The 70,639-nt window shown below is 48.0% G+C and overlaps 3 protein-coding genes across 11 annotated transcripts; 1 reads left to right on the top strand and 2 right to left on the bottom strand.

Annotated features, from left to right (window-relative positions):
- The first annotated feature begins 18,811 nt into the window (after positions 1-18,811).
- LOC8043085 (U5 small nuclear ribonucleoprotein 40 kDa protein) lies at positions 18,812-61,342 on the top strand. Its single transcript, XM_042287316.1, has 9 exons — positions 18,812-19,041; positions 25,195-25,324; positions 29,474-29,567; positions 34,385-34,550; positions 36,868-36,990; positions 37,675-37,795; positions 40,255-40,337; positions 46,242-46,407; positions 61,265-61,342. Exons 1-9 carry the CDS (start codon positions 18,922-18,924, stop codon positions 61,315-61,317), a joined length of 1,056 nt encoding a protein of 351 aa, XP_042143250.1. The 5' UTR covers positions 18,812-18,921; the 3' UTR covers positions 61,318-61,342.
- On the bottom strand, positions 61,326-63,128 carry LOC8043086 (cysteine--tRNA ligase, mitochondrial). The gene has a single exon (XM_029979082.4). The coding sequence runs from the start codon at positions 62,955-62,957 to the stop codon at positions 61,344-61,346; it is 1,614 nt and encodes a 537-aa protein (XP_029834942.3). The 5' UTR covers positions 62,958-63,128; the 3' UTR covers positions 61,326-61,343.
- Positions 63,129-64,836: 1,708 nt separating this feature from the next.
- Positions 64,837-70,347, bottom strand: LOC8043087 (RNA-binding protein lark). Of its 9 annotated transcripts, none has more exons than XM_029979080.4 (9): positions 70,165-70,347; positions 69,611-69,649; positions 68,697-68,816; positions 68,347-68,430; positions 66,781-66,842; positions 66,025-66,264; positions 65,604-65,639; positions 65,243-65,306; positions 64,837-65,133 (listed from the first exon to the last, which is right to left on the bottom strand). In XM_029979080.4, the coding sequence occupies exons 2-8, from the start codon at positions 69,617-69,619 to the stop codon at positions 65,273-65,275; spliced, it is 585 nt and encodes a 194-aa protein (XP_029834940.1). In that variant the 5' UTR covers positions 69,620-69,649; positions 70,165-70,347; the 3' UTR covers positions 64,837-65,133; positions 65,243-65,272. The 9 variants fall into 9 exon arrangements, with proteins under 9 accessions (XP_029834940.1, XP_029834941.1, XP_029834935.1 ...); XM_029979081.4 differs by having other exon boundaries at positions 65,243-65,303; positions 70,165-70,338; XM_029979075.4 differs by having other exon boundaries at positions 65,956-66,264; positions 66,775-66,842; positions 70,165-70,334.
- Positions 70,348-70,639: the final 292 nt, after the last annotated feature.

The following is a 70,639-nucleotide window of genomic DNA, read 5'->3' as shown; positions in this document are numbered from 1 at the left end:
TGGGCAATGGAGTTCATTTTTATAATAAAAAGAATGACGCTAAGTACACCCCCCTGGGGAACTCCATTCTCTTGCAAAAAATCTCGAGAGAAGGTGGTACCCAGCTTTACACGAAATGAACGACTTTCTAGATAACTTTTAATTGCGCCGAGCATGTGCCCACGGATACCAATGTCGATTAGGTCCTGCAGTATTCCAAATCGCCAGGCAGTATCATATGCCTTCTCCAGATCAAAAAACACGGAAAGGCAGTGTTGTTTGTTCACAAACGCCTCTCTCACGGCTGTCTCGAAACGAACCAAGTGATCTACTGTGGATCGGGAAGATCGAAAGCCACACTGGTATCTGTCTAGAATGTTGTTATTTTCAAGAAAATGCACGAGCCTTCTGTTAATCATTCTTTCAAGAGTCTTTGATAAACAACTTGTCAAAGCTATAGGCCTGTAGCTAGATGTGCATGAAGGATTCTTTCCTGGCTTCAGCAAAGGAACCACGAAGGCAACCCTCCAAGCAAACGGAAAATGGCTTTCAGACCAGATTTTATTGAAAAGGTATAGGATAAGCTCAAGAGTTGAAGGATGAAGATGTTGGCGCATAATGTAATGAACTCCATCTGGACCGGGTGAAGTCTGTTTAGGACAGTGGAGAACCATTTCAAGTTCACGCATTGTGAATGGAGCATTGTAGGGATCTTGAAAACCACTCGAAATGTTAACAGCCTTTTTTTCCATCTGTGCTTTGTGTTTAAGAAATGTAGGTGTGTAGTTTCTTGAGCTAGAAACAAATTCGAAATGTTCTCCAAGAATATCTGCCTGTTCCTCGAGGCTTTCAGGGCATATTTCATTTTTTGTCAAAAGAGGAACGGAAAAAGCATGATACGAGCCATTAATTTTATGAACTCGATCCCAAACCTCCTTTGGTGTTGCCTGACTGTTCACAGAAGATGTATACTTCCCCCAGCAATTCCTCCTTGACCGCCTGCGGACAAATCGTGCACGCGCCTTCATTTTCTTGAACGAAATAAGATTACTTGGCGTTGGATATTACCTAAATATGCCCCATGCTTTATTCTGTTTCTTCTTTGCCTCTTTGCAGTCCTGATTCCACCACGGCTTAGGCCGTTTGGGGAGGTGAGTGGACGTCATTGGTATTGCAAGCATAGCAGCTTCTAGTATGTGTTTTGTGACATGACCTGTTGCCTCATCGACAGAGAGCTGATGGAGGGATGTAATAGCTAAAAGAGATGATTGCTTAAAAAGTGTCCAGTTGGCTTTGTCAAACTTCCACCGAGGTGACCGTGTTGGAAGTGTGACAGGATGATTCTGGAAATCTAAAATAATGGGAAAATGATAGCTGCCATAGGGATTAGGGATGACTTTCCATGACAACAGTGGAACTAATGTCGGATGCACAAGTGAAAGGTCGATTGATGTGAATGTATGTGTTGCTGAGGAAAAGTGTGTAGCCTCTTTAGAGTTGAGCAAACACAATCCTGTTGAAACCAAAAAATGTTCAATAAGTGCTCCTCGTGTATCCCTTCATGCACTTTCCCACAGAGGGTTATGAGCATTAAAATCGCCTACGAGCACAAAAGGAGGAGGTAGCTAATCACAAAGAGCTTCGAGCTCTTTATACTCCAGGTGACAATTTGGAGATATGTATACAGAACAAATAGTTATTAAACGGTCAATCAGTATACGGACAGCAACAGCCTCTAGTGATGTGTTTAAGGGAACTTCAGTGCAAGGGACTGAGCGTTGTAAAACAACAGCAGAACCTCCAGACGAATGGCTCGAATGTTGACGATCCTTGCGAAACAGCTGGAAATGCTTCAGGATTTTCGAGTGACTTTCCTTCAGGTGAGTCTCTTGCAAACAGAAGGCAATAGGACTGTGCTCCTCCAGCAGGTCAGTAACATCATCATAGTTTGCAAGTAAGCCTCGACAGTTCCATTGAAGAAGAAGTGGAGGCATTAATATCGGAAGTAGATGAAAGTATACGGAACACAGTCAATTAAATCCAATCCAAAAATGTAGTTCCCACAAAAAAACTACTTTGGTGGAATTACTGGCTTTTTTGTTTTTTTTCTTAGATTTGGTTGTCTCCCACTCCATGTCGTCCTGATCGGACGAAAGAGCGGAAAGCTCGGTGGCCTCGTCTTTCGCCTCCACCTCTTGAGACGAGGCTTGTTGTATAGGTCTGGGCAATGTCAAGGCACGGGGCCGAACCTCCGGCCACGACCGCCCTCACTCAAAGGAGCAGTAGTGGAGGTGCTGGGCTGAGCGTCGCCCAACTCTATCTGTCCCTGCCCCTCAGCTGTTGAAGGAGCGGCGCGATGCCGCTCTTTGGACGAGGTCCTTGAGTTGGGAAAAGACTCTCGCTCCTTCTCCCTGGCGGGGGCCCTCGGAGTGGGGACAGACAGAGGGGTTCCCTGCCTGTCCCGTGGTCGGGAAGCAGCTGGCGCCCTCCCTCCAGAAACCGGAGGAAGCTGCTGCCGCTGCTGGGGGGTTGGGGACTGAAGAGCCACTGCGAGGACCTCAGGCGAGACCTGAGTGGCCTTCGATTCTGTTCGCGGTGCTGGTCCCCTTAGCACCGCTTGGGCAAAAGTTCCTTTTGCAAAAAAGGAATACTGTTGTTTTGCCTCCTGGTAGGTAATGTTCTTTTGTGCTTTAAGGGTTAGAATTTCTTTTTCTTGTTTCCATTGTGGGCATGTTCTGGCATAAGCAGCATGATTGCCTTGGCAGTTGACACATTTGAGAGTATTCTCACAAATGTCAGCAACATGGTCGTTGCTGCCACACTTTGCACAAGTTTCACGGTCCCGACAGTTCCGCGAGCCATGCCCGAAGCGCTGACATCAGAAACATCTTTGTGGATTGGGAATGAAAGGCCGGACTTTGCAGTGCAAATAACCAGCTTTAACGGTTGTAGGAAGCGTATGCAGCTCAAAGGTCAGTATCAGATGCTTGGTTGGCTGCTCCCGCCCGTCTTTGCGGATGGTGATTCGCTTGACGGCCACCACAGCCTGTTTCTGGAGTCCAGCCAGAATTTCGTCCTCACTGCAGTCAATGAGATCAGCCTCGGAGATGACACCTCGGACACTGTTCAGTGTCCGGTGTGGGCTGACCTTTATCTTGTGTTCTCCTAGACATGTCTGTTTTAGAAGTGTCCTGCTTTAACTTCAGTTTCTACTTCTACGAGAAGATTGCCAGAAAGCTTTTTCGCCTTGAAAGCTTTGCCAATGATGGCATCAAGGCATTTAGATACAAGGAAAGGCGAGAGCTTAGCCAGTGGCTTTTCATCAAGGGCTTGAAGGACAAAAATCTTGGAAACTTTGGTGGTTCAGATGCTTTTTCAAAAGTAAGTACGGAGCAACCCCTTTTAGGGGGGCGCACCGTGTTGGGTTTAGAAGAGGAGGCAGCCATAAGAGGCGAAGTTTGTTCGGAACCTGTGGTGTGCCGCCAACCACGGAGCCCAACAAGGGAATAGATAACACACCATAACAAAAAGGGCTCTGCTGGAGACGTTATGCTATTAGCACTGCCCAGGAACTATAACCAAATGTGGTTCTGGACAAGGGGTCTGTCACCACCCAAGGTTAGCCCTTGCCGCCAAAGAAGTTGAAAAAGGAAAGAAGAGAAATGAGAAGAGTGAAAAGGAGGGGAAGACAAGGGTGAAAGTAGGGAGGGGATAGTAGAAGCGGCGACTAGACTGAATCATCCTGGCCGGGCCTTACCAGGACTCCCGTCTACGAGAAGCAGGGGCCGAAGTGGTGTATTGCCTCGCCCGGGGGGCCCCGAAGGGTCCAAACCTACCCCGGGCTCGGCTCAACCACCAGGATGCCCTTTTCCCCAGACACGGGAAAGCCACACACAGCCAGACGTGGGCGGGCGAACCCGCATGGCTCGGGGTCCGTGGAGACGCCACTCTCCAAACACCTGCTTTCACAGGTGCCCCCTGCTGGGAATTTGTTGCTTATGATCTAATGTCAAACACACAAACAAGTATGACAATCAAGACTGTGGCGATTATCACCATTGGTACCAATTGCAGCATTTTTAAATACCAGGTTATAAAATAAAAATAGTCTAAAATCAATGCAAACATTTTAGCTAATCTAAGATATCCAGGTAAAGTTACATTATTGTGAGTAAAGCAGTTGGTGCTATCAAAGTCGCGACTTGTGACAATCGGCAAAACTTCCCAAGTCGCTGCAATATCCTTCCAGATCAAATGCCCCCCTCCTCCCCCTCTCCCCTCCCAAAAAAACAAATTACTTTTTTTTTATTACCAATCTCCTGATAACATTTAGTTACTTTCATTTTTTTACGCCGTCTTTTTCCTGATATCAGCTTTTCCAGTTCGAAAGAACGCCTGCCTGCTTGCACATCTGCTCACTGCAGCACGTTTCATAGGCGTTGGAAGCCGGTGAAATAGTGGTGAGCTTTAGTATTGCGTATACGAGCAAATGTAAGCACTGTGCGTTTGCCTTATTTTGCAAGTTCCACACTGCACGTGCACGGAGCCCGAAATTGCACGTCTTGGATTAGGACATGGCGGTGACGCGTACGCGCAACGTGGAACACACCACTCCAAGGCAAATGCACAGCGCTTGCGCTTGCTTCTATACGCAGCACTAAAGCTCTCCAGTAAGGTACAATCCCATACCGGCTGCAGCACTACGTTGGGTAATGAAAAGTGTTGTTTGCGTTCGGAAACAACGTTTCGCGAGCCATGATTGCGAGCAGTTCCGCCGTGCACGCTGAGCAGGAGAACTGGGGGACCCTCACTAGAGCGTTTCCCGTTACCGCCGAGGGAGGGCGAGCAACGAGCTGGAGACGCGAATACGGACTGGAAAGTGGAGCTGGCGGAACAACTGTTCAAAGAGACTGCGTTGCCGAGGTACCGGCGACAAGGCAATCCGCCCGTTGGTGCCTCACCGATGCGGCTAGAGGCCTGCGAGTGGACTCTCTTCCCTCGCCAGATCCCACCAAATGCAATCAAGTAGAATCCATCCAGACAATATCATGTATGCAAGGCCCAAGAGAAGAAGAGCGAGAGCCGCTGGGAGTGCAAGAAATGTGAAGTGGCACTTCACATGCCCGTCTGCTTCAAGACCTTCCACACCCACAAGGTACTCCGAGTGCATTGCTTCCGGAAGACATTCCCTAACAAAATAAAGTAAAAAGTGTTTACCTGCGAGTTTTATAGCAGAAGCTATAGAGCTTTCTTAATGACGCCACAGACGCCAGTCCACGTGGGGAACCGTTGCGCGCTACAACTCGCGGGAACAGGCGTCGATGCCACGGAAACGAAAGGGTTAACAGGGCGACATGTTGCTTTTGTCTTGGATTCAACCTGCCGCCCTTTGAGTGGCTCCTTACAACTCTCTATGAATAAACCAGTGTATTTAAAGTTCCCGGCCTTCCTGACTACAACAAGAACATCCTCAAGAACATAGATAACAAGAACTATCGGAGATCCATGACCACCTCCTTCCCAGGGACCATCCCGACCAAGACACGGGAGACGAAGGAGATACGACATATTAGCCACTAAAAGGCAAATACAGCTACAAAAAAAAAAATATTCTTAGAATTTCCACAGCAGTTCCTAAGGAGCTTAATAAAGAAATGCTCATGGAGTACAAGACAGTGTATGTTTAACTTCCTATAGTTAGAAACATTTTAATCCCAGTAATGCTACTACAAAAGTTAGTTGGTCGCAAAAGGCCCAAATGCGGGAGCTAGACAAATAAAAAAATTATGTAAATTGGTGTTAAATGTAACAACAGACTTGACAAACGTCAGCAAAAAATATTCCTAGAATTTCCACAGCAGTTCGAAAGGAGTATTATAAAGAAACGCTCATGAAGTACAAGACGGTGCAAAGTGCTGTCACATTTCAATGACAATCTGTGCAGTGATTTCAGCAACTATTTTTCTAGTAGTAGAAGCTCAGAATTAAAAACAGTAAGTAACTAGCACTTTTTTTTAACTACTTTAGAACTACTAGTTGGTGTTCATCTATACACCAATTCATGTTTACAAACAAACCGGAGCGCCCCTAGCGGACGCCACCGAAGCCGCACATGTGCAATGGGGGTGTGGGCAAGAAGCTCGCCGTCGCCCATAAACAAACCATTGAAATGCGATGTTGTTGGCGTCGGTGCAAGTCCCCCTGCCCTTTTTCGAGTTTGAATTGTAGATTCTATGTCTTCCTGGCGATGTCTGACGATCTTGAGCGGCGTCACCAAATTACCGAGGCTCAGTACACCGCAAAACTTTGTGTGAATAATGTGACATGTGGCGATTCATTCCGCATGGACGTCGCAGTATGCACGCTAATGCTTGATTCGCTTGATGAGATTTTGCTCGCAATTTTCAGTCGCGACGCCGCTCGGGCTGCAAAAGTGTGAACCGTAGCTGAGATGGTCGACGTCGATACTGAAAATCGCAAGCAGAATCGGACCAAGTGAATTAGGCATAACAAGTCGGTGATGGTCACTGGTAACAATGATCAACATCTTCATGTATCTACTGTTTACATCGAGCCTGCTTACCAACCTTCAAATTTAAGTCTTTTGAGGCCTGCAATTACTTCTTATCGCAAGTACCGGGCCGACATTTGGTCTACGGGCCGGCGTCGTCTAAGAGAGCAGACGACAAGCAGAAACGTTTGAAAGAGCAGACGACAGTTTGAACAATCAGAACGTTGTTTGAATTTGAAGACGCACTGAACGTAATCCGCAGGTGGTCCGCACAACTTGACGGTTTTCTCGCGTTCATGTCGGAACAAAACAAATAAATCTGATAACCACAAGTATCCGTGAATTCAACCTAAAGGGCTTCTCCCCCAAGCAATCCTTGTCCGACGGCGTCTGCACTTCCCTTTTCACGGCACATATCCAGATCCTCAGACGAACCGAGCGCGTGAAAACTGACCTTCAAACTTTTCTCGACACTATTGGTACGGACCCAGTCGCGGCGTTTTGACGAGAAGGCAGGTTTTTGTCTGGTTCCTTTCAAAACAATGCCGGAATACATGTCTGGCGTGGGGACTTCTGCCCACAGTTCCAGACCGGAAGTGCGACCGACGCGCCACCACCGCGCCGTGACGTACCAGAGATGAGTCCGTGTATAGTGCATTGTGCAATTTTCGAGGTAAGCCCTCAACTTTCTGGTGATGCACCGTCATATACCATCACACAAATAACTCTCCAAACTCAAGGACATAGTCGTCTTCAGTTCCATCTTCCGTTTGGTCCGAGGCAAAAACATTTTACGATGACGGGCAGCAGAGCACCCACGCAACGTTGCGACACTGCCGTGTTCATCCTAAAAATCTACAGCTTGCCGCTGACAACACTTAAATGAAGGCACTCACCTTCTTGAGCCTGGGCCTGACCTTTCGTAGAACTGAAGTTCCTTACGCATTGGCGCCGCTCAAGGCTCGTAGACTCCAACGCACAATGGCACAGGACAGCGGCGAAGGCACAGCGTGGCCTAGGGTAGAAATATACTTTTGTAAAGAGCCGTTGATTAGCCCTTTGAGTACCATGCCCAAGTATAATTGCTCCTGTGTGTTTTCAGCTGTGGTTTGCTTTCTGTCACTCCCGACAGGGCTCTGGGATAGCCAGGAACTCTTTTCCTTGTTGTGTCACTTTTTGGTCACTTTTTGGCAGCATGTAAAATGCTTGTTAGGGCAATTTTCGCTTCGGTATGCTTTTTCATTAAGGAACAAAACTCCCTAGGTTAAGTTCCGGGCAATTTCAAGAATTTCCCAACGTTTTACGGCAAAATGTTGGCAATTCCAGCGTTTTGGAAGGTTTCGCTGTGGTATTGTAATGGCGTGAGTGAGTCTTGCTCAATTCGATCGGGCAGCAATGAAGTTACAAGATTGAAGTTGCAAACATCAAAATCTGTAAGAATCGAGGATCAACCTTATCAAAAAGCTCTGCAGCCTTTTGCCTCAGCCTCCCATCCAGACAGAATCACCCCAAAAAGCAGACAAAAAAAAAATTGGCCTCATAGTTGTGTCAAATACCGTGGAAGCCAATACTGGCAACTCCCGCGGAAAACGGGCGAAAAGTGATTGCAGCGCCCCTGGCGAGCTCGGAGTCTCCGCTAGCAGACAAATTCTCCAAAATGCATTGGTTTTGCCTATCTCCGTGCGAGGTGACCAACGAAAAAAAATTGTCACGCACATTCGCTGCTTTAAAAGTTAAAAAAATGGGTGCCAGCTCATGAGTGAAGGACATTCTCTTCGCGGGGAAAGATGTTACAGCTTTCTGGGTGCAATTTCGGAGTTCTCCCGAAGAAAACATTCTGTCACAACTTATGTAAGCCAAGCAAAACACGAATGTATGCCTTCGCGCTGTTTCGTGAAAAAGGGAAATGTACAAACTTTTCAGAACATAGCTTCGTTTCAACTTTATTGTTCTTATCAGTCAATTCGTTTTGTCGTTGCAATTCCCATTTCTCATGAATGTCTTGCTTATAACCGTTTCGTCGAACAGGCGAGCTGGCTAATCCCGCTAAGATCGTCTCCGGATGAAGAAGCAGAAGTCTATTTCGAACCACGTACGTTACGGCGATGTCAGTATGCTCCGAAAGAAGTCGTTGTGCATATGCAAATCTGACACGATTATAGATTAACAACAGCGGAGTTACGAAAAAAGCAGACTTCGCGCGCTTGCAAAGAAAAAAGGGGAGAGCGTCGTAGCCCCGCGAAAAAAGGTGATTTCAGTCACGTTATTTTCAGTGCACAAATTCCGATTGTTAGCGCGGGGACGACCAACATCTTCTTCTTTCCATTTTTGAGTCTTCTTTCTTTTATATTTTTGAGGCGACGCCACTCTGCCGCGTTGTTTCTTCCTCCTGCTTATATGTTGCTGTGTATATTTTTTGTTTCCTTTTTGCTTTTTTTTCTTTATTGCCCGACGTGTAAACCATCGCTTATCCTTGCTTTGTTTGGCTTAGTTTGTACTCCCTTTCCTTCGCTTCGGCGCTTACTACCCCCGATTCGTCTGCGCTAGGCCCGGGCATTTTGAGGGCCGTCTGCAACTTTGCTGTTGTTGTTGTTGTTGTTTTCTTCCACTGTCGTCTGCGATAACCTCCTATTTTCGCCTTCGATTGAGTTTCTAATCCAAAATCGTCATACGTGCTTTTTGATATTTATTAAATATATTAAGAAGTTTAAGCTCGTTATACATTTTTATTCGAATTTTATTTGTGTACTCCGAACGGCAGGTCTGCTACGGGTCATCGTTTGTTGATCAACTGGCCGCATTCGAGCATACACCAGAGCATACTTAGAGATGGCAGGCATGCCATGTGTTGCCTGCCTACCATTGCAAGAACAAGTTTGTGCGATGTGGTGGAAAATCTTTCTTCTGCTTCCTACGTCAACCTACGGACACCTACGTCAACAAGTACTTGAATGCACTTTTAAACTGCTTCGTCAAGCGAGCGAACGAACAACTCGCCAAAGTCACTGGAAAAAGAAATTCGAAAGCAAAAAAAAGGTTACTTACTGCTAGCACATATAGAAGATTGCTGCATGCGACCAAAACATTTCTGTGACTCTTTTTTACCGGGCAGTGTAAGCTGCACTACGTTATTTATTTCCCGTTTTGTTTTTAGTTCGTACCTACGCCGCGAGAGCAAATAAAGAAATGTACAAGCAGCTGAAAAAAAGGGACGCTTTCTGCTCTTTTCATTAGTTTCGTCTGTTGCTTCCGCTTTGTTTGTCGTGAACTCAACACCGGTGGCGACCACCAGCTATTCATTTGCTGCTTTCCATTTTTCTTTCTTTTTTTTCTATAAGCGCCGCAACGATCGTCGTCGTTGAAATAGTTTTTTTGCTAGCTTCTTTGTTTTATTCGCCGTTGTTCGCTATCCTTCCCGTTTCTTTTTTATTTTCGTCGGGAATGGCGACACCATTTTTTCTGCAAAGTTCGGTAAGTGTTTGCACGTTCATTTGTATCCTTACTTTTTGTATTGTTTTTATGCTCCAGCAGCTCGTGCGCTTGCTCTGGTAATATTAACATGTCGTTTTTGCATGTTTTAATGATTACGACGTAGTTCGAGTAGCTAAAAGCCTTTTTTCCGCTTCCCAGACGTGTTTCAAACGCATGTGATCCCCTGAGAGCCGTTTGAGACCGCTAAATAAACTGCTCTGTCTTTGTTTATGCGCGCGTTGTTATTCGATTGTCGTTGCAGTTGCGATCAGTGGATTCCGCTTTGCAAGCGGACTGACCGTAATAAATTGTTTCTGCTGTTAGGGTGACGAAACGGGGCTCGTAAAGCTCGAGGACGTCGCGGAGCCTATACTTTTCCATTGCGTCGACTGCTTCCGTAGACTCCGAGTCCGCTAGAGGCGCCACTGTCACGTTCACCGCCGCTCCTATGTGTTTTCGGAGGAGTTTCCAGTATTGGCGAAGCTATATCGTATTTGGATGTGTTTTGTCAACACACGAGTTTCACAATAGCATACACAAAGAACAGCATTGTCACCACTGCATGTGATTGCACATGCGCCGAACATTAACTGCATTTTGCGTATGCTATGTTTGGGGAAATTGCATGCATACATGTGTAGTCTTCGTTCCTTCAAGGAGGATGATGCATGATGCGCAAAAGTTTGGCTAAAACCAAGACGAGCAGGGTTAGGAAATGGCAGCTCCCAGGACTGCAGGCACAGCCGCTTTGGCGGTCGTCACGAGCGCGACGTCGGCAACATTTTTGCAACTGCAATTTTTAATAAAAGACGAGGTGCACTCCTACGGGAGGTGCGCTTCACAAACGGTTTGGAAGACCCAGCAAAGTGGGCAACGATCCCCGGCAACTTACTGCTTCCGATGCGCACACGTTTCTCGGTGAAGGTAAGAAAGGTCAGTACACAGACCTCTCTTGCCAAGGCAACGCGAACGGACATGACCGGTCAACCCCTCGCGTAACATTCCCATATTTAAACAAAACAAAATAAAGGGTGGTAGCTTGCACCACTAGCAATGTGTTAGCAACACAACTCAGTGTCGGAGTCTTTTTTTCTCTTTTTTTCCGAGCACATCAGTTGAATTTAGCTTCTGTATCGGATACGAGTAGTGTGTCACTCGAACTGCTTGCGAACAATGAGATTGTCTATTTGTCCGTTTGTTTTTCGGCACCCCTTGTGTCCCTCGGTCTTCGGTTTTCAAGATGCTGACAGTGTTGACCAATTCAAAGATCTGGTGAGGAATCACCAGTAGCCTAACCTTTCATTGCATTTGTAAATATCTCACCCCTGTATATATTTTTCCCCTTCTACTCTCGTTTCACCCGTTAACATATAACCGAGGAGGCAATCAGCACTTTGAACCTTTACTCTGTCCCTCTCCTTTCCCAACCCTCGCCACGAGGTTAGGTTGCTACCATTGCGTGTAGAGTGACTCTAGTAGTCGCTACAGTCACTGGATCGTGGAACAGTAGCACCATTGCCTTCCCTGCCTGCTAGCAGGACACAAACACACACTAGCATACAGACGACCGATACCTCGCATAATAATTGACTCATCGGTGTCAGCTGTTCTCAATTCCCTACAAATTTTCGAAATTGTCGTTCTGAACCATTCCTTTAAGATTGCAATGGAGCATCATTGTAATGAAAGCGGTGCTCGCCAATATCCACTCCGGGCGGCCACTCCGGCGCCACCGTCGCTTGCGCTCCCCAGCGCCGCCCGTGGTCGACCTAAGAACGATTGGTATGTTCTCATCTGAAAATGGCGGCTCGGACGTGCGATCCGACGGTGCTCTTTTGCGGCTTCAGAAGGATTGACGAGATCGCAGAATATTTCAAAGAAAAGTCACTGAAGTTAGGGGAGCAACTTTATGCGGGCCGTCACGTGTTTGGCGTGAAAGAAGAAGTCCTTCATTCCACAGCTCCCAGCGAAGTTGTAGGGAAATGCCTCGCGCAGATGAAGTCTGCTGTTTACAACGTCCGGGTTCAGGTGAGCGTGCCACCCGGTTCGGTTTCGCGTACCCCCCCCTCCACTCCTCATTTGTTGTTGTTCTGATTTCTCGGTTCAACCGTGCATAACACATTTTTTTTTTTTTTTTTTTTTGCTACGGCAGTTTTTAGCGCACCCGAGACTCATCGTGGGCGCGAGCTGCACCTGCAAGGCTGGCGTGCGTGGGTGGTGCAAACATGGAGCAGTGTGTCTCTGTCGTCACATTGCATATCTTTGCAGTTGTGTCTCTGTCGTCACATTGCATCTCGCCTTGTACGACGAAGGGAAGATCGTGGGGATGTAAGCGGGGTGCTGAGCGATGGAGTTTTTTTTGTTCCTTCGAAGTGGCAGCTGCAAATCCTGGCCTGCCCATTCGCGGGTTCCCAGGAGTCTCCGTCTCCGCTGTACACAAAAATGCAGTGTCTAACTGTGCCAGCGAGAAACAATTCTGTATCATGGAGAGCAAACAAAAACCGAGAAGCGACAAAAAAAAAAAAAAAAAGGTTTCCTTACGTTGCGCGCCGCACCGCTGCAACCCATTTCCATCGACGCTCTGCCTCGTACGGCTTTGCTGGAAAGCGGTAAAACTCTACCACTGGGGGCTTCCCAGCTGTGTTTCCGTAGCTGTTGTGACAGTCGTAAACACAGCAATAAACAGAAGTGCGCTTTTTCGACTGCGTTGTTGCGGACGACATAACGAAAGCAGCCGAGTACGCCTGCACTTTACGCCTGGCAAGCCTAACGCGAAAGCAATCGGGAAGGGCGGTAACCGCGGTAACATACCAATAGTTTTTATTTTGACGGACAGATGGCGCCACGGGTTTTTTCAAAACACCAGCGCCCGGAGCGTCTTTGGCACTGTGTGTGCAATCAAATCGGAGTATCAACCATGCTTATCTCTAAAAGGTCTCGTCAAAACGCCACAAGAACAAAGACTCGAGGGAAACGAAAACGTTTCAGCGTAGCGCTATTACCACGTCAACGCTGAGAAGTTCCAAAGTCCCACCGTCGTCAATAAAGCGAGGCCCTGGGGGGCTATGTTGCGCTGGAGGAGGAGGAGGAAAACGTTTATTGGAACATGAGGGATGATGCTGATGATGACGGAAGTGGAGCCTTAGCGGGGAGGGTTCCTCATTCCAGGATCCCTAGAAGCTGGCCAGCAAGTTTGGCCCTTTCGAGCAGCCTAAGCTGCTCTCCGGGGTCCCTGCTCCGCAGCAGCCTCTCCCAGCCGGCTTGGCCTTTTTCTTCGTCTTGGAGCTTGGGAAGCTCGTCGTTATTCGTACATTCCCACGTGGAGTGGTAGAGTGTCGCTCGGGAGCCGCACCAGGGGCAGCTGTCGTCTTCGTACCTGTCCGGATCCACGTGTCTGGCCAGCACCTTGTTCGGGAAGTTGCCCGCCTGGAGTCTCCTCCATAGGGCGGCATCTATTCTGTCGAACCTGTCCGCGGGCTCCGGAAACTGGAATCGGCAGGCCTTGTAGTGGTCAAGTAGCTCCGAGTAGCTCGGGTTCACGATAACGGTTTTCCCCGGCTGCGTCAGACCGGCCCGGAAGGTATGAGCACGGGCTCGGTCGTCTGCTGCCTGGTTACCCGTGACGCCCGCGTGAGCGGGAATCCACGCGATTTCGTGCGTTACTCCAGCACTTTTCGGGGTGACCTTATTTATAAGTTTGGCGGTTCTCGCTCCAATCCTGCCTTTTAGAAAATTTCGACAGGCCTGTTGAGAGTCCGACAGGATGAGCATGCTACTGCCCTTCCTATAGCCGTCCATCATGGCGAGCGCTATGGCTCTCTCTTCGGCCTCTTCCGTCGTTGCCCTGGGCATCGAGCAGCTATTTTTCTCCATCTTGTTTTTGTCCAGGTATACGGCTACCTTTGCATCCCGGTCCGGGTAGTCGGCAGCGTCGACATACGCCACCTCTCCCTTTTTGGCTATCCTTTCGTAGTACCTGGCTCTGGCTAGTCTTCGTTGTTCATGCGTATCCGGTCTCATGTGTTTTGGTATGGGTCGTACGATGTACGTATTTTTCGCCATATCGCTTAGGTCGGCCGTTCTGGTCGCCTTTGTCCTCACGTCGTTGAAGCCGAGTTTGGTCGCCAGGCGTCTTCCGGTCTCGCTGCGTCCGAGTCTCTCTTTCTGCGCCGTCAGCATGGCATCCTTGTGCTCTCCGTACGTGTTAGAGATGCCCATGGCCATGAGTTTTTCGGTTGATGTGGTAATGGGTAGTCCTAGCGCTAGCTTGTACACTCCCCTCATTTTGCAGTCGATCTTTCTCTCTTCTGTTTTGGTGATCCGGTGGTACGGCATGCAGTAAGTGATCCTACTTACGACGACGGCTTGAACAATCTTCGCCACGTCTCGTTCTTTTAGACCCCACTTCCTGTGGGTGACTCTCTTAATCATCCTTCCCATGATGTCTATGGTTTTGGAGATCTTTTCCCATTGTAGCGTGGCTTTCCCATTATGTTGTAACCACATACCCAGCAGCCTTAGTTCTTTCACTTCGGGCACTGTGTGGCCTTCTATCGTGACGTTGATGGGTATGCTTCTGTCGTACCTTCGTCCATGAATCCTCAGAATCTCTGATTTTTCGGGCGAGCAGTGGAGTCCGCTTGCTTTTGCCACCTCTTGTATGACTTCTGCCGCCTTTTGCAGCCTTTCCTCCTTTTCTCCTAGCGACCCTTTTGTGATCCATATCGTAATGTCATCTGCGTATACCGCGTACTCTATGTTCGGGATCTTTGCCAGTCTCTCGGATAGCTTGAAGAGCGCTATATTAAAAAGTAGGGGTGACAGCACCGCTCCTTGCGGCGTCCCCTTGTTGGGCATGTCGAACGTCTTAGTCTTTGTGTCATCAATCTGGATGGTGGCGCTGCGGTTTTCCAGGAAGGAGCGTACGTAGTTGTAGGTCTTTTCGCCTCCGTTGGTGGCGTTCAAGTTGTCTAGTATGGCGGAGTGGGCAACGTTGTCGAAGGCCGCCTTTAGGTCTATGGCTAGCACGATGTGCTCCCCTTTGGCGGGGATTTTGCCGCTCAGCACTTCTTCCCTGATCTGAAGTAGCACGTCTTGAGTGCTCAGGTGTGGCCTAAAACCGTACATGCAGTGCGGCATGAGCCCCTCTTCCTCCAGGTAGCGCTGTAGCCTGTTTTTCACCATGCGTTCCATGAGTTTGCCTACGTTCGACGTTAGCGAGATAGGTCTCATGTTGTCTATATGCGGTTTTTTTCCTTGCTTGGGAATGAGCTTGATTTGCGAGTGCTTCCACTCTTCCGGGACTTTTCCGCTGTTCCATACCTCGTTAATAAAGTTTGTGAGTTGCTTCTGAGTCTTCTGCGGTAGATTCCGTAGCGTGGCGTTGGTGATGCCGTCCCTCCCCGGTGTGCTGTTGGTCGTTTCGGCGGCGGCTGCCACCAGCTCCCCAACGTCAAAGTCTCTGTCAAGACTCTCGTTGGTTCGTCCCGTATACTCGTTTCCGGTTTCGGGTGTCCCTTGATCCGGGACGTACCTGTTCTTGATGTATTCTAGCACGTCTCCTTGGAATTTGTGTACAATCCTCGTGAGAGTTCGGTTGGTTTCGCCTCTTGTCGATGCCGGGTCCGCCAGGTATTTGAGCAGGTTCCAGGTCTGTTTTGTTTCCAAAGTGTTCTGCAGTTTGTCGCATTTTTGCCACCAGTTTTGTCGCGCCAAGTCATCGGCGTACTTTTCTATTTCCTCGTTGAGTTCCGCCACTCGACGTCTCAAATTCCGGTTCAGTTTGTTGATTTTCCACTTTACAGTCAAATTGCGCCTTTTCTTCCACAGCGTTTCGAGTCGCGAGTCAACTGCAGTGACTTTTTCGGTCAGCTCTACCTCGTTGGTGTAGTCTTCTTTGGCTCTTTTTAGTTCCCTTGTCCACCGCGCAAGGTCGTCTATGGGTCTTGTTTCCACTTCCTGTCTGAACTTTCTCCAGTCTGTTCTCTGATTCTTTCCTATGCGTCGACGCTTGGCGTCTGCCACTACTTCGATCCTAATGATGCAGTGGTCGCTTCCGAGGGTTTCTTGCGTGTTTATCCATCCCGCCGTGGCTCCCCTGATCATCGAGAGGTCCGGGTTTGTGTCTCGACTCACGCTGTTTCCCACTCTAGTGTGGCAGTCTGTGTCGTTGATGATCGTTAGTTCGTGCATCTCGATTAGCTTGAGTAACTCTTTGCCCCTCTTCGTGTCCTTTACGTAGCCCCATTCCGTATGCGCCGAGTTGAAATCTCCCGCGACGACTATCGCGTTGTCCTTGCCGGCCATCTTGCATGCCGTTTCCATGATTTCCGCGAGGTCCTCGGTCTTGTAGCCCTTGTGTTGCGCGTACACGTTTAGCACGAATGTGCTCTTGCCTCCCTTGTTGCTAGGCACCACTTCCGTCAGAACGTTCTCTACTTCTTGCTTTGTTTCGTGATGTATGACCGTGATGTTCTTATTGACGAGCGTGGCGACCCTGGGCTTGTTCTTATCGTTGCCGTAAACGTAGTACCCACTCAGATTCGCTTCTGAATTCGGTTCTTGCAGCAAGATTAGGTGCGGTTTTTCCACTTCGTCCTGTAGATAAAATGTAAAATTGCTTCGTTTTCCTCGGTAGGCTCTGCAATTCCACTGCCATATCAGAAGCCTACCTTCCATACGGTTGCTTTGCCTCTGCTTTGGCTCCTTCGTTGCTCACGCAGCTGACATCGCTTTCGTAGCCGTCCTTTGCACATTTCCTCCTAGGCGGGCCCGCCGCCCCGTCCAGTAAACTTGCGAGCATCTGTTCAATTTTAGCGAATCTTTGCTCGAATTTGTTTTCCAGTTGCTCGAATTTGCTTTCTAGTAGCTCAAACTTGTTCTCGAATTTGTTGTCTAGTTGCTCCTTTCTTTCCTCGAGCGGACCCTTTCTTTCCTTGGGCGTCTTTTTCGGTGCCTCTGCCGGCTTCGGCTGAGTTTTCGGCTCGTCCGTTTTGTTTTCACACCGTCTTCGGAGAGTCTCCAGTTCTTTCTTGTGCTTCTCTTCTTGTCTCCAAGAGTTTCCTTCCAGTCTTTTAATGGTTTCCGCCATCTTGGCGTTTTGCTCCTCCATTTTATGGAATTGTTCCCTTTGTATCTCCATTGTTCTCTGAAATTGTTCCCTTTGTATCTCTGCCACCTTCTTTAGCTCTCTAATTGTCTCCTCCATCTCGGAAATTTTCTGCTTGTCCGATTTCTCTCCCTCTATTGTGGGGTAGTTGGCTTGCCCAGTAACCCACCTCAGCGTAGGGAAGTCTTCTATGTTGCTCTGCGCCTCCGCCCACGCCTTCTTTTTGCTGACGTCGGTCAGTGTATCAGTAGTTTTGGGCTGCACCTTTTTCGTCGGTTCTTTGTATCGCTTTTTGCACTCCTTGTCCCCGGTGGGGTGTTCCCCTTCGCAGAATGCGCATCTTGCCCTGCAATTCTCTTCGCCTTCCGCGTGCGTTCGGCCGCAATTTCGGCACCCCTTTGCGTCTGGCGTGGGGCATACGTCACTCCTGTGTCCCGGCTTCATGCAGACGAAACATACTTGCTTCACCGGCCTGTATTCCCACACGTGTGCCATTTGCCCGTATAAGCACACTTGGTTTGGCAAGTGTGCTTATGTTGCGCAACTATGTTGCGCTTTTTGCACTCCCAGGAGACTAGGGAGAGGGAAGTGACGTCAACTACGCAACAAACGCAGATTGGGTGTTGATTTCGTTTTCTTCTGTCAACATCCAATCTGCATTTGCTGTGTCGTTGACGTCACTTCCCTCTTCCAAGTCTCCTGGGAGTGCAAAAAGCGCAACATAGCACCCCTGTTCACAAACGACAAAGAAATTAGGACGCGTATGTAACTTACAGCTCGTGTAGCTTTCCGCACATCTTCGTGGACACACAGCAGCGGCATAGCAGACAGAGCGCGATATCAGACTCCGCTTTCTGAATATTTGCTTGCCAGTTCAAACGGCCACATTTTCTTTCAGGAGTCCTGTCAATCTAAACGAAGGACAAACTGAACCAACTGAACTGACTGAACTTCGAATTCGCGCAAAAGCCACATTTTGCAACTTTCGAAACAAACAGCACAGTGTGGCTAGTGTTCCCGTCCTCCCAGTTGAGTACCATATTCCGCTAAATTTGAAGGGCCATTTTATGTTTATTTATTCTTATTTGGTTTCCAACAAGATAATTTTTTCTAAGGTAGTTTCAATTCAGTATTAGAAACGAACTTAATCGAGTTAATTCGATCACACAATGTATTTCAGGTAAGAGTTGATCAGCAAGTTTCGGTTTCAGTTTGCTGCGTTAACTTTACATCACGTCGTCACCAAATACTCTATTTTACTTTTCAAATAAGCAACTTTTCATTATTTTATAATACTACAGGCGGTGCCGCTCTCCTGTGAAGTGTAGAACAAGAGAGCGAGACTCTAGGACCGTGTGCCAACCGGCTGCCGCCGTCTCGTTGCCGCCGCTCGAAAAGGTAACGGCGCGCACGTATGCCAACAATGTCGACAGCAAGCTAAAGTTATTTGTTTCCATTATTTTAATAATAAAAGTTAGTAAGGGTTATATAAAACAGCTCGAAGTCACCGACAGGCTGATAAATACAAAGACTGCCGAAGAATGCAGGGGGGACTGGCCAGCACTGCAGAGCTCGAGGTGCTGCCCGCTGGGCCAGAACAAAGAGCTCCGTTAATGCTTAGATCAGCCTTATTTTAAAGGAATTACTTCGAAGCGTTAAACATATAATTTATTTCCTCTTGAAAGTGTGTGCTTACTTGCAAATAAATTTTGTTTATAGCCAGAAAGCCAGCCACAAAAGTCAACACTATCCAATCCATAGCGCGGCGTGTGTTTTTGTGAGACGCCGAACGGACGATGTGGTGGTAATCTCCGACCTCTGGTCTCTTCCCCAATTCTAAAAAAAAACAAAAATGGCCTATTTCGCGTCCCAAGAGAAGCGGAAAGCCGAGGAGTCCGCCCTGGTTCACGTGAAGAAGCCTCGCAATGAGCTGCTCGGCTACTCCGACGCGGGAAAGCGGCTCCAGTTGGCCGTAAGTACGCCGAGCAAACGCCGGCGCTAGCACCCCGTTCGATAGCCGGCATTTCGTTCCCACCGATTACATACCTTTGGTTCCATCCCAACATCAGTAACATAAGCAGGCTTAGAGGTTGCAAGGGCGGGCTCGTAGCCTCCAAGGTGCCTGCTGTCAACGGTGCTTCAGTACTGGCCCCTTCTCAATGATGCAAGCTCGTAGCGTACAACTGAGCGTAGAATTCAGCCTAAAGTAACAATACAAATGCATAAACTGTAACTTAGTTTCGCTTTTGGAGTATCTTGCGACTCTGTTTAGTTCGTACGTACAGGTTGCCGCTCGTCTCACAGCATTTTTGCCGTTTTCTTGCTGCTGTCGCTCGTCACCTACCGAGCCTCCACCTGTATCTCTCCTCCGAACAGCGTGGGCCTTCGCGGTCTCGGTTTGTGTGCCGCCTCCGCGTCCGACGCGTCCTACGCGAGATGCTTGAACGGGCCCGGTGCTGCCGTTAGGCTTAAAGGACTTACGACCCCGCGATGGAGACACTCTGCTGCCTGCTTGTTGTTCTGCCTCAGTACCGAGTGGCTGGTCGACGCGACGGTTCTTCTCTCCGGCGACGTCGCTTCAAACCCAGGACCTCAGCACCCCACCTGCACCCGTTGTACCAAACGTGTTCTGGATTGCCAGGCCGCGCTGTGCTGTGATGCATGTGACCGCTGGTCCCACCGTGCATGCGTGTATGTCTCTCTGCCGGAGTACAGGAAGTTGAGCTCCAGCAACGATTTGTGGTATTGCCTGGGTTGCTCCCTGCCCCCTTTCGCGGACGACTTGTTTGACCTTCCCGTGGCCTCCGCGATACAGCCTCCTACGGTACCTACGCCTGTTGCAACCGGGAGATCGTCCGGCGGAGGGAGGAAAGTGACAACGTTCTGGTACGGCAACTGCCGAAGCATTCGAAACAAGGTGGTAGACCTCCAGGCACACGTGTCTTCGTTGCCCCCAGGTTCTGTTGTGTTGCTCACGGAGACTTGGCTCGACGTAGGTGTAGCAGACAGCGAACTTTTCGACACGAATGCTTATACCGTGTTCCGGAAAGACAGGTGTGGCAGGGGGGGAGGTGTCCTATTGGCTTTCCCGGCGTCGGCACGCGTTTTTCGTCGCACGGACCTTGAACACCACGATCTCGAAGCACTCTTCGTGGAGCTCTGCCTGCCTCACAGTACAGTCCTAGTGGGCTGTGTCTACTGCCCGCCGTCGATACGGGAGGAGTCATACAGGCTCCTGGAGGTATCGTTACGGGCCGCTTCTCTCAGGAACTATGAGAACATACTGGTATTCGGCGACTTCAACTCGCACATTGACTGGTTCACACACGAGGAGCCTGTTCCCCGCGATCGTTCGGATGACTTCTTACTCGACTTTGCGTCATCAGCTGGCCTCACGCAGGCGTGCACTGGATCGACGTACTCAACTCGCGACGGAACTTCCAGCTTTCTAGACCTTCTCTTCGTGGTAGACCCGACCCGAATAGTTTCCTGTGAGACTTCTGAGGGACTGCCCGGTAGCGATCACCTGGCGATCGAGGTGACGTACGCCGCTGTGCTGCCACGTAGGGGGCACCATGCACGCACACTATGGAAGTTCGACCAGACCGACCACGGCCACCTGGCACGCCTGGCACACCTCGCACCTTGGTGCATGACGACGACTGGCAATGACCCCCTTGGTAATTTCGATCTGTGGTGCGACCTGGCGGGAGCAATTCAGAAGGAGTGCGTGCCCTTCCGCACCCGCTCCTCGGGACGAAATTATTGCCCATGGATCACCCCCGACATAATGAAGGCAGCGAGAATAAAGAGGGGACTCTTCAGGAAGGCCTCCCGCTCCAACTGTCCCGTGGCTTTACGCGCTGCAAAAGACCACCAGCGGGCTCTAAAGGCTGCCATACATGTCGCACACCAGCGCTACACCTCCACGATAGCACAAAAAGCAAAGGACGACCCTAAGGTCTTCTGGTCGTACGTAAGTCGCCTCAGAAGGCCTTGCCAACGTCCCAGCTTCAGCGCCAACGGAAGAACGATCGATGCCCCCGGTGAGATTGCTGCACTTTTCGCAGACCACTTCTCGTCTGTCTACAACACCGACGGACAGCGGCTGTCTGCGCATTCCGCTGCTTTCGCACCATCATCATCTGGCACCGACGCATCGAGCCTGGAGGAGATCACTTTCTCAACCGAAGCACTGAGCATTGCGGTGTCCAAGATCAAGCATTCGCAATGTCCTGGCCCAGACGGTGTGGCACCTGCCTTTTTCAAGATGATCACGCAGCACACTTTGCCCTCGCTCGCCCGTGTGCTTCAGAGACTTTTCGACGTGGGAGCTGTTCCTGCTTCCTGGCAACACGCCTTGGTTACCCCTATCCACAAGGGAAAAGGAAAGCCTACAGACGACGTCACGCATTATCGACCGGTTTCAATAACATCGATCATCTGCCGCACATTCGAACGCGTGGTGAACGGCCAACTTCTCGACTTCCTCGAGGGCACTGGCTACCTATCGCAGTCACAGCACGGTTTCAGACACAACCGTAGCTGTGAGACGGCCCTGGCGACCCTGAGCCATTTCGTAAGCAACTGCATTGACAATCGCACAGAGACAGATCTCGTTCAGCTTGACCTCAGCAACGCGTTCGACACCCTCGACATCGGTCTCCTGCTGCGCAAGGTGTCGGGCGCCGGCATCCAAGGTTTCCTGTTGAAGTGGCTGTCGAACTTTCTGAGCGGAAGAAGCCAACAAGTCGTTTACCGAGGTGCGCGCTCGGCTGCGATGAACGTTCCCTCCGGTGTGCCACAAGGGTCGGTCCTGGGTCCTACATTATTTTTAATCTACGTCAATGACATGCCCCGGGACGACAGGTTCCCCCTCGTCCAGTACGCGGACGACACGTCGATATTGGCCCCACTTACTTCCCCCGACACCTGCCTCCTCCTCCAAGACTACATCAACAACATAAAGGGCTGGGCGACTGACAATTGCCTGCGGCTTAGCCCCGCGAAAAGTGCCGTGATGCGCTTTAGCAGCGGCCGTAAGGTGGAAAAACCCTGTTACCATCTGCTCGGTGTGCCACTAGCCACATGCGACTCTCTCACCATCTTAGGGGTCACATTTACGAGGACACTGGATTTTTCTGTCCACATAGCCAGTGTCGTGGCCAAGGCTCGACGATCCATGGGGTTTGTGTCTCGGGTGTCCAGGCCATGTGGACCCTCGGCCTTCCGCACCTTGTATACATCGATCGTGCTGCCGTCATTGGAGTATTGTAGCTCAGTGTGGTCCCCGTCTCAGCGGCATCTCGTGGACCGCATTGAGAGCGTGCAGAGACGCGGTTCCCGGATTCTTTGCGCACGCGCTTTGGGCTCCACGGACGCAGATTATTCAACCAGGCTTAAACTTGCGGGGTGGCGGCCACTTGAGCAACGTCGGCGAATGGCTCGCGTGCGCCTTGTTTGCCGCACGCTGGACGGCTCACTGACCGGGTCGTACCTATCAACGGCAGTGCGTGTGAATAGACGTACTGGCCAGCCTGAGCCACTGCATGCCAGGACTGTAAGACATGGCCTGTCCGCGATCCCTGCAGGCGTAGGTGAGCTTCTCTCTGTCCCGCTGAGGGAGCGCAAGCCTCTTCCGCGGGGCAGGGAGGAGTCCCATGAGCTATGCAAACGATACGGCCAGCATCTGTTCACAAGTTGATGGCCCGTAAGAGGTTCGCCCAAGGGTCTTTGCGCGTGCTCCGTGTCACCCTGGGGCGGGGCGTGGCGGGGGCCGCGGTTGCGGGCTCGGCTGCGCGGGGTGCACCGCACACAGCGGTGCGCTCGCGTGTTTGTGCTTGTGGCTGGGACCTCCGCCGTGGTCTGCATGGGGGTGGGGTGGGGCACAGCGAGGTTTCATATCTTCCCCTCTGGGTTATGATTATTCGTTGTTTTTATACATGTATATATGTTATCTTGTACTTACGACTACTGTTTATGTTTATACCTACTCAGCGGCGGGCTAGCAGGCGCACATGCGTAAGGGTACAAACCTTTCTGTCTAGCCTTGCACGCCGCTGAGTGGGCAAACTTTCTCGTGCAAATAAAAATTATTATTATTATTATTATCTTGACGGATGCACAAATTCACACGAATTTATTTAGTATCTCAAGTCTCCACATCGGTGCTACGTATTCTCATGTTGGAGACCGAACCGTAGATCGGCAACTGCAGCGTTATTTGATGTTGCGGCACATCCTAAAAGTAATTGTGAACTAACCTAGATGCTTTCTATATGTAACTCCAACTGCATTTAGAATTTTTTGTAAGGGTGCAACTTCATTGCAATTTAACTCAAACAAAAGAAACTGTAACTCGATTGCTTTCAAAGAGTGACTTGGTCAGCTCAGACCTACAGCGTGCACTTTCGTCCCTTCGCGGAGATCTGCAAAATCAACATGCAAACAGCGACTGTCATCGGACGGGCTGAGTGAATTGCTGACCTTCCAGACGGATTCGTTTGTCTCTGTATTAAAATTTAAGATTTGAAACGAAATGTTGTGCACTGTTTGTAGGGCCTTTGCAGAACGTTCAAGGGCCTACCGAATGTGTTAAGCACAAGTCATGCATATTTTGACTTGTGTTCCGCCAGCTGCTCGCTGCCAATTTGTTTTATCATAAAGCGTGAATGAGGCAAAGATATTGGAGTGATCAGCGTGCTTCCTTGCCTAGGTATGCTTATGCCCGCGCTGTCTGGGCACATGAGTTCTTCGCAAGTTTGCCAAAGGTGGCAGTGGTTGTCCAATTTAAAATAAATTTGAGTCGGGATCTCACATCCTTCAGAGGCGGCGACGGCCTTTACAAAAAGCAGTGGCTAGAACGAACAAAGACACGAATAAAAGGAGAAAAAAAATTGTTCCAAGCAAACTGTATTGGACCTAAATATTCGGTTGAGATCAAAAGACTCTCGGTCAAGCATGCTCACTGTTGGGGTGTTGAGAGGAGCTACAAGTGTTATCCTTTGGTTTTCAGATATAAGATTTTACAAAAAAAAGTTTTATATTTTTATGGCTGACTGTTGGGAAGTTTAACACAGAAAGGTACAACGAAAGTAGGCATACTAACTTTGACTGCAATATGCCAAGTGTGTGTTATTCTTCGCTATGGGACGGTATTCGCTTGGTAAAAGCACTGTCGGACGGCACTTGAAAGCTCCGCAAGAATGCCGTCGGATGGCACTCTAAACACTGAATATAATAATGCCAATCAAACCCGCCTACAAAAAAAAAAAAAAAAAAAAAGAAATGGTGAAAGCATTTAGTGAAAATGCTCTGAACAAAATACAGCAATTCAAGTATGTTCCATGAAAGACATTTAGACCCAACAAAAAATTCAGAAATTACAATTCTGCTGTCTTTTTAGCTACTTCACCTTTCCTCAGAGTCGGAAAAGAAAACAAAGTGCATGTGAATGAATCTACCGTATTGGGATGGGGAACTAAGAACGGGAACCAGGAGCCTCGAAATGTTTTTTTCCCGATAACAAGTTGTAGAATGACACTGTGAAATAGTATGGAATACCCAATACAACATTTACCCTTTCTTTTTTTCAATACTGTAGGTGCGGTGTCACACAGCCTAAATGACGCGCATCTTTTACATTTTTTCAAGCTTGCAGAATTATGTTGGCCTATGTGAACACTTAGAGAAAACAAAAACGCTAACGCACAATCCACGAACAGCTTGTGGGTTACAGCCAGACAAGAGTTGATAGCTGTATCGGTCTTCGCTGGGGCCTACTCTATCAATAGCTTGTAGTATGGTGCTCAAGAGGAGAATTCTGGTGGGTTTGCTCGCCTCGATTCTATCGCTTTGCACGGTGCCACCGTCTGGTAAGCATTGATTCACCGCTGCATTTTGGTTCTGATCCGAGGCTCGGGAGTCGCGGTGCTTTGGCAGCTTTGAGCAGCTCTATGTCGCCGACAGGGTGAGAAAGGTGGGGATGGGCTTCGGTGGTTCGTTCCTTGGCGTGAGCTAAGGCACGGAGCACGTGCTGGAGGCATTCGAAAGACACACCGAGCCCTCACTCTGTCGGCGACTATGGCAACGATGGGAAGTTGTGTCAGGATTGATGGCCTTGCAGGAGGTGGGTCGCACGTCCAGCCTGGAGGCCCCCATCATGCTGCTCACGGGCCACCTGGGGGAGCTCTACTGCGGCAAGTTCCACCCGGACGGGACGTACTTGGCGACCTCGGGCTTCGACCGCCAGATTTGTGAGTCCCCGGGGCGTCGTGCTGACGACGTGAACGATACGCCCCTTCGGAAGGGTGTTCAGTTTAAGGTGGCTCTAAAATCGATTTTCAAATTGACTTTTTATGGCTTAAACATGGTTTTTCCATAATAAAAAGCAGAGTGGACAAAGAACGGACAAAAGAAAAATGAGTACAACGGACGAGCGCGAGCAAGTATAACGTTATGCCCTATTTCTGAGATATCTCTCGGATAAAAAGGCGTGTTGCTATATTGTGTTTTTAATAGAAAAGAGTCACATAAACAACATAAAGTCTCCTTTTTGTTTGTTTGTATTTTTAGCATAAAAGGCCACCCACATTTGTTAATTTGGGTGTTTCAGGATCCTTAAAGGCCAACCTACAAAATCATCATCTGCCTGGAAGAAAACCGGTTCCCAGCTTTCCTCTTTACACTCCCTCTTGCACTCTTCTATCCTCCTTTCCCCACAGGAGTGGGTCCGTGAGCTCTTCTCAGCAGGAAAGGGGAGGGACTTCCTGTTTTTCGAATGGAAAGAGGAATTGAGAGAGAATTTTCTCTTTTCTGGCTGCTCTTCAGCCTTTAAAGGGATGCTGAACTAAAATCTGGATTCCCCAAAACACGCGGCAAAAGCGTGCAACGGGATGCTACAAACACCAAAACATCACCCATACAGCAATATCTCGAACGGATGACCATATTTAAAAAAAAAAAGAGCCGCATTTGGCAGGAATGTTGACGTCATATTTTTCCGAAAAGGAGAGGGAACGGCCTCGCGTCTTTTTTGCCTCGCGGCCTTGAGGGAGCGAAGCGAAGAGAGGAGGAAACTAGGTATCTTGACGTCACGCGCCTCGTCGGCCTGGTTCAATCTGGACTTCTTTTTCCAAAAATATGACCGTCCATTTGAGATATTGCCTTACTAGTAGTGTTGTAGGGATTGTAGCATCCCGCCTACATCTCCAGCATCTTTTTTTTTTTTTTTTTTTTGAAATCCAAATTTTGGTTCACCATTCCTTTAAAGGGATACTACAACGAAATTTCGGCGCTCATTTTTTGGTCTATATGTGTTCAAAAAAGCAGCATCACATCGAACATACCAATATCTTGTTAAACAAGTCACGAAAAGGAATTTTAAAACGAATTAAACGATTAGCAAAGAGCACCTGGTGGATGTCGCTAACGCCTCGCTTGTAATGCCCGTCTAGGAACCTTGACAACTAGTGACGGAGGTTGTCTTGTCTCCGGCCACGACCAGAGAAGAGGGGCAGGAGGAACTCCCCTCTTCCCGAGAATCCCTTTTGTGTGTCGCAGAAGTCGCTATTGTCCCCCTAGAAGATTATAGAAGATTAACCCGTCACTCAAAATTCGTACAAAAGCAGCCGCTTCGGTGGCTGGAACGACTAGGCTATCCTCTCGACGTCAGCCTCGCCGTAGCTTTGCTCGTCTTGAGACGACCTACGTCACGATTGCGTTGGATGTCATGTGGTCTCCGCTGGGCCTTCTCCGAGCGCTTGCCAGAGTGGGCCGTTTATAATGAAAAATACAGCCACCAGGCTCAAAATACAAACGCGCGATTGTCATTTACGGACATTCTGGATCATATTCAACCTATTTTTGAACACGACGGGAATATTTCAAATTTCGTTGAAGTATCCCTTTAAGGCTCATAAATTACGACATAAAAAGACAATTCAAAGTTGGCTCTGGTGCCCCTTTAAAAAACACTGACACCTTTCATTTTTTTTTTTTTGTTATACGATTTATTATGGTGTCAGAAGACTACCCAATCAATATTTTGTTACAATGTCACATATTTTTTATAAAAACAAAAAATGCAACTGCTCGAAACCAAAACCGAAACTGGAGCGGGAAGGAAAAAGAAATATAAAAGAGGAGAGAGTTGGCGGAAGTCACGTGGCTGTGCAACTAGTTTTTTCCCCAATCACTGGATTTGCAGCTTTTTAGAAGCCACAAAGATGGATATCATTTTTTTTTTTCTATTTTTAATATTATGTGTGTGACTTCAATGACCCAGGACTTTGATTATATTTGGTGGTTGTGTCTAAACCATAGAAAATGGCACGTGACCACAGAGAAGAGAGTGAGCGCGACTCACACCAGCCAGTTCTCAATCAGCGGTTTTTGTGCAAAAAGAAAACGAATTTCGAGCCGCAAATTGTTTTCTGGGTAGTTGGGCTCTCGTATGTCATGTACAAATAAAAACCTTGGCGAGGACAAATACTCTGTCAGTTTCCCTTTAAACACCTTTATCCTTAACACTCCTGTTCTCACCTCAAAAAGTAAATAGCTTTGCCGGGAATTATCAAACACCTGTTTTTTTTCTTATGTCCTGTTTTTGTGACCTATACATTGCTAAAGCTCATTTCTTTTGCATTCTTCCCTCCCATGTTTTCCTTTCTTCTTCTTCTACCCCCTTTTCCACTGAACTGGTCTGCTAAGCCCCATCATTAGTGTTATGCACATTAGATTTCAGATTCGGTTCGTCTGTTTCGGGTTTACATTTTTCTATATAGACTAGACCGATCTCACCAGCCAGTTTGGCTATGCCACCGCTGCCACAATGCATCGAGGGAATTTTATTCTTCCTGCACGTGCAGAAAGCACGAGGCGTCCCAGGCATTCCCGCCGGCCTCCTGTGAACTAAGCATGTTATGGCGGCTTCATTCATGCACCGAACACTTGGCGAGATCGGCCTATTGCTTCTATACTTTCTGTGCCTTTCACCTGTTCTTCATTTCAGTTAGCATTTGTTAAAATTTCAATGTACTATTTGCCCCTCTGTTCTCATTGGACGACCAGCCCATGTCGCCCTGTACTGCTCACACCCTTTGTCAAATTTCTAGTCCCTATTAAACCTGTGACCTCATGCACAGTACCACATTGCCAAAAGCTAGTCCAGCCACCATAACTCTTTTGCATATCTATTATTATACCTATTACATCCGTGTTCATATCTATTACAGTTGTAGGGTGTTTTGAGTTTTATGTCATCTGAATTTATTTTCCCTTTTTTGATTATATTTTTTTTGTGTTCTAGATATTTCCTTCACTCATTGAGCCATACTTCCAGATATTTGTCTATTTCTTGTCTATTTCTACTTGATCTATTGCAGCGTCTTAAGTTTTTTGGGGGTTCCCTCTTTTCGTCGTTAAGCACCATTGCTCCAGACTCGTCACCACTAGAAGTCAGGCCCAAGATGTCTCCTTCCTCTCCAGATATCCCAGTTATTTCCCACAATCTATTTGGGATATTTGCCATGTGCACTATATAATATGAGCACCTTCAAAAGTACACCCTCTGCTGGACTTGATGTGTAATCCCTGCTCAATGACAGACACAGGCACAAGTTCCTTGCATTTGTTCAAAAAGCATTTTGGGGTGTGGGTTGGCAAACAAAATGTTGTCACATTTAATGATCACACCTTCGCACGCCTCGACAGTGGCACAGTGTTTGAGAGTCAGACTCACAGTCCCAGGGTCCTGTATTCGACTCCCCTTGGTTGGTTCCATCTTCCGAATCTATCCACTTACCACTCCTTCGCACATGCACATTCTTTTCGTAGAAAATAGGCAGAAATTTACCAGGGAGACTGTCGAAAGAAATGCTGTCGCATTTAAAAGTGGATCCAAGGTCGCACCACTCTCGTTTTTCTAGAGTTTAGTGCAGAAACTGGAGGGCACCATCACATGTGCAACAGCCGATTGTGAGGAGCCACTTTCCGCACATGAATTGCGCATGTTCGAAAATTAGTCCACCGTTGGTCTACCTTTTTTCCGCGTAGGAAGTGATAGCTCGCGACTCACTATCACACGTCTGACGACGCCCTCTGGTTTCTGGTCCGAATTTGCAAGAAAACGGGCATGTCACAAATTTGGATTTTGTTTTTAATAGGAAAATTAGACGCCTTTCAATTTATTCTTGTTTTTCTTTTTTTTTAAGAATTGTAGAGGCTGTAGGTTGAGTTTTGACCAAAAGTACATGATCTCAAAAAGCACTTTAGCACCCCTTTAAGAGAATTTAGCCATTTTATATACCAAGGCCCTATTTTTTCCCTAATTTCCCTATTTTGATGCATCCTTTGGCCTTGGTGTGATGCATCTGGTCAAGCTTGGTGGTGTGGCGTTCTTGCAGTCTTCTGGAACACCCTGGGAGAGTGCGAGAACTTTGCCGTGCTGAGCGGACACACAGGTGCCGTGCTGGACATGCACTTCTCCACGGACGGCGGGTGAGTGGGGCGAGCCCAGAGCACGCGTATTGTCTAATTCGATTGGGAAGGAGATGGACTCAAATACGGCTTCGGCATTGCCAGCTTTCAGGGCACCAAGAATGCCTGAACGACCCGCCCTTGTGCCAGGCAGGCTATGACATGGCAACTTTTTGATTGTAGCTCCCTAGAATTGAACACCAGGAGTGTGCTGCCTCCGAGCAGGATATTTATGTGAGAAAGTGCTGTGCCCAGGGTAGCACCTCGGAAGCAGTTGTACTGCCTTGGGGGCAGCACTTGCTTCTCCACATGCGCCCCAATTACGGCGTAAAATATATGTAAGTCTGGACACCGTGCACATCTCAGCTGCCAGATAAACTCCCGTTGTTGGCCCAGTTTCTTCTGTTTTTCTATGGCAGACGTGCTTTTTTTAAGGCGAAAGCCTTATATGTCCCATTACTCGAAAGGCGGCGTCGGCGCTGTGCCCGAAATATGCCCATAAAAATGTCATCAAGCACGCACCGCTCAAGGTCAAAGCAGACTCGCCTCAGAAATAAAACACAAAGAAAAGCGCAGCAATGCAGATGCTTCGTCACGGTTAACATTGGAACCAGCAAGGTAGCTACACCTGCACACGGGGGGAGCGTGATGTCACCGCCGGAGTGACGTGTGAAAACGGAAGGCATGGTACGCTGCTTGCAGGGATGTGCTGCATGTAGGAATGCTTTCGCATTCCTACACATAAGCAATCTTAAGTGTCTTCGGCGTGCCTTTGTAAATCGTTTTCTGGGTGTGTCACATTCTGTAGAAATTGACACTTGCATTATGAGTGTTGTTTAGACACTGCTTCATCATTGACCCTAGTTTCGTACCTTGACGGCAGCAATAACAGTTTTATGTATGCAACGAAGCGGAGAGGTCTTTCGCACTGTGTTCGAGTTGCCGTCTGTCAGCGTCGGAGCAGAAAGATAGCGTACCCGGGTGTCATGGGAGTAAGACACGTATACCAATGCTCGATGGCATCCCAACCCCTGGCTGCTGTATCTTCCGTGAAACATAGAAAACATGTACCACGGTGCTCGTATGGTACATGGAGCACGTCTCCGGCAGGTGTGTTTTCTGCGTCCCAAAAAGTGACCCCTCGATTTCCGCCCAACGACATCATAGAAGTCTCACCTTCCTGCTGTGGATCTGTTGGTGTCGCAGCTGCGGTGATGGATGTGGCAGACGCCTGTTCTGCTGCAATTGTCTCTCTAGCTTGACGGTCCACAGAAGCTCCGGCAGCCAGGAGTTGGGCTGCCGAAGCTTCGCGTTCGCGCTCGCTTACACTTTTTGCCGGGACCGTTAGACCGCCAAAATCGCGACATCCAACGGCACGACGTTCCGGCTTCTGAGATGCCACTTGAGGTGTGGGCGAGACGGGACACTAAATGCAGCGGTCAAAGACGCGGTCGAGGCACCATGGCGTCAGTGGGCAGATCATTCGTGTCCTTAGCTCTCTGGCGGATAAACGGCTCTCTGGTGACTGATGCAGCATGAAATGCAATGGGCTGATGAGAGGACAAAGTTTTCGACTAATGTGCGATAAAATTTGTCCGAAAAAAACGGAGCCTGGAAATTTGCGTCGTAATTGAAAGGTTTGTTTGATTGGTGCAACATTCTGGTTCAGTGGCACTGGTGCAGTACGGGTACCGAAGTAGCACAGTTCTTTGGGCCAAATGGCGAGTTTGGAACTTTGAACTTTATTACGACGAAATTTGTGTCAAGGGATATCGGACCAAAGTGCTGGCAATTTAGGGCCTTGAAAGCCCCATAAATATAATCAAACCTGATTTCATTTAGGCAGAGTCTTGGTATATTGGCCCGCCAAACAATTGCCTGGTTGTTTGGTCGTCACCTGGCTCCTTAGGGCCTGAATTGTCAAACAAGTTCCAGTATTAAGCTTCACTGGTTGTTCTTGATGTTCGGTTGATACCATGCGTCTTTGGTTCGTGTCTGGCGCTTTGGCAATTATCTGATGAACCAGAGAGAACCTAAAGAAAAGTACTGTGGTGCTAACTAACGCCTCGGAGCAAAACCTTATAAAGCCCAAGTTAGGTCCCTAAAAGGGCCAAATTGGGTCTGATTTGGGCGTTTCTCTGGCCTGCTGCTCGGAAACAATGTAGCAATACTTTGTTCCTCAATTTTTTTATGTGTGCCGCCATTTTAATGCTTGGTGCAGAGTTGGTGCAGTTGACAATCATTACAATCTGAAAATGCGACCTCCTGGGCGTTGGATACGGTGCTAGGAAGCTCAGGCTATAGCGTTTTGCTCTGACACGGACTGTTTATTATCTCTGGAGAACAGAGGGCCGTTTCCTGCCATTTCAGATTGAGTTTCAGATAACTGCCAACGATCATGTTTGAGCACCAAAAAGAATATTGGCTTACAAAAGCAAGGGAAGGAACCACACTTTTGGTTTTTCGGTTTCCAGGCTAGGTGGCACAAGGTACCACCCATTATGAAGGGTTCAGACGTGTCCGTCCAGGTGGCTGAAGTGTTGTTATTCTGAAGCCAACGCCATCAGATCAAGTAGCTCGTGGAACTCCCATGGAGGGGTTACCCTTCTTCCTTTTTCTCAAGCCCGCCACTCGTTGTTTGAAGCACCAGCTCGAGTCTATGTTTCGAAACTGAGTCCTTCGGAGACGCTAAGGTGAAGCCCCATCTAGACGTTAGGCTTCAAAACCTGCGTTGCTGTAGTTACCATGGCAGCCATCCCCTCCTAGAACGGTGGCGCGCCGAACGACGGAAGGAGGACCTTGGGTGGAGAGGGGGCGGGCACTGCTAATGCAGGCGGCATCTGGGCAGTTCAGTTACTGAGTTGATCTGCTTTTAAAGGTGAGTTTCTGATATAGGTGTGCTCCGAAACAAGATTTCGTTTGCTCCAAATTTAGAACTAGCTGGATGACCCCCGATTTATTATTATTTATTTATTGTACTTTTCCGGCGCCCCTAAACAGCCCGTAGGCCTACATAAGGGTGCACCGGTGACACTTACATGCAGTTTTGCATAAAACGCATGCGTAAAATTATGCATGCATTTTGCAAACGCATGCATAATTTGAAGAAACAAAAATGTGAAATATAAATGTAAATGAGAAAAGTGCATAAAGTTGAAAACAACACTGTTTGCTAAAAAGACTGATACAAGAGAGTGTCACATTGTAAAAGCACTAGCAGAGACCGCATACTAAAACTTTCCCCGCAAAAAGATATCTACTTCGGGCGTATTTGTGACATTTGAACTGTTAAAATTATACTGGATACGCTCAATCTGTCTTAAGCTTTTTGGCTCAGAGGAACCGAAAACACGATGGGAGCGAGGGACCTGCCAGGTACAGCAATGAATACGGATGAGGTTAGCTTGGGGCAATCTATGAAACCGTGAAGACATTTGTGTAAAAATAAAAAGTCTCGTGCCTGCCTCCTTTCGGAGAGGCAATGCAGGTTTAAAATCTTCAACAATCGCTCATGGCTGAAATAAATTCGCCTGTTAAAATAACGATCGTAAAGTAGTCGAACAAACTTCTTCTGTACATTTTCAAGTTCATTCGAGTTTGTCTGGTTTAAACGATTCCAAACAACGCTGGAGAAATCCAGTCTAGGCTGGATGAGGGATCGGTACAAATGCAAAAAGCAAGAAGATCCCCTAAAGTTTCGAGTCATTCTGGTAATCGCACCCAAACTACGGTAACATGTATTGCTCAAGTATGCCACATGATCAGAGATTTAAATTCACTGTCCAAGAAAACTCCCAGATCATGTACAACTGAAACGCGCTCAATCGAGCACTTGTTCAAAGTGTAGTCAAAGGTGTTAAAGAAATGTTTTCTCGAAAAAGATATGACTTTTGTTTTAGCCGGGTTGAGAACCAACTTGTTTTCCTTGCACCAGTCTGCCAATTCTGTAATATCTTGCTGTAGTTTATTGCACTCAGAAATGTCAACAATAGCTCGAAAAAGCTTAACGTCATCGGCAAATTGTAACATTTCCGAGTGATTTATGCATGAGCAAATATCGTTCACGAAGATGTTGAAAAGCAGAGGCGATAGGCTAGAACCCTGCGGGACTCCCGATCTGGAGAGGTACGCGGTTGATTGTGCACCACCGTATGAAACAGAATTCCATCTGTCATGCAGATAGCTCTGAATCCATTTGCAATGTGGTAAGGATATACCATAGGACGCAAGTTTCTTAACTAGCAGTGAATGACTCACTAGGTCAAATGCTTTTTTAAAATCAAAGTAAATTGCGTCGACCTGCTGCTTCGACCCTAGTTTGGCACCCACAAATTCCATAAACGCGATTAAGTTTGTTTCCACAGAATGATTTGGCATAAAACCATGTTGTTGCACGTTTATACGTCTGGAAAAAAAATGCATGATATGACAATGCATGGCCTTTTCGAACACCTTGGCAAACGAACAGATCAGTGAAATTGGACGATAATTACTGACAGTTAGTGCCGACCCATCTTTGAATATTGGCACAACTAGAGAGTACTTCCATGCAGTTGGAGAAAGCCTATCTTTCAACGACCGATTAAATATAAAAGTTAAAATCGGAGCTAACACGTCACCGCGACCTTTCACTGTTAACATTATAGATGCTTGAAGTTTACTGCTAAGTTCTTTTAAGTTCTTTTACTGCGAAGCTTAGTATATATATGTATAGTGGCCCCAGATGAACCTTGCTGCCGGGCCGAAGGCAGTGTGCTCATCCCCCTCTCCTGCCTTTTGCTGCCCCAGGCTCCGAGGGCAGCCTGCTCATCCCCCTCTCCTGCCTTTTGCTGTCTTAGGCTGCTGTTCACGGCCTCGACGGACAAGACGCTGGGCGTGTGGGACACCCGGGTGGGGGTGCGCATCAAACGACTGCGGGGCCACTCCCTCTACGTCAACTGCTGCCACCCAGCCCGCAGGGGGCCCCAGCTGCTCTGCAGCGGGGGCGACGACAGCACCCTCAAGGTCCTCTCGTCCCCTCATTCATTGCACCCTTAAAGGCCCGCTCAGGGCATTACGTAAGGGTGGCAAGGAACGGTAACAAAACATGCAAAAGTAAAAGTGGCAGAAGTTATATGTGTACCCTACTTAAGTGGACTAGTAGAAGATTATAAGACTGCAGTATTGGTGACGCTAGCGATGCAAAATGGCGTCTGGTTACATGTAGCGATGATTAGGAGAGAATGATTCGTTAAGTGCATTCGTTTTACTGGAGATTTGTGTAATCGGGTAAGGGTTATTCAGGCAGGATGATATTCTATTGGAGGTGTTGAGAGGTTCTCAAAGTTTACAGTTTTGAGGAGCGCCTGTCTCTCTCGATTGCTAGCCAAGGAACCGCTCTGGGTCTGGGCGTTGCTTCAGTAAAGCAGTGCAGGAGCCCGCAGAGTTTGTAAACAAAAATGCACCTACTGAGGAGCGTTTGGCTTGTAGCTATGCATCATTGGGGGGCTCAGGTCGAGAGCCGTTGGAACGATTCGGGGGGAGGGGGTGTCACAGTCAAAGATAACTGTGTGGACCGGCCTTGAGACTGCATTGAATGACACCGTGACACTGGTGGACATGTTGCTCGCTCGAGCTTGCGTCACTTGTGTGATCCTCACTGTTCCGGGTGAAAAGTATAGAGAGAGAGAGGGTTCAAAACGCTGCGGGAAACCTAGCTGCAGACAGAGCCTCTGTTCGTCTGCTCACATGTCGGGAGTGGGTAGGATGTGACTTGAAGCATTTCTTTGGAGGTGACCAGGGGTGCTATGTTGCGCTTTTTGGACTCCCAGGAGACTTGGAAGAGGGAAGTGACGTCAACGACTAGAGCAAACGCAGATTGGATGTTGACAGAAGAAAACGAAATCAACACCCAATCTGCGTTTGCTGTGTCGTTGACGTCACTTCCCTCTCCCTAGTCTCCTGGAAGTCCAAAAAGCGCAGCATAGCCCCCCAGGCGTCATCGTCCGATAAATATTTGATGGGATGGATTTGGAAGGATGTTGTTTCCAGTCAAGCATTGAGCTCTGTTTGAAATGTTCAAAAGTTTTACTTTAGTAATGTTATTATTAATAGTTAAACATATAAAATAGCGCAAAAGACGACAAGGACAAGAAGTATACAGGACAGGCGCTAACTTTCTACTAGTTATTATTAATAATTGTTATTATTAATAATTGTCTTCATTTGACTTCAAAATACATAGTGGACTATGACTGCCTAGTCCTGGAATGCAGTTGGTGTAGTAAGTGTGTTCTGAAGGATACCTAAGTCTCAAAAACCCAAGTTCAAGAAAAAAAAAATTTTTTTAACTTCTGGTTGGGACATGTTGCGAAATTAATGTCCCCCTCTCCTTTCACAAAAATATTTTTTGCCGCAATGTTTTTGTGTACATTTTTGAAAAAGGAGCAGTTCTGAAATTAATTTATATTTTGAGGTTGATGCCTGTAAATAGATGTTAGGTTTGCAATCATTCCTAACTTAAAATGTCTCACAACAAAAGTATTTTAATAAAAAAATGAAAGTTCATTTTTGGGCACACATGTTCAATCCAGGTACTTGAAAAAAATGTGTTTTGGGAAGGTCTGCATCTTTTTTAATAAAGTAAAGTACACCCCCACCCGAAATCTTTTTTTTTTTTAATGTTTAGTCTATGTTAAAATGTAGAGCTAGTGGTCCGGACCAAGTGCTAAAGTTTCAGAACTAACTGTTATCTTACTCAAAAGTCATAAGCAATATTCCGAAATGCTCAATGAAAAAACGGGGCCTGTTCTCGGCTATACGCACCTTCCGGTCCCATGTATCTGTGGGCTTCGGCGGCCACCGTTTTACCATCGAAAATTTTCTAAAATCACTTATAACTTTTTATTGTGCTCACGGTTAGTTTTGAAACGTTGGAATCCGGACCGAGCCGCCGGGCGCTACGCTCGGGCGTAAACTCTGCGTTAGACGTTTCACAGTTGATTTCTGCAATCTTAGAAACAATTTACTCTGCAGTCCCACTGCTCATACATCGTACAAAAGGCACAGTGTTTGCTGCAGACACGACAACAGAATTATTGAGCAAGTTCGAGGCATGTTTGCTTCATGTGTGGATCGAACACGTCTGCCGAGAGTTTTCGTAAGACTGATGCAACAGGGCCATCGTGCAAGGAAGGAGCACGCCTCAGTCAGTGACTGCAGACGGTCGTCCGTACGACGTATTGGCAGTGCGACCCCGGCGGCTCTAGGGAGCCTGTCTTGGCGTCTCTCCGAAGCTCGGAGCGTGACGGAACGTGCTCTCGGGCGGCGGGTGTTTTTGCAGCTCTGGGACACGCGCAAGCGGACGCCCGCGCACAGCTTCCAGGAGAGTTACCAGATCACGGCGGTGTCCTTCAACGACACGGCTGAGCAGGTGCTCTCGGGGGGCATCGACAACCTTATCAAGGTGGGCCTCGCCTCGCGCCTCCGTGGCGGCCTTTTGGTGGCGGTATGGTGCCCGGAGCACGTCTCCGACCGGTCCGTTTACCCCATCGGCACGCCGGCTTGGCAGTCCGGGGGGCCCAAGTTGGGCCTAACCAAAAGAAGGTCAAGTTTAGCTCTACCTGGGCTTTTTCAAGCTTTTTAAAACCCTATATTCCCAAACAAAGAAAAAAATACAAGTTTTGGCCCAAAAAATTGTGTTACCTGGAATCTCTCACATATATCGAAAGTGGTCCCAAAGTGGGACCAAATGACGTTGCCAAAGCCAGCTCGTCACGCCGTCGGACGTTGCAACCCTGGCGGTCCACCTCTGAAGTCCCGGCGAAAAGTATGAGCAAACGCAAATGTCTCCATCACCGCGTTGTCCCAACCCAGCTGCCGAAGATTTATTCGCACCTCTTTCACCAGTGCAGCAAAAGTATACGGCGGTGTACTTCTGGTCGTATCTTAATGCACACACAGGAGTACACTACCCTACACTTTTCTGCACCTGTGCAGCTAAATCGAGCAAAGCTCTTACTGCGATGTCATTGAGCGAAAATTGCGGAGCCGCTTTTCGCATGAGGCAAAACAAGCCGGTCGGAGACGTGTGGCAGGCACCGTGGCAGCGGGAAAGGGAAACAACAGCGTCGGCTTCTGCCTTGCCCAGGTCTGGGACCTGCGCAAGAATGCCGTGCTGTACCGCATGGCCGGGCACCTGGACACTGTGACGGGGATGTCGCTGAGTCCGGACGGCTCCTACCTGCTCTCCAACTCTATGGACAACACCCGTGAGTATGGGCTGGGAGGGTGGTGTGGGTCATTAGCACCAAGATGGTGGTGCCCTCTTCAAGGGGCACCAAGGTGCTTTTCGAGATCCTCGTTTTAAGGTCATGGCTTGATCTGTGAGCTCTAAGCGTCCTAGAAAAAACAAAATTACATTTGTGCGTGGCCGATTTGCGTATTAAAAAAGTGATAAAATATTTGGACAGTTACCGTCGGTGCAGAACCACAGATGGCGATACCAAATTTTGCTGAGTATGGTCAAACGCAAGGTTTGGTAGCATCATCTCTTGTTCTGCGTCGACGTTAAGTCTCCGAATGTTTGATCTCGTTTTAATATACAAATTGGCCGCGCACGAATGTAATTTTGGGTTTCTTAGGATGTTTAAGCTCATAGATTGAGGAATGATCATGAAACGAGGATCTCAAAAAGCACTTTTGTGCTCCTTTAAGGCTGGTTCACACACTTGTGACAGCTTACGACTGAGCACCTGAAAACCTCCTGTGATCTCTTGCGATGAGAGAACGCACTGATGTGGTCTGTCCTGTGGCCGTGGAGCACTCGGAATTTCCATATGTTCCCCTTTTCTTTTTCCATTGTTCTTTTACAGCGGTGCTGTTAAGGGCTAGGTTCCCCAGGATCGTGTCCGTGTATGTCGACGCAAACCTACCTGGACAGCTACCGCCACCTATAAGCGATGGCAACAAGCACACAACCAGTATGGTTTCCGCCATCGCTCGTAGATGGCGGCAACCTTTCCAGCTATAGTAGAAGAATGGATAGTTGGGCGCGTTGGTGGGAATTCATCGTAGGAAACAGCGCAAAAAACAGACGACGACGAAGAAGAAGCACACAGTGTATCGAGTACAGCTCCGCTAGTCTTCCTTCTTCACGAGAGTGGAAAGGCTGAATGTTTTCTTTATTGGCTTTAACATTTTTTGCAAGTTGTTATAAACAACCATTTTTCAAAGATAGTATGTATACTTGAAATACTGCAAAACCTTTGCCCTGGTGAAAGGCAGTTCTTGGGCCACCTCGTAGATGGTGCCAGCGTGCCTGTACATTCTCTAGTCGTAAGAGCTCGCAAGAACTCGGTCACAAGCAAACGCAAGCGCGTGAACCAGCCTTTATAGTTTCCATCTACGATGCGACGACTAGGACTTTCTTTGCCGTGTGATCACAATTTGCGATCCCGGCTGCTCATTTTCAGTTGCGAACTACAAGTTGCACGGTGTGTCTGAAAAGCACAATGGAAGCTCAAAGTCATTATATTCCTAGACCAACACCATCGACGTTGCATGGTTGCATCGATGGAAGTCTTTCTTCTGTTGATGAAAGCAAAATTACCCTAATTCAGGTAAATACCTTATAGTGCGCGTTTGGCGAATCGCGAATGCCTATCACAGCAACGCATGTGGTCGCACACATCTTTGTAGGGGGTGGTGGCTTATGCCACTGAGCCTAGAGACATTTACTCCCCTTCTCTTTATATTTTTCTCCACATTATGTCTCTCATTACTACTACACCAATTTTGTTCATTATCATACTTCCCTGGACTTTTTCTGCCAATCTTCTAACCTCCTTTTGGTGATTGCAATACCTTTTTTCTCCTTTCTGCTGTTCACTTTACATCCGACAAATGTCACCAGACGGTGACATTTACCATTAGATTTTGGAAGCATGGTGCAATTTTCTAGCTTCTCGTGTCCACGTTAATGAACCATTGCATCGGTCTGAATCCGGTAAAACCCAGAGGGGAAAATCCCTCATGACCTTGAGTAACCTTAAGCACTGCCGGGGCCACAAGAGTAGTCGGCGCTTGATTGCACGAGCCTATGTGTGTGTTTTTTAAGCTGAGTTATTTGTCATTCTATTGAGGCAGTTTAGGTGCAAATAAGCATCTCTTTTTTTTTCTGTCTGGCAACCAAATTACGTAGGAGCTAGTTTGTGCAGCGTGTGAACTATGTGCAAAACTTGCTTTTGTCTCTAAGCAAGGATTACAGTTACCGAATCTAGTAACAATGATTACGGCGATATTTGCACCCCACTGGTTTGTTTTGTCGTGCATACATGAGGGCAAGTTGTGTTCTTATGGACTATCAGCACCAAGATGTTGCAGTCATGCCTTCTTTGCAGTTTCTGTCTGTGACATGTATTCTAAATATGGGCAGTTGGACCTTTTAAGTAATGTTTTTATGGTAATTTTTTTTTTTTTTTTTTCTGGTGAAATCTGGGCAAATTTTGGCAAGAGTCTATCTAGTACAGCCGCAAACAACTCCATTCCCCCCCGGTCAAAAAAAAAAAAAAATAATAACCACAACGTGAGTCGTTTGCAATAGCGAGACAAAAATTTGAATATTTACAGAGTTCATCCCCGAACATTTTCTCCGTATAGCGGAGGGTTCATATTAACAAGAAGTGACTATATTGCGACCACTTTTTACTTTTTGTTTGTCCCGTACCAGTGCGAATCTGGGACGTGCGGCCCTTTGCACCCCAGGAGAGGTGCGTCAAGATCCTCCAAGGTCACCAGCACAACTTTGAGAAGGTGAGCATGTCTCGTCTGGCGGTGGTTGCGACACCTTTCTAATGTAGGCCGCATTTTAATAGAAGCAAGCTTGAGACTTGCATAGCCATAGCTGTACTGTCACAAGCTCTATTTCGTGGGCTAATGTCCTATTAAAAGACCCCTGAAAATAAAAAAAATTGTTTTTTTAAACAAACTGCTTCGGACACACGTGTCAAAAAATACATTTTACGGGGGAAAATAAATGTTTTTAGAGCAATATTGGCGGTGAGAGATTTATTTTAAATTGTGCGCACGAATTCCATGGCGTTGTGGAATGGTCATTCGCTCAACAAGATGACCATTCTCTCTTTCGACCTCAACGTGAAGGCGAAGTCGATCCTATTCTCCTCCACGCACCCAAAAAGCCGAGAGAGAGAAAAAGTGGAAAGGAGGTAACTACCGACGAAATCGCGTCTCACGCTGAACAATTAATTAATTGACACGCGTGTCCCCCCAGATTGTTAAAAAAGAATTGTTTTCCTAAACTTCGATAAGACGCCTTGATGGGGCATGTGGTCAGTGCCATTACGGGTCACAAGGGCCACTGTGTCAGGCCAAGGCAGGTCACATGACATCAGGGTGTCGAGTTACGGCGTAAAGCGACTTCGTGTCACGTGACGACTTCGTGCGCGAGTCACATGAGGTCCCGCTCTTCCCGACCCACTTGACTTTCTTTAGTGGAAGGGGAAGGGGATTCGATTGGTTATATTATACGCTACCTGACTCGAGAAAATTTCTAAGGGGAAAGACACATTCATATCTTGCAACGTAATTGGCTTCACACTTGGCATACTCAATCCACTTCGCAGTTGGATTGCAAAAATCTCTGGACAGAAAGAAATGCAAGTTCCCGGTGCCAAGGTTAATTGACTTTTTTCAGAAGTCCATCGAGCAACATTGGCGGTCATTGGTGCTCGGGCACGAAGCGCGTTATTGGATCTGAGCCCTCGCCTAACGCTGATGCGGCGCTCGTGTACAATACACGTTCAGAGTATGTGATGGAGCAATGGCAGACTGCCGTTGGCGCAGACTTTGGAAAAGGTTCTGTTATAAGTAGTTTTTGAAGCCTTAGTGGCAATACCTTTTTCCCCCGCAACAGTAAGGCCTCTCTGGAATTCAATCAGGCCACTTTCGATTGCCGTCATCATTCGAGTGCGTGGCATCTGCAACACGCTAAGGGTGGGTCTTCCGGTGACAGACGAAGCCAGGAGTTAAAGGCGTGCACCAAAGCGCGTAACACTAAACCTGTGTAGCGTAGACATTAGCATAACGTCTGAGACGGAATGGATACAAGCCCTGCGTCGGTTTTTATTTTGGACTCCCGTTCGATCAGTTGGTTCTCACACACTTGGCCCGTCAACCCCTTACCTCCTCGCCTACCAATGACTCGTGTTTCGGTTTCTGCACTTGTTTAGCGCACTCTCAGGCAGAGGGCAAAACCACCCCTGTTGCTCCATTTACCTTGAGTTGTTTGCACATTTGTTTTGCTGTTTGACAACAAAACCAACATTCGCTTTAGCAAGAAAAACAGAAAAGCAGTCACTCGTGAGCGTTTGCACTGAAACAACATGGCTTCGGGGCAGAGGTTCGCTTTAGCTGACGAAGAGATGCAGAATCTTCTTTTTGAAAGTGATTAATGCTCGGGCATACGCGAGGACAAATCCTTCGGCCTTTACGATTTTTCAGAATCTGACAATATTTTGATGGACAGTGACGGGAGTGATGCGAACGACGCAAATCCCGCAAGCATTCCATCAACTTGGGCATCTGCGCGTCAGTAGGGACTCGGACCCAAAGTCCTGATTTAGAGCGCAATACCACGCCTGGAAGTCGAAGAGATGGTTTGGTGTTATTTTGATGCAAATGTGTGTTTAAAATGAAGTGTTGCCATGCTTTTCTCGAAGAGAAATCTGAATAGGCAAGGGGTGAACCAGCAACCCTGGTGAAAAATCGAACCGAAGTAAATGACCGATATTGCTTTAGAGGCGCAAAATATGATCACAGCCGAAATATTTAGTCAAACCGAAACCGCACTCTTTTAAAGATGCGACCAGCTGCCCTTTAGCAGGCGGCCAGTGGGGCAGCAACACTGGGCGGTGACAAAAGCGTCGTTGCTTTGGTTCTTCTCCCACGCCTTTCCTTCATTGCGTAAAGTAGGGGATATCTCGTCCTCGCGTTTTCCAAAATATTTTTTGTTTCGTGGTTTGCATCTTAGTGCTCCTGGTTGTAAGCTATGCAGTCAAGCTCTGCTGTTCCGCTTGCTCCAGTGCAATGCTAGCATCACAAATGCCGCCCCCCCCCCCCCCCCCCCCCCCCCCCAAAGTACCGTAGCATCTCCTGAGTGGAGGATGAACGCTCTACACAACGCAACGTGCAAGGGTGTCCGTCATAGGTTCTCCACGTTTAAATGCACCTAGCAATGTAGCTAACGACCCTCCCCTTCCCCCATGCAAACTCTTCTGCATGATCCACAAGTCCGGGAGCACCCACCTGCAAATAGTGATACAGTGTGTGAAACTTGTGCAACTCATTCGGTATGATTCAAGAGTATTAACTTCCTCCTTCCGTGTACAGAGCGACCAGTGGCCGTGTGCGTTAGGACGCCACAGCTCGGAGCACGGGGAGCGTCCTGGGTTCAATCCCCACCCCTGCCCGTTTCGATCTGGAAAAGTATCGTACCGGCGTGCGCTTACATATCCTTACTGTTTGATGCACGTTAAAAAGCCCAGGCTAGCGGTTGTACTGCACTGGCTAATTTTCTCGTCTACAGCTGAGGCACCAGACGCACGTTGAGGACAACTAACTTCCGGCTGTCTAAACATACACGCAATGCAATTATTTTATCGTGCGCAGACACTGTTAATTTTCATTTCCGCGAGCATGAAACCAAACTGTATGCTCAAAAGAAAGTAAAAAAAAATATTTTTTTATTAAATAAATAAGGTCTTGTTTGATTTAAATCAGATTTTTTTTACTTAAACCACTGTGTCTAGAAAATAGACACTCTTTATCACTGCATGTATTTTTAAATATAAAATTTATTGATTGATTGATTTAGATATGTTAGATTGATGGAAGAAATAATTACCGTAAATTAAAAGAGCAGTTAAAATAACAACTTTTTTATAATGTAAGCCCCACCAACTAGAACGGAAACAGCTGGTTCTTTACAATAGAGCTGTTAAGGGCTGGTTTTCCCAGTTTTCCCACCAAACAAATGTTGACAGAAAACTATGCAAAACTCTGGACAGCTACCGCCATCTATGATTGACGGCAGCAACCAGACAACCAATCTGGTTGCCGCCGTTGCTCATAGATGGCGGCAACCTTTCCAGCTATCATAGAAGAATGGACAGTTGGGTGAGTTGGTGGGATTTCATCGTTGGAAACAGCGCGCAAAACAGACAAGGTCGGAGAAGAAACACACGGGACGAGCGTACAGCTTCACTGGTCTTCCTTCTTCACCAGAGTGGAAAGGCTGAAAGTTTTTTAGTTAGCCATAAAAATTGATTTGCTTTTTCTTTAATGTTCTGATTTGCTTGCAATAAGACATTGCTTTTCTAGTTTGTGTGCCTTTTTTTCGTGTTCTGATTTGCTTGAAATATGATGTTACAAAATGACGAACAAAGTGGAAGGTAGAAAGAAGGCTCACTGTTCCAATTCGCTCAGAAGAGCGCTTTTTGCTCGTGCTTAGATGCAAACCTTTCTCGCATAATAATTCTTTGATTTCAGTACAAGTCAAAGGCACACAGAAAGACTGAAATGACAGAGAAACAGTAAATAAAAACTAAGAACTGTTTGCGATAAAGGTTCAATTTAGATCACCATAGTAAAACTGGTCGGATTTAATTCACGATTTAAATCATCTCGATTTCTATTCTCCACTCCGACTCGGGATAAAATTTCTGTGGCACTTTAGAAGAAGGAAAAAGTGCAGGTGCACGGCTTTCATTGATGCTCAAGGTGTGGGTGTGCGTGGGCACCCATAGCCTTGACTTTATTGCCAAAGAAACTTCCCCCAAGTGTGGCAAGGCAGCCACGCTGGGTCCTTGCCCGGTGATCGGCGCCAAAAGCACACTTCTCTTGAAGTGCGCAGTGCATGGTATTGCCTTTTTAGCCGCTAGCTTTATAAGTATAGACCAATATTTTCTACATGTGCAGTCTTTTCTCAAATTTGTGCCGGCATTTTATGAGCATGAACTCTATCTGTGTGCGATGTAGGCCATATCGACATCTACCAAACATAGACTTCCTTTTTTTACAGACGGGATTACTCAAAAAAGATTGGGCCTTTCTCATCTAAAACCGACATCTTCCGAAACTGTTTTTTTTATTTTTCTGTGCAGCACTCGGCACTTGAATGAGGTAACAGAAAATATAGTCTCCCAAAAAGAAAACTTGCAATACTTTCTATCCTCGCTCAGTCTCGCATACTACATGTTCTATTTTGTGTATTTTTGATTTAGTGCACAAGCGTGCATTGTAGTCAGGGTTCCGTGTTTTTGGATGAATCCGAAAAACTGAAAAACACCAGTCAATGCAATTTTGATCAATTCAGATTTATCCAACAAACCCCAAATTTTCATGTGCCAATGCCCCTCCCAAGATAAATATCTCAGTAAAGACGATATTTTACAATGAAGTTTCATCAGAGCACAGGGTCAATGGTCCTGGGAAAATGCCACCACAGTTATCTTTCAAATCTCAGATCATTGCCCAAAGCCCTGGTCTTGCCGCTTATCTCGTCAAGGTTCAGGACAGCATGTCACCGTAGCATTCGTGTCACGACAAAAGCCTCTGTATTGGTTTCCATTTTGGGCCACACTATTTGTGTTTTAAGAGGAAGAAGAGGTTGTGTTTTTGTAACAGTGAAAGCTATGGACCGTAGAGATTGCATAAAATGAGGAAGAGGGACAGTTGAAACTTCTCTATTACATCCTTAACCACTCCACCTCGCACGGCAGCAGGGTAGGACTGATGGATTAGGATGGGGTGAATGCATGCTTCCCAGCGACTGCCTCCAGCAGTTTATTGAGCTCAAGGTATCGACGTTTGTTGAAGCCACACATGTGTGCAACCTTTGCAGGGGGGCAAATTAGCATTGCCAATGGCAATGGCACCAGCTCCAAATCTAGCTGAAGAAATATTAATTGACATAAGCATGCTTTATTTTTCTTTATCTAGCATACGTTTACACTCGGATATTCTTCATTTATTTTTCATGGGAAACACTGCGAAATTAAGCTCCGAATTTCTGAGATTTTGCTATCAAACAAAAAAAGATTTTCGATTTAGGTTCTTCTAATTTTTAATGATATGACTGGTATTGATAAAAGCAACTACATAAAATTACCTAACTACATTTCAAATCGTGTGGATCATACCAGAAAAATAAGGGAAATTTCTTGTTGAACAGATTATAAGAAGTTTTCATTTTTTCCACGCACATTCGCTCAGTGGAACCTGTTACCAAAGTATTTTTTTTTGTGACGACGTGGGACCATTTATCTCAGGAAATGGTCTTGATTTTTAATGTTGTTTATGTTCAATGTTTATGTATTCTCTTTATTGACAGCCCAGGTTGTATTCAAGTGTTCTGTTTTTATTTTATTGAGCGTATTAATCCATGTGCTGTACCTGCTATAATGCCGAAGTTTTTCGCGCTGTAGGTTTTTTTTCTGTAAATAAAATAAATTTTAAAAAAAATAAACTCTGAATTTAAATATAAAAAAGCAAAGGAGTGGACGAGGAAACCGCCAGTTTTCTCGTCTGCTCCTTTAAATTTGTGCTTTGCAAAAAGGACTCTGCTGTACACATTCACAAACTATGTTCCTCCAGTCTCGTTGGAATGGAATCGATAATACTCATTCTCTCTGTGCACAGAACCTGCTGCGGTGCGGCTGGTCGCCGGACGGAGCCCAGGTGGTGGCGGGGTCGGCGGACCGGTGCGTGCACGTGTGGGACACGACGAGCCGACGCCTGCTCTACAAGCTGCCCGGGCACAAGGGCTCCGTCAACGAGGTCTCCTTCCATCCAAAGGAGCCCATCGGTATGTGTGGCCAAAAGGTGTCGCAATCGGACCAAAAATGAGCAAGATGGTGCTCGTGTACCATGTTTTTAGGGCCTTCACGGGCCGTTTTCTAAGGTATCGATGCGACCACCAAATTTAATCAAAGTCGTGGGTCACTGAAGGCACACACTCAATGTTAAAAATAGAAAAAAATATGAAACCCATTTTTTGTGGCTTCTAAAAAGCTGCAAATACGTTGATTGAAAAAAAAAGTTCCACAGACAACCGGAAGCATTCTGTGCGTTCGTCGTTTCGCGTATCGTGGGACTCGCGGGGACTGCGATGGCAGCGGATGACCGGCGTGGGACCTTTATTTCAAAACTGTTGTTCGCGGTACCGGCGAATTCTGTCTACCTTTAAAAGAGAAATTTGGGACTGATCAAAAGAATTGGTATTCATCCCGTACGACACGCCCGACCACCAAGCCGATTTGCACGAAGACGTCGCCGAGCCGTCGCTCCCTGCTCATGGCTGAAGACATCGCTCGCGCAAACGTCAAGCACGACGTGTCTACTTCGAGTTGAATATGCTCGCGTACGATTTCTTTACTAGGTGTGAATGTCGCCAATGCGTGGTGGTTCCCGACTTCGGCCCGGGAGTGCTTTAGCTAGAGGAAAATCGGCAGCAAACTTTCGAACTTACAGTTTACTGATCATTACTAAGGAGAGAGATCCACCAGTAAATAGGTGCCCCGGTAGCTCAGTGGGAAAGACATCCGCTTCATACTCGGTAGGACCAAGATCGATCCCCCGTGAAACTTTTTTTTTTTTTTTTTCAAACATTTTTTGATGTTTACATATCTTTTTTTTTTTTTTTTTTTACAATTATCACTGAAGAAACAAACAAAAAAAATAACAAATAAATGTTGTGGACGACACTTCGCTGAGTTAAATGGTATGGGATTTCCTTTTTGACACTTGTGAACTCAATGTAATCACTTTCCACAAAATGCAAGGAGCATATAAATCAGGAAGCCTGTGCTTTCCGAGGTGCCCGTAAATGTTGAATTGCAGCCAGCCATTGGTCCCGATCCCTTGATCTTTCGGAAACTCTGTCGCACAATGCCCCTTTTTTTTTTCGGATGCAGGACATGTGAGCCAGCTCTTCACGCATCATCTTGGGTGTATTCTTTTCGGAGCCGATCATGGAAATTCTCCACGGGCACTCACTACTCATCTCCAACTCCTCAATGTACAAAACAACTCATCTTGGAGTTCAGAACAACGAGCGGAACAATCATAACTGCAAAAGCGAACAGTTCCCGTACGCCGCATGTCGTGTCGTCTGCTACGGAGAGGAGAAAAAAAAAAGAATGCACGGTCGGGTGTAGCCACGTGACTTCCGCCACTCACTCTCTTCTCTCCACTTCTCCGACCTCCGGATCCAAGCTGATCCGCTAGAAGAACCACTGGCTCTGCATTTCACCAACCATAAAGCAGTAATAATGAAGTCGAAACGCAACCCAGAACTCAGCACTACCTATGAGCAATAAAAAAATCAGCACTACCTATGAACAAAATCAGTATCATCAGCTCCACAAGAGCTTCGCCCCAATCAACATCATTCACAACATGGAGATGCGGTCATTTTTAATGTACAAGTCGCCTTTTTTTCTTTTTTTTTTACTAGATTTCTGTAGCTGTCTAGGTAGGACCTTTAGGATATAAAGTATATCCTATAAAATAAAAAAAATAATATAAGAACAGAAAGTAACCGGTTCCAGAGGGTAACCGGCAGAAGAAAGCACTACTAAAAGCTGCAGTCCTACATCTGTGCTCTCAAGCCTTATGAACGGGATCCACTCGGGCGGATTGATAATGTGGTGAAAAAAGATAGGTGTCACATGGGATTCCGGTTTGGGAATGATATATGCTGTGAAAGAACTTCAAGCGGAGCTTTGCTCTACGGTATTCGAGTGTATCCCATTGTAGAGTCTGTTTAGCACGTGACACACTAAAATCTCTATCTTTTAATGACCTTCCCAATACATAGCGGGCCGCAAAGGTTTGCACCCTTTCTAGTTTATCTCTATCCGTTATAGTCGGCGGGTGCCACACAGTGCAGGCATATTCTAAAGTAGAAAACACATTTGTTTTTTACAAGAGCTCCCTGGTGGCTCGAGGAAAGTTACGCGTATTTCTGCGAAGAAAACCCGAAGATTTTGAAGCCTTTGCTAGACTATAATCGACACGTCGACTCCAATGTAATGAAGACGTAAAAAAACGCCTAAATAGTTAAACTCAGAAACCACTTTTAGATTAATATTGTTTATTTCATAACGGAATTCATTCACTGTTTTTCTTGGCAAACGTACCCACACACGTCAGGGTCTTTCTCAAGCAACTTACGAAGTCTGTCCCTCAGAGCACCATCAACTTTTCTGTCACAGAGTCCAAGATTTCAAACTGTGTCTCTAGATCAAGTACCACTGTTTCCAGCCTTGCTATCGCATTTGGAATAAATCGGTACTTCTCGATACTGCAGAGCCCACTCGCGAGATCATCGCTGGTTACGGTTTCTTGCAGCAACTTCGTGGCAGCATTTCTCAGCTTTAATTTACCTCCTAAGTGCCGTGCTGTGAGAACTACGGCAAGGCTGCTTTTATTTGCCGCCTTGCCGCGGTTTTTCAAGTAGCAATTCGCTGCTCTTAGAAATGTTGGAGTGTTGGCGAGAGTAGGCCACGCTCGCTGTTTGCTGATGCAAAAGTATAATCCACGTGTGAAACGCACATTGTGCAGGGGCGTGTCAGTGAAATGACGGTACATTTAATGAAAAACCGGGACAAAATCTGTAAATTTTCGGGAGACTCAGCATAGTTTTGGGACAATTCAGAAGAACAAAATTAATAAAAATTGGAGCAAACTCACTCGATAGATGCTTTCTGGTAGCTGACACTAGTATTGGGACATTTCTCAAAATCGAGACATGTTTCGGAAATCCCAGCTCTAGTCATATGATTGTCCCATTATACCTCAAGCTCTTTTCATTCAATTCAGGTGTCACATAACATCTTGCCACTGTTTTTATTGTTCCAAGGCTTCCCTTCAAATGTGCGAGATTCCTAGGTTAAAATTGTGGAAGAAGTCAATTTTCACATTGAGTCTTTCAAGCAGTTGCTAATTATACTGTAACACCAGACAACACTACCTTTAAACGATGGAGACCTTCTTGCATTAGGTGATTCCAAATTGACCAGTATGAAACTGCCTCAACTAGGATGTACGTCTGTTAGGGTGACTCGTAACAAGAGAGAAGTCAGAAAGGCTGATTTTGTAGTAATTCCAAAATTAAAGTGCTTATGATGGTGATTAACTTTATTTTCATAATGGTGGTGCCATGGCCTTATAACATATTTTTTTGCTTTATAAAGAAAATTTGTAAATCGTAACTTGTATGTCTCAATTCAGCAGTGCATTTACTGATGGAATGACCTTCAAGTTTAATGGCTGCTCAAGCACTGTGGCATAACCATTAACCTATATTTTCAGTTGGGGAGACAGTACCGGTCTTTTGCCATGCAATACTGAACTGTGCATTGTTGAACACTCAGGCTCCTCCATAAAATAGCACTAAGAGAAGATAGCAGGATGAGGTTTCCGCGTGCTAAAATTGCCCCAAACAAAAGTCAAGTGATTTCTTGAAAACTCGGATAAAAGGCAGTTGTCGCCAGTCGCTACCAGACATAAGTCCAAGTGTGCTAGCCATGGAGGACGCTTCCTCACATGTTCGAACCTTCATAAGCTCTGATGTGGCATTTTTTGTTTTATTGTAGTACAATTATTATTTAAAGGAGCACTCAAGTGGATGCTGAGATCACCCATTTATGGTGATAACTCAATCTACAACCTCTAAGCATCCTAGAAAATCCGAAATCACACTCGTAGGCGGCCGATTTCCCTATCCAAAGTCCCCGCTCTCTGCACCTTGGAGCAGACACGAGAGGGCAGCGACAGACGGCGTTTTCGAATGAAATTGCAAGGTTATGTCTCCTACTCCCAAAGATTTTTTGTTTTTGTCAAAATAAAATAGACCCTTTCCGGAATTCAGACTGGCAACTTTGATCACTATCATCATCATCTGAAAAATGGCATATGTGCTATACTATTGGCGGCCTTCTGTTTAGTGATGAAGGAAGAAGTTGAAGATGCTCCTAAGGAGATGATTCAACAATTATATATTCTAGATGTTAGCGTGCCGTGAAGCAGGAATTGGATGCAAGAGCTGCATAAGTGTCCATTTCTAACTCGGACCCACTCAATCCGTTAGTCGCACACAGCCGGCTTCAAAGCCCTTGATGTATAGAATTTTATCAAGGCATCTATGTGGGCTGGCGCTTCTTTTGGAACACGGTGTAAGATAATACTGTTTAGGTGAGGACACGGCGGGACTAAACGCGCGGGGCGAGGAATCAGATAGTGTTCGTTCGACGGGCATCCGAAAGGCTGCATTATTCCGCAGCCACCGTGCCTGCGGCTGACAGTGCCGCCGGCGGCCAAACGGCGAAACTGTGTGAAAACGAAAAAAATTATCTCGTTGCCATGACACCCCGGTACACCGTGGTCTTTCTGCATGTGCAACAACCTCGCTGGAGCTCTTCGCGTGTGGAGCATGAGGTGGCACAAGCCATCTTGTGCACTGCTGCCTGCCTCCTGCATGATTAAGAGTCGCCTTGCACGTTTTTGCTTCGTTTCGAATTGCGACGAAGACATTTGGAATCCAGTCGCCGTACGCTACATGGAATGAAGATTGAAGAAGCCGTGTGCGGCGTTTGACCACGCGTTTGACGCGGTGACAATGGGCCGGAGATGCTTTGTCCAGAACTGCAACTCAGGTCACCCTAGTTGCAAAGAAAGGGTCAGTTTGTTCAAGGTCCCATCCGACCCCACACGTCTGGAAGCGTGGGCTCAAGCAACTCCTTGCAAGCACCGTCCGCTTGGCCCTAAAGATTTTGTTTGCATCAAGCATTTCACCAACGACATGATTGTGAAAGGACGATACTTCGCGGAGCTAAAAGGGAAAATCCTACTTGACGTTCCAAAAAAGTTCATCCTTTCCGACGACGCCATTCCTCGCATTTTTCTGTCTTCTACACCACCGTCAATAGCTACAAGGAAAAGAAAGCCCCCCACGATCAGACACTCAGCACCGCCACTAAAGGCAAGAAAGAAAAACAGAACGGCTGAGGCAACTGACATGCACGAGGAAGTACCTGAAGCGTGCTCAGCACAGGACGAAACAAAGGAAGTCTCATCTGATCCTGCATGCAGTAAACTAGCTTCAAGTCCAACATCTCCAAAAAGAAGTGTCGTGGGAGCTTATGACCAGACTGAAGCGAAAGAAGTGACTGGTGCAGAAAGGCGAGAGAGCACCAAGACAGATTGCCCACAGGGGTGCTTAGACCCCTCGAGCGCCCATTTGCCGAGCATTGCGCCACCGGCACCAATGGCAAGAAAGAAAAAAAGGACGTCCGAAGAAACTGGCATGCACGAGGAAGTATGTGAAGCGTGCCCAGCACAGGACGAAACAAACGAAGTCTCATCTGATCCTGCACGCAGTAAACTAGCTTCAAGTCCAACATCTCCAGAAAGAAGGGTCGTGGGAGCTTATGACCAGACTGAAGCGAAAGAGGCGACTGATGCAGAAACGTCCAAATGCACCAAGACCGAGTGCCTACAAGTGTGCTTGGACCCCTCAAACGCCCACTTGCCGAGCATTGCGTGGAACCACTGCATATTGAGCCAAGAGGGACTGCTCAGCCTTTGTTTTATACAAGCTGGCATATCGTCATCTGGAAAGCCTCTGTGCTTAAAAGTGTTGCATGTTCAACAAGTCAAGGAAGCACAGTTCACTTTAAACACATTTGCACTTGATCGCAAAATCGAGATAGCAACCGTTCCAGGTGTATGTGAATTGCACTGCCGAGATGACTGGAGCACTGTCACTGCATCTCTGAAGCATCTCGATGGTCTGAATCTCTGTCCTGGTGGACCACCACAAGAGACATATGCGAACGTGCAGCTTGAGTGTGGCTACGTGGATCCAGCTGGTGCTTGGCGGCACAACCAATGCCCCATTCTCCAGGTCGGAGAACTGCCATGTTGTTTTAGAGCGCAGCTCTTAGGGGCCCGTTCCCGGCTTGAGCGGCGTCGCCGTCGGCGTAACCAAGGTCATCCCAAGGTCACGTGACCCCCAAGGTCACGTGACCCCTCTCAAGGTCACGTGACTCCCAAGGTCACGTGACCCCTCCCAAGGTCATTTCAAGGTCACGTGACTCCCAAGGTCACGTGACCCCTCGAGGTCACGTGACCCCTCCCAAGGTCATCTCAAGGTCACGTGACCCCAAGACCCCACGTGACCCTTTGAAGGTCACGTGACCCCCAAGTCACGTGACCCCTCTGAGGTCACGTGACCCCCGAGGTCACGTGGTCTCCTCCCCAAGGTCACGTGACCCCTCCCAAGGTCATCTCAAGGTCACGTGACCCCAGGTGACCCCCACGTGACCCCCAGGTCACGTGACCCCCGAGGTCACGTGACCCCTCTGAGGTCACGTGACCCCTCTGAGGTCACGTGACCCCCCGAGGTCACGTGACCCCCTCCCCGAAGTCACGTGACACCCCCCCCCCCCCCCCCCCCCCCGAGGTCACGCGACCGCCCCCCCCGGAGCATATTAAAGAATGAGGGGAGGAGGAGGGGTCTACCCTCCCCTCAGTACCCTTCACTCCTCCTCCTCAAGAGCTGCGCTCCAATTCGGCGTTACAGGGATTTGTAAACGGCTTTCACTTTTTTGTGCAAGGTTAAAAGACACCTTCCGAATTCACAAATCAAGAATGGACAAGCGTCGAGAGCACCGGCGAGTCAGAATCATCCTGAGCCTACCTAACAAGCAGAAAGTAGATGTATTAAGAAAGCAACGGATCGCCTGCTACTGTTTTAAGATGCAGCTACTCAAAGTTAAGAAAAAGCTGACTGAAGAGTTATTGTCCTGTCAAGGCAAACTGAAAGACCTAAGTGAGGCATCCCTTCATAAAACACTTAAGGAAGCGAACCTTTCAGAGGCGCAGCAAATGCTTGTGACCGAATGCATATTAGCTGCACGGCATAAATCCAAGAAAGGAAGTACACGGATAACTGGCTGCTGCTGTGTTTGCTGCTGCATATTCGCATGCCCACAGGATACAGGTTCCTAAGAGACAGTGACGTCCTTCCTCTGCCATCAGTGAAGACCATCCGGCGATATATAGCCACTGTCGGAATGAAGTGCGGCTCCGACCGGAACTTTTTTTCTGCCTTGAAGAAAAAATTAAACGGAAAGTCGATGTTCTCCAAGCATGGCATGCTGATGGTGGACGAAATGCAAGTGAGGCAGTGTAAACGGCTCAATTCCAGGACTTTGAGCTATGACGGACTAGTTGAGCAAGGCATAAATAAGAAGCAAAGTTCAGAATTGTCAGATCATGCGCTCGTGTTTATGTTTTGTTCATTTGCTGAACGTTCAGCGCAGCCTGTGATTGTGGTTGCTTCAAAAAACGCCACGCGAGGCACAGTGCTATGTCAGCTTCTTCTGCAAGCTATTGCACTGCTTGAGGACTCTGGAGCTATGATCGACGGTGTCGTATGCGATGGTGCAAGCACAAATCGCACCATGTGGAAACACCTGGGCGTCACTGGCGAAATGCAGGAAGCGAAGCACTTTTTTGAGCACCCAGTTGATGCTGAGCAAAAGGTGTACATGTTTTCAGATGTTCGTCACCTATTTAAATGTGTTCGAAACCGGCTGCTCAAACAAAGATACCTGAAGACATACGGAAAATGGGTCAAATGGTCACACTACATTTCCGTGTTTAAGGAAGACGAGGCACTCCCAGGAGAGCTCAAGGCGTGCCCTAAAATAACTCAGCGCCATATTTATCCGTCCAAAATGGACAAAATGCGAGTGAAGTTTGCTACGCAAGGTGTTCAGCGGGTCTATGGCCGCCGGTATGAAGCACTACCAGAAACGAGGTGTGACAAACCTATATGACTGTGAAGGCACTGTTGAGTTCACAGCGAGACTTAACGATTTGTTTGATACCTTGAATCGACGACACCCAACGGAAGGAATAAGGCAAGGTTGCAGTGACATCAGGGTTTTGCAAGAAGGCTTGAAATGGCTGAACGAGTGGGAGCAAGAACTTTCAGATGGATCAATAACCGAGGACATGTTTCTGACCAAAACGACAGCTGAAGGTCTTCAGTCACGCTGAAGTCTACAGTTGATCTTTGCCATTATTTACTCTATGAGTGCAACTTTATTTATGTCCTGACCACTAAGTTTAACCAAGATCCATTAAAACGGTTCTTCAGAAAAGTTTGGCAAGCAGCAGGTGAGAATGACCATCTGGACTTTCCTGCAGCTGTACAGAACGCTGAGCATATACACACTACTAAAGCCACCCAAGTTCGGAAACTGCGAAGTGAAAGAAGCTCCGCTTCTCGACCTTTCATCTTTCAAGACCATATTCAAGAATGAAAAGCTCTGAAAGGCAACTTGCAGGAATCCGTGCTAAACTGGACGGGCTAATTAACACAGAGTCATGGGATTGCGAAGATGTTCTGCCTGCTGATGCAAGGACAACACAGGCGGTCGACTGTGTAATTTACTACATTTCAGGCTTTCTTAGTCGTAGACTACGCTCCATGTTTTCTTGCCCTGTCTGCAGAGGTTGCCTTACCGTGACTTCAAGTTGTGTACCAAAAGCTGCCCTCACTAATGCCAAGACTAGAGGGGGGTGACCCACCCGAATTATAAGTTATTCACCCTCCTCAAAGTAGCTGAAGGTTATTTCTCTAAGCATGCTGACGATCCTGAGGTGTTTTGGGACACCATAGAGCATGTAATTGACAAAAACATCACGTTTCCTTGCCCTGAGCACAAGATGGACGCGGTAGCCAGAATTCTGCGCTATTACACGATGAGAATGCATCAATACTGCAAAGGAAAAGCAAGAAATACAAAGAAAGAAAGTCGCAAAAAGAAGAAAGAAGCAAGGCTGTGTAAGAAGTAGACTGAAGCAGTTCATTGATAGTCCAGCGTTCTGCTGTCTTTCCCACAACAAAGCCATTTGCTCGGCTCTTTATTTCAATGTTGTTATTTTATTACAAACGTTCTTAACGAAGAATGTATTTACAACATTTTCTTGTGAAAGCGTGTGAGCAGTCCACAATCACGACCTTTGTTGTTCAGTGCGTTGCTTTGCTGTAGAGATGTTGTCCCCGCGATGTTTTGCCAAGAAAATATGAATCCCAACATTAGGTGTTTAGTGTCTGATGATCACGAGCCTAAGACCTAGAAGGAATGAAATTCCGGAGAAGCGCCATCACATACCCGCTTATTAGCCAGTTTGAATACCGCGCCAAATGCCTCTGTTTTAGTGTCTTCACAAAACTGCCCTCGCTGCCATTGAGCCACGAAACTAAGATAAACGACGAATCTATGCTTAAGCAACACACATACAACAAGTGCCGGGTTATAAGGAACACACCACATGCACAATACGAGTTTTTAAAAAACAAATTTCCCATTGAAAAGCGCAGGAGACAAGGCCCGCCGACCCACATGCGTGCCTACGGGTCGACCAGTCATCTACCGGCACCGCTTGAAACCATAGTGAGATGGAGAAAAAGGGAGAGTGAAAAGCGAACTTTATCAGCACTGCGCGAGGAGCGCGCTGTCCTCACCTGAAGAGTATTATCTTACACCGTGGTTCGGACGCATCTTTTTCGCCATCGACACTGAAAGAGATTAAAAAAAAACTGTACAGTGACGCGCGCTTTATCATTTACCGTTGATTTGCAAAAGTGACAGTACCCCATACAATACTGCAGACCACAGGTTCCATTGCCGCCATTAATACGGTAAAAGTTAAACTGCCACTTGAGTCACCAGATGGCACTGGATTCCGGAAAGGGTCTATTGCATAATGCACCTAAAAAAAGCAATAATAGTATCGTTTGGAAACTCTACGCAATTAACTATTTTCATTGGTCAAACTTTATGGAGCTGGTAGGGACCCGAGGATGGCCAGCCCCGCCCTTGAAAGTAGTGCGCGTTTTCTGGACATCTTGCCATCTGGTACATCTGGAACAATATGCCATCAAAAACAAACTTCAACAAAAAGCACTTGAGTGCCCCTTCAAGACTTTGATGGCCCGAATTACTTGCATTATTTGGAGGTAAATAATGCAAACAAGCTTTTCTCAGATGAGAGTGAGCAGAGTTCACTGTCACTGAGTGAAGCCGCAAGAAATTATTTTTTTAAGAGACCTAGATGTTGTAGCAACACCTTGAAGTTATAATGGACCTTTTCCCAGTAAGCTGCGTATGCATACACCCTCTCCCCTGGACTTCTTTCCCGTTGTCCCCATTTTTGAAGGGCAGCGTCTTGCGTGACCAAAATTGGCGGCACCCATCGTTGTGCGTATTTATCTTTGACTTTTTTTTTTAATGTCGGTAGTATGGGGTGTAAAAAAGCAACGAAAATGGATACCACTTCACGATGCCAAAGTGTTCTGATGGGTGGGGCCATGTTGGGCTGCCCTGCATTTCTAGTTCACAAACAAACCCTGGGAGCCACCTGCGGATTTGTCCGTTGCTCTTTACCAGGGTGTAAGATAGACAGGTGGGGAAATGGCCCATAGAAGCCTACCGCAGCGCCGTGACCGGGTTGTGTACTCGTCTCCTTGCGGGTACCCCCGATTTGCGACAGATGGCGCTGCGGCGAGAGGAAAAAAAGTCGGAATCGGATTTGCATGGAACTTTATGGGAGAGTGCGCAAAATAAACCGAAAGCACGACAGTCCTCCATTGAAAATCTACGAGAAACCATCTCCGTCAGTTTAGCCGGTCGCTACCGGTCGCCCACCCGGAGTGAGAGTTCGCGGTGCTCCACATAGATGGCGCCACAGAAAAAGAGAAAACCGAGGGGGACACAATCCGGTCGCTCATTTGGCTCTCGTTTCCCCACCTGTCTATGTTACACCCTGCTCTTTACTAAAGAAAGGTCCATCTTTATCAGGTTCTTTGTAATGACTCAATACATCTGACCGAGACATCCGTTTGATTTTTGCGTAAAGGTTGTATTTGCACTTTTCTGGTTTTAGTTTGGAGCAATCATAAAAGAAAGAGTAACTTAATGCCGAAGGAATAAAAAAAAAGTCATTTTCATTAGCACAGTTCCACTTGCCAATATGGGTTCGGCAGAAGTGGGGTAACGGCTCCGTCGGTTGCCTTCAAGACGCTTCTTTCTGACGCTTGTCATTGACGTCGGGTTGAGGGGCGGGGTTCGAATCCGCTTCGTAAGGCCAGTCCTTAGCCGGTCCCACTGGAGCCACACTTGCGCTCCCTCCTCAATCTCGAGGCCGCCTCCTCTTCCCGTTCTCCCCTTTGCTTCGCCTTCCTGACCTGTTAATGTTTGTTTTCCTGTTCAATCCCCACCCCTGTCCGTTTCAATCTGGATGAGCATCGTACTGGCGTGCGGTCGTGTATCACTACTGTGTGGTGCACGTTAAAGACCCCAGGCTAGTGGTTGTGCTGCACTGGTTAAATTGCTCATCTACAGTGGGTAACAGTGTCGCCATGTTCTGGCAGACTAAACTCCTGCTGTATAAACAGTTAACTAATTGGTTTTTGCTTTTCCTCTTTGCATCAGTTTATTAGACACATTGTTACAACTTGCAGGTGTTGGTCTGTATTGGACCAATTGAATTTGTGTATGCAGCGGGGACACGTAGGGAAAAGTAATCCCCCTTACCTCCTTCCTCTTGAGCTAAAAAGAAATACTCCAGAAAAGATGTGCACTAAACATCTGTAGTTTGTTAGCTACAAGTTGAAAAATTGCCTTTCCCACACTATCATTGCAACAGCAGTTGAAACCAGCGTTGGGGAGTACTTTGAGTGCATTGTTCTCAAAGTTCTACTTCCAGTAAAGTTAGAAACATGTACTTTACTGGAAGTATGTTCTCCGAGCATGTACTTGAACTTTGCTCAAAGGGATGTTTCAACGAAATTTGAAATATACCCGTCGTGTTCAAAAATAGGTTGAATGTGATCGCCATAGAACCCCAATCGTCATCCACAATATCTGTAGATGACAATCGCACGTTTGTGTTTTGAGCCTGGTGGCTGTATTTTTCGTTATAAACGGCCCACTCTGGCAAGAGCTTGGAAAGCAGCCAGCAGAGAGCACGTGACATCCGACGCAATTGGACGTAGTTTGTCTCGGGACGAGCAAAGCTCCGGGAAGGCCGACGTCGAGAGGATGGCCTAGTCGTTCCAGCCACCGAAGCAGCTGCTTTTGTACGAATTTTGAGTGACGGGTTAATCTTCTGTAACCTTGTAGAGGGACAATAGCGACTTCTGGGTCACACAAAAGGGATTCTCGGAAAGATGGGAGTTCCTTCTTCCCCTCTTCTCTCGTGGTGGCCGGAGGCAAGACAGTTGCCACCACTACCTCTCAAGGCTCCCAGACACGGGCATTACAAATGAGGCGTTAGCGACATCCACCAGGTGCTCTTTGCTAATCGTTTAATTCCTTGTAAAATTCCTTTTTTTTTTGCGACTTTTTTTTACCAAGATATTGGTGTATTTGATGTTATACTGCTCCTTTGAACACATATAGACCAAAAAATGAGCTACGAAATTTCGTTGTAGTATCCCTTTAAAGGGCAACTCCGCTCAATTCCGAAAAATTTAGGCTTCCATGTGATTCACATTCACAAAGCACTACTAAACAACTCTACGTCTTCGGATTCGCGAAATGTGGAATATTATTTGTGTAATCCTAATTTAAACATCAGCAGATATTGAAACCAAAACTTTGGTTGCGTCAGGCAACATTGGTCTCGGGTCGTCAGAGTCATGGCACGTCACGTCGAACCACGTGGTCTTGTGACGTTCGTGAGAAAGCGAGAAACCGAGCAAGGTCTTTTTTATTTCTTTTTTTTTTTTTGGACGCGGGCAGGTCGCTCTGCATAGCCTGGACGGTGATGGCCCGGGGGCGAGGGGGAAGGGGAGAACGCAAAAGAGGAGAAAAGAAGCGGAAAAACAGACCGATAAGCGCGCAGGGCAGCGCATCCCAGGCACATCCGTGTTACAGTGATCACGTGAACGCCCGGTCAGCCAACACCGGGAGGAGAAACTCATGACGTCATCGTTCAATTTCGCTCTGAGAAGTAAAAACAAACAAAACGTGAGAATGACGTAGTCATGCCTCTGACGTAGTGGTTCAACGTTGGCCGCTCCATCTCCGTGGCATTGACTGCGCTGGTGATTGCGCCTCGCGCCGCACGCTGGAGTTGGCAGACTTCGGCGACTTGGCTCGCTTGAAGGTTTGCTGGCCAGTTTATTAAATATATAAACGGAATTAGATCGTAATATTTTGCATGGGGTCTTCCTATATGATACTGAAGAGGGCTACATAGTTTTCTAAATATCAAAAATGATGCGGAGTTGCCCTTTAAAGTATTATATTTTCTTTTTCTTTTTTTACTTTCCGAGGAAAGTACAGCTTTCAACTTCAAAATATGTTCCCCAAATTTGCTCTCAATAAATTCGTATCATAACGTGACGGTTTGTCAACCCTAAAGAAATACTGGGAGGTATATTCTACTCTCTCCAAAAACGCGAGCAGATGACTCATTGCTGGGTCATTGGGGGTCATTTCCGAGAATAACCAACGCATCCTCGATTATCTCTGGAACAATGCATACCTATTTAAAGAAAAAAAAACTATAGTATAAACCAACACACGGCCCCGACGTCACGCAGCGGCGGTGGCGCTGTCGATGGCACTGCGCATGGGCAGACGCTTCACCTCACGCGAATTCGGTTTCTGCGCATGCGCAGTGCCCACACCTAGTGTAGGCAAACGCGGGCTTGTTTGTAAACAGCGTGTCGGTCTATAGGTGATCATAAAAGACTGCGTTAAAAAGTATGCATACTACTTCGAAAGTACTTTGCACCCAGTGTACTTACTACTTTACTTGAAGTATACATGACCTCTCGTTTGCTTTGTATTTTACTTCAGGCACTCTTTAGGTGTACCCAACACTGGTGGTGTTGCTCAGATGAGCTTGGTAAGCACTTTGTGCCTTGATGGCACCAACGTCGGCGTGCGACGTTGGTGACATAAATTGATGTTGGTGCACAACCCAAATCGAGCCGTGCATGTGCTCGATTTGGGCTCACTACAGTCGATAGCTCGATAAGCATTTGGGTAGTGGCTGGTGTCCAATCGCTGCAATGATGACAATGCAGAGAGCAAGTCGTCTGCGTCTTGCAGAGGAGTTGCGGCGACGTCAGAAGGATGCCGAGCCTTGAATGGATTTGAGAGGACAGTCGGTACACTGCAACGTTAGATGCCTTGAGGTCTACCCACTATTTTTTCAATCGGCCAATAAGAGCTCGGCGTTCTGACATCATTGCAACCGCTGTGCAAGAAACAGATAAACTTGCATAGCCGAACACTACCATTGCCTGTAACTATGATAAACAGTGGCGGCATATATTCGGCTGCAGATCACGTGGCCGCTTATTGTGGCTGCGAGTTGAGGGGAAAACGCCGCTCGTTTTTGTTTCTCTCCTTTGACTACCATTGTACAAGGAGAAAAACTAAGGCATGTTTCATAGGTTATAAATGGCAGGGATTTTTTCTAAAAGGTATTTATGCAACGTACAAAAATCATTGCACTGCCCATTTAAGAATTGCATGGAGAGTTGGGTCTACTTTCTTCCCTGTACAAAGGGGCTGCTGCCCAAAATATGTGACCAATTTTGACTATTGTGCCTCTTTCTTTCACAGTGCTATCGGTGTCCAGCGACAAACAAGTGTTCCTCGGCGAGATCGACAAGTGAGACAGCAATAAAAGTTCAAAACCGATTCATTGCTCCTTTTTTTGCGACTTCCCCCGGTTACCCCCCACGGGCACTATGTCCCACGTGGAGGACTGGCTACCCCTGTCCTTGATCTGCACGCCCTCCAGAGCCAGCTGGTCTCTGAGACTGTCACATGCTTCCAGGAGGGGACGACTAGAGTCCTTATGAGCCAGGGCATGCTGCCGCACCGCAGACCTAAAGGCCACCACACTGTCCACCACAAGCGCAGTGCTTGTTTCAGATGCACTCGCGAGAGTGTCTCTCGTGGCAAGTTCGACGCCCACGTCACCGAAGAAGCGAGACACCAACACGAGCGCTGCGGCAATGGCACCACGACAGGCACCGGCAGCACTGGTCTGCGCGCAAGGTCCTTGTAGACGCCCATTGAGTCGCGACGCCAATTTGAGGACGCGCGCAGTCGCTTGGGAGTAGTCCAAGTCGTCCGCCATCGCCTCTCGTAACTGAATCTTCAAGTAGGCCAGCTGTCCCAGCAGCTCCGGTTCATTCAACTCCCTCGTAGGAAGCTCGCCACGGACGTAAGAACCCGCATTAGCGCAGAAGTCGCGGAGCATGTTTAGGTTGACCTGTGCCTGGTGGAGGGCTTCCGGTCCCACCACGACATCTGCACTGTAGTGGCTGCGCAGACACAGCAGACGGAGTGTCTCTGCCGAATGGTCTTCCAGGACCGTTTGCAAAGGCAACGTGTTGCCTGCCGACTTGGACATTTTTACCGCGTCGGTGCCCCCTTTGGCCACCATGACCTGCCCCATGTGGAGCCAGTGCCGCACCCAGCGGCTTTTGCCGTGCCTGCTGCGGCTCTGGGCTTCCTCGTTTTCGTGGTGCGGGAACGCCAGGTCCCTCCCTCCCGTGTGGATGTCGACGGAGTCTCCGAGCAACTCGCTCGCCATGGCCGAGCACTCGATGTGCCAGCCGGGGCGGCCTGGCCCCCACGGAGACGTCCATTGGGGCTCGCCCGGCTTGGCCCCTTTCCAGAGGGCGAAGTCGCGGGGGTCGCGCTTGACGCCGACCACCGGAATGGACGATCCCATGCCCGGTGCTCGAAACAGCCCGTAGTCGGGCCTCTGCGAGACGTCGAAGTAGAGCGAGCCATCTGGCGCGGCGTACGCGTGCCCCTTGTCCCGCAGGACCTCGCAGAAGCGGACGACGCTGGGTACGTACTCGCTCACGCGTGCGTACAACGTAGGCGGGAGGACGCCCAACTTGGCGATGTCCTCGCGGAATTCACGTTCGTAGCGACGTGCCAGCGTTTCTGGTGTCTCACCCAGCTGAACGGCGCGCGCGATAATCTTGTCGTCGATGTCGGTGATGCCCATCACCATGACCACGTCGACGTCGAAGAAGCGGCCGAGGATACGGCGGATGATGTCGGTGCGGAGGTAAGTGTAGGCGTGGCCGACGTGACTCGAGTCGTACACGGTCGGTCCGCACGAGTACCACTTGGCGACGCGCTCGTGCTGGAGCTTGAGGGGTACCTTGGCACGGCCAATGGGGTCGTACACGCGGATGCCGGTGTCGTGGCCGTCGGGCCGTGCTTGTTGGCTCAGGCGACGGGCCGCCGTTCGAGTCCATGGCCCAGAAACGCAGGTTAGTGACGGCATCGCGCTTTGGCGATACGATAGGAAACTTTTCGTTTCACGGTTACAAAGCTAGCCAGCGTGGGGCTAACAATCAGTTCACCGTACACCCAACAAGTAATCAGCTGTTGTTTCGGTCGCCTTGCCACGAGCTACCGCTACTACTGGACATGTATTTTATTCGTAAGTCTGTGGATGGATGCATACAACTGACCCTTACCTTAAACTGGGCGGCAACTTGCGCCACCTAACCCGCAGCGAAATCGAGGTAGATAAGCAGTGCTGCAGCAACGGCAGCAACCTTTTGCAACGTAATAACAATGAGAGCGCAGGCGAGCTGGGGTAGTTTTACCATTTCTTGAAATAACCCGAAACTCGGGCGGTGTTCGAGACGTTGTTTTCCTATTTCTTCCTCTTCCACGTTTTGATTCTTCATAGTTTTCTCCACTGGTTTTCTATCTCGTCTAGGGTAATTGAATAATAATATTAAAACTTTTTTTTTTTTTTCGTACATTGACATTTTACTATGAACTCGTTTAGCTCTGTACATGTCGGAAACTTTTAGCAGACCATAGGCTAGAGCAGTGGTTCTCAAGCTGCTCAAGCAGGGATGTTTCGCGGAGTTGGAGGACACCGTTTATGATGAGAAGATAAGGAAATTTATAGGTTAATTCATAACTAAGGGCTAGTGTGATGTAGACTTCTCGCATTAACACGCAGACGAGAAAACTGAACCGAAAATTGGAACGTTTCTTTCTGATCTGAAAAAGTAAGCTTTTATAGCCAAACTCGACTGATGAGGTAGGGCTTCGCGGACCCCCATTTGAGAACCACTGCGCTAAAGCTTTGCTTTGCGAGCGGGAGCTCGTCGGTGGCTTCGTGGCTTCCGCAGTGCTTTGGTGGAGCGTTAACACTTGTGTTGGCAAGGCCAGAAAGCTGGTACCGAAGACGGAGCTCCCAGTTGTGAACGGAGATTGAGCACGCACCCGCTCGGCCCGCTCTCCAGTGTAGTGCCCAAACTAGGGTGGGTGCTTAGGACTCGTTTGGGTACGCTAGCCCAAACGAGTCCTCATTCCACATTTTCCTCTCGCCCCTACTCTTCGTACAATCTTCAAGGCAAGAAAGAAAAAAAAGAAAAAAAAAAAAACTGCGCTCTCGTTTGTTACCTTACTGGTGCGGCACCAGCGAGCGCTCGCTTATTGCACACCTCCGAAGACTATCGGTCCTCGCAACCTAGAAAACTTCGCTCTTCGCCTTCCCTCGCTTGTGCTGGCCAATGTAGAAAACCAACGAGCAATGTTGCAATAACACAGTACTTGCAAGGGGGACACAGGATCCCTGGCAGCAGTGTTGACCACGCAAGTTCACTAAATCGCACATCACGTTGACAATATAGTCCCAACCTTGGTTCCTGTACTGACCAAGCACACCAGTGTAGGTAATAAAAAAAAAAAAGCTGTGGAGATTGCACGTGCAAATAAGAACCCACTAGAGGAGTGGATGCAGAGACCAGCAAAGCAATTGTACAAAACGATTTTATTCAACAAACTCGGTAAAAAAATTAAAACCTGCAAGGAATGCAGATACTAAACCAGGCCCGGAGAGGTCCCATCTCGGCAGCACAGCAGTCCCTAACCCGGGCCCAGAAACGCGCCAGAGAGAAAGTGGGGGGGGAGACCAGCACTTACCAAATCCGCGACGTTCACCTGAAACCAGACTAGAGAAAAGACCCGCAGAAAAAAAAAAGGCAGTCAGGGGGACGCACCTGGCCAGGCCCCACCCAAAACATCCCGTCTCCTCCCCACTCCCTAAGCGGACGGGAAAGCCTACCCCCAACGGCCCGCGAGAGCGTGGCGAACGGGCGTCCTTCCCCTTTCCGCTAGGCACACAACAGGGCACGGCATTGGCTGATCATGACGTTTATTTCTCAGAAGACGCTTAAAACGATCGAATGGCCCCCCCAAGAAGACAGACAACACACAGACACATGAGGCCCACCCCTCCCCCGGGGCAAGACGGGTTAAGTATGGATGAAGAGAGCGCGTGGCTGCCCTGTGCCGGAGATCCCTTCCACGGCGGGCGGGCGGACGCACGGCGGAGAGGCGCAAGCGGCGCGTCGAAGGGCGCTAGCCGCCGCACGGTAACCACGGACCGAGCGCAAGCGGAACAGGCCGGGCGGCGGGAACGTGAGAGGTCGGCGCTGCGGGGGGAACAAGCGAAACGGTGTCACACCCACGGCCGTCCTTCTGCCTTCAAGCGCAACACCCCCACGCCCAATGGAACACCCGTCGAGGGCAAGAGATAGTCACCTGAGGGGAAGGGCGGGCGGCGGGCGGGCCTTAGTAGCCTCCGTAGGAGTAGCCTCCCATTCTGCTGGAGAAAGGAAACGCAGATCTGACAACACTGCAGTGCAGCGACATTCGGCCGCGTCGTCCTTTGTGGCAAAAGCACACTCCGCAAACGCAGGTTCCACCTGTCACCACAGTTTGTGAAGCCCTAATATTACACCGACAACATAGAGAACAGATGACTACCCTCCTCGAGACTGGTCGGCTGTAGAGAAATGTCACGAGCCATTGCAGCCAATCCAATGCTGCAGGATTACCCTCCCTCTAGGCCACCTCGAGTCCCATGGCAACAAACAGCAGGCTAGTGCCAAGGCGCACTCACCTGTCGCTGGCTCCATAGCCCGCGCCCCAGCTGTACCTGCAAGAGACGGAGAGAGGAGTGCGTGAGAAGGGGCCGTCCCCGCGGCCCACCGTCCCCAGCCTCGGCGCATCTCGACTGACGGCCAGGTTCCGCCGGCAGACCCGGGGTCAGTCCTCAAGCACGTCGCGTCCCGATAGTACGCTGCCTGGAACGAGGACGCAATGGACACGTTCCAGGTACTGCACAGAGGACGCCCATGCTCGCGACTGCGTCCCGAGAAACTGACGCTCCCAAAGCCCGCCCCAGGTCTGCCGGCGAAGTCTGCCAAAGAGGGGGGGCCACCCAAAGAGGGCCCCCCGGCCACGCAACCGACCCCGAGGCAGGGGGCGGCGACCGGCGGGTGTACAGCGAGTGGTAGTCCTGGGAGGGCCGGCGCTCGTACATGTCAGGGCCCATGGAGGGGGGTCCGGGCGGGGGCCGCCGGGGGGCGTAAGGGTCCTCGCGGCGCTCGTAGGGCACCGGGTAGGGCCGGGGGCGCTCAGCCATGGCCCGGTACGGGCCCCGGTCGTACAGGTCCGCGCCGCCGCGCCTGTAGTCCCCGTAGGCCCCGGGGCCGCCTCCGTTGTAGTAGCCGCCGGCGGGGCGCGGCTCGTAGCCGTTACGCTGGCCACCGTAGGGAGGCCTGAGCAAACCGAAGTTCACACAATCAATCTAGAGGGAAGAGTGCCATCTTGGCCCCCCCCGAACGGGCAACGAGGCACGAAGATGCAGCAAAGTATTGCTCCCAAGATCGGTACCCAATACTCGGCGTTTGTACTACGTTGCACAGCAAATGCCACTTGCTGTTACGGCAACGCTTTTGCCATCCAATCGGAGGGAAGAGGGACGCATGAACCATCACTTCCATGCCAGGACCCGTTCGAACAAGGTCATTTGCTTACGTTAGAGAGCCTACGTCGGGAGTCACAAATTTGCGCTTCAAGTGAAGATGGTACATATGTTGTACGACTAGCCTTGCACACAAGATATATTTGACGACTAAATGTGATGCAGGGAAACGGGCAAATGCTCCAGTGTGACTAGGCCTTTACTTAGCCTTTCCTGACATAGGCTCCCCTAAAAACTGGTTCAAGATTAAGACAGGGTCATGCAGCATCATGCAAGAACTGGAGAATCAGAAAGGGTTACACACTCTAACCTGGGGCCTCCCTTCGCACGTCCAGGGGCACCTGGTTCCTGGTGGAACTTGCTCGTCGAACGCTGCACGCACAAGAGAAAATTGCCGGCAGCCCTTTAACGGATAATAATATTAATAATAACCCTCATTTCAAAATATGTCCGGAATGTGGTACTCAAGGAGCTATTGTTTCAATATCAGGCATGAAGCAGTTACTCCAGTAAGTGAAGAAAAAGTCACGTCTTATCTGCTCGCTAAATTTAGCACGAATATCCATATCACAATACTGTAATGTATGCGGCTCCAACGAAACTGTGAAAACCGGTTTTGTTGGAGCCGATGCAGCTGTTGCCATAGCAACCCCAGTACTCTATCTGACTCAACACAAGTGTGTGAACTGCCCTTTAAGGGAACAACGGACAAGTTCTTAAAAACACGGGCAATGCCGCTTGCATGGCAATCGTTTAAACTCTTCCCGGTCGAAAACGAGCGCAAGCCACATTTGTAGGGGTCCGGGCCAACCCCATGCCCCACCAAGGGGTCGAAACCCCGGCAGGGGCAAGTTGCTTCGTCCCGGCAAGAACCCCACCTCGCTGTCCCCACAGTTATGAAGGGCAATAGCCACGGCAGGGCAGACACCCGCAGGAACACGTGGGTCGACTCCGCACTACCTTCCGAGCAGCCGAATAGGCTGTAGTGTCAGATCTTCGTTTCCCTCATCTCGTGGGCATACATGCCTTGCACGTGACGTCATATGGCACTGTACCAGCCGCCATTGCTCCGTACCAGGTTCCTGTACGGAGCCTTTTGCGGCATACATTTGGCACAATCGAATCTGCTCTTCTCGACAAGTCTTGACCAGAAAAACAAATTCAATGGTGTCAAATATAGGCTTCAGAATTTACGGGTACAGGAGAACGGTACGGAACAATGGCGGCTGATGTGACGTCAATGCAAGCCATGTATTGCCACATAAGCTGCAAGTTTGCACTCTCCGAAGGGAAGACTTCCGAGCAGACAACGTAATACAGTGATGACAAATACAAGAGCAAGACACCAGTAGACACCAGAGGGGACCTCCTCTCAATCGAGACTAGTAGTCTTTACCACGGGTGGTCGTTCTGCGGGAGTAGGTTTAAAAATTGGAACTTCATGCCTTGCACTTTTAGAATTGGATGCCATCTCAGCTTGAGAATGAACGGAATGTAGGTCAGAACGCCCATTTGTAAACCATCAATAGATCAAAGTTTACATACACAATCATAAATGAACAAAGATACTATGTAACGCAGTATAAAAATGCCTCCACCATCCAATATTTTCGTACGAGCATCGGCTCAAAAACCCATCGAATTATTGCTTCGCACAAGTGAAAGAGTGCAATGCAATTCACGAACACGAAGCATTGGGACTGATCTTCCTTGCCCGCTAAATGCTACCAAAAAAACTCATTCTTAAAAGTGCCCTATTGGACGCTTTGTCAGTCCTTAGTCATGGTTGCATTTCTCCAACAGCGAGTTAAAATGGATGCATCAAGTCTCCCGCTTCAGACCTAGCCAGCCTGTCAGAACCCAGTGCCCAACTCACCTCCACAGACAGGGTGGAACCCATGAAGTTGTAGTTGTTCAGGTTCTTGAGGGCCTCCTCACACTCCTCCTCAGTGCTCATGTGCTGCAACACCAAACAGACAAGGCTGAAGCCCAACAGAGCACACACCCCCTGCCTAGCGAGGCTACGCCGCACAAAGAAAATGCATCCTAAGTGCACGTTTCCAGAAACCTAAGGAAGCTGATGGTCTACCAACACCATCCCACAGGTAGCCCTGCAACTGCATGTAACAACACTGAAGGGCTTTACAGTACTTGCAGGACCAAACGTATGCTACGAAAAATGGTCACTTGTGTTGCCATAAATCAATGATTTGGATTTGCACTCACCACGAAGCCATACTTGTTGATGACGTCGCACTCTGTCACGGTGCCGTACTTGGCAAAGAGCTCCTGCAGCTCCTCTGTGCGAAGGCCGTCGGGCAGGTGGCCCACAAACAGCTTGGTCCTCTGCAATGCGAGACGCCCAGCCGTTACCTTGCAAAGCAACGACTACACCCGCCAACACCGCTTCACAAATGGACAGGCAAGAATCCAGATCCACACGACACAGTAAGCCACTGCTTACTGTGTCGTGTGTAGATCAAAGTAAGCAGTCGCAAGAGGCTTAATACCGACTTTTAACCTCTCCAGTCATAAGCAGTCCCTGAGCGGCATTTGGCGTCCACACCACCGGCAGTTGCCTATTAAAAGAAGGTAGTGCGCTCGTTCGATTTACAAGCTCCAGCCTAACACCGAGCAATCTGCCTTTTTGGTAGGTCTCGTAAGATTGGCTGCACTCATATTTTGCACACCTGGTGCAGATGTGGGTAAATTGAACATAGCAACTGTTGCTTCATAAACACTACTTATGGGCGCGAAGCAATAAACTGCTTCCAGCCCAGGAACACACTAACTAGAAAAGAAAACAAAAATTTTTTCCTTGACTTTACAAAGCTCAAATTGTTTTTGTTTTTTTTTTTTGTTTTTTTGTTATAAACTTAGAAAAATTAAGCGAGAAAACCTTAACAGGTTCCACTGAACTCCCTTAATAAAATTTTCGGGAAAATTGCGCAGTACAATTTTTTGCGAAATTCCTAAACCTTAACCCCAAACAGACAAACTGCGAAAACATTTTTTTAAATCTCTGGCAAGCGAAGCGCCCTGCCGAAAGATCGCCATTTCGTCCTGCTCATCAGGGTCGAGCACCTCGACCACACGGCACCGGAAGAACACGCTACGAGCGGTTCACGGCAGGCACTCACCGGTCCCATTGTTCACTGCGGACGCAACAGCGGAGAAATCTAGAAACCAGAAAGGAAAAAAAAAAAAAAAAAGCACGTGAGCGCTGCGGTACTGCACATTTCTACGAAACGCAGGCACACCACCGACGCCCCAACACACGAAGAAACTCGCGAAAATATCCACCACCGCCCGTTCCACGTCCAACTAACATGTGGCGAAGACAAAAAGCATGGCGGCGTCACCCACCCCACATCATGGCTACGCCGCGCAAACGAGTGTTCACGCACGACACGACACGTCTCCGAAAACCAGAATTTCGCGCCCTCATACAAACGAATTCAAATCACCAGAGTTCCGACAACACTTTACGGCTCACTTATTCTCTTAACAACGCACGTAGTGAGAAGTACGCAGTTCAAGAACATCGCGGCCTCGAACAAGATTAGGCTTAGCAACAAAGGACAGCGTCACACCGGGGAGACGGTACTGCGGGCGTCTCTCGAAGTCGACCACTACGTCCTAATATCGCGCACGGTGCGGTAAGATGTTCAGAAGCAGCGGCAGAGTTCCTCACCTGTGGGAATTTGATCAGCAGCTAGCACACGGACGAACCGCGTAGACTTGCTCGATGAGCGACAATGGCGTCGTTCCGAATGAACCAACAGAACCTCTAATGAACGAGCAACGATGACGCAGTTGACCGGTTTTCTTCCACGCCACTGCAGTGGCTTTGGTCGGATTGTCGGACGTCGGATTGGATCGAACTTTCCATTTACATAGATAAATAATTGTGAGTGAGCTTGTCTTTCGTATTGGTCGTCATGTTGCGCCGCCTAGCCAAGAGCATTTACATTTCCTAAATTTTTGGCGGTATTTTTGAATCCAATTCGGTTCGCATTTGTACACGAACGCAGTTTTTTCAGGGCGTCTATGTTGCCCACTCTTTTATTGTCAACATCATGGTTTATATAAAACTTCTTTCCGATCGATGAGTTTTGAAACCTAGGCTGGAATGGGATCTCAAACTCGAAACCGGGGGAAAAGCTCAC

The sequence above is a fragment of the Ixodes scapularis genome, unplaced genomic scaffold, assembly GCF_016920785.2.
Source record: "Ixodes scapularis isolate PalLabHiFi unplaced genomic scaffold, ASM1692078v2 PGA_scaffold10__122_contigs__length_95168666, whole genome shotgun sequence".
NCBI classification, from domain to species: Eukaryota; Metazoa; Arthropoda; class Arachnida; order Ixodida; family Ixodidae; genus Ixodes; species Ixodes scapularis.
Note: the sequence above shows the minus strand (reverse complement) of the source record. Positions and strands in the feature narration are given on the sequence as shown.

Bases quoted from the DNA above. Each gene is read 5' to 3' on its own strand.
- LOC8043085 (XM_042287316.1), top strand. From the start codon at position 18,922: ATGGCCTATTTCGCGTCCCAAGAGAAGCGGAAAGCCGAGGAGTCCGCC. The intron at 36,991-37,674 runs GTGGGCCTCGCC...TGCCTTGCCCAG, and splicing joins GCATCGACAACCTTATCAAG to GTCTGGGACCTGCGCAAGAA. The intron at 37,796-40,254 runs GTGAGTATGGGC...GTCCCGTACCAG, and splicing joins CAACTCTATGGACAACACCC to TGCGAATCTGGGACGTGCGG.
- LOC8043086 (XM_029979082.4), bottom strand. From the start codon at position 62,957: ATGCCGTCACTAACCTGCGTTTCTGGGCCATGGACTCGAACGGCGGCC.
- LOC8043087 (XM_042287305.1), bottom strand. The intron at 68,431-68,696 runs GTGAGTGCAAAT...TTGGTGTTGCAG, and splicing joins TCAACAAGTATGGCTTCGTG to CACATGAGCACTGAGGAGGA. The intron at 66,843-68,346 runs GTGAGTTGGGCA...TTGTGCGTGCAG, and splicing joins GTTCCACCCTGTCTGTGGAG to CGTTCGACGAGCAAGTTCCA.